The 60,338-nt window shown below is 32.5% G+C and overlaps 4 protein-coding genes across 10 annotated transcripts; 2 read left to right on the top strand and 2 right to left on the bottom strand.

Moving 5' to 3' along the window:
- Positions 1 to 7,686: 7,686 nt before the first annotated feature.
- Positions 7,687 to 14,656, top strand: LOC112695570 (kinesin-like protein KIN-14I). 7 transcript variants are annotated; one of them, XM_072196582.1, is made up of 22 exons: positions 7,687 to 8,205; positions 8,442 to 8,608; positions 8,764 to 8,907; positions 8,989 to 9,231; positions 9,313 to 9,387; positions 9,479 to 9,547; positions 9,639 to 9,713; positions 9,808 to 9,882; positions 9,967 to 10,041; positions 10,131 to 10,283; positions 10,400 to 11,227; positions 11,311 to 11,392; positions 11,494 to 11,589; positions 11,680 to 11,853; positions 11,944 to 12,050; positions 12,124 to 12,304; positions 12,408 to 12,567; positions 12,645 to 12,898; positions 12,986 to 13,206; positions 13,296 to 13,472; positions 13,788 to 14,182; positions 14,270 to 14,656. In XM_072196582.1, the coding sequence occupies exons 1-22, from the start codon at positions 8,091 to 8,093 to the stop codon at positions 14,385 to 14,387; spliced, it is 3,984 nt and encodes a 1,327-aa protein (XP_072052683.1). In that variant the 5' UTR covers positions 7,687 to 8,090; the 3' UTR covers positions 14,388 to 14,656. The 7 variants fall into 7 exon arrangements, with proteins under 7 accessions (XP_072052683.1, XP_072052681.1, XP_072052682.1 ...); XM_072196580.1 differs by having other exon boundaries at positions 9,964 to 10,041; XM_072196581.1 differs by having other exon boundaries at positions 9,805 to 9,882; positions 10,134 to 10,283.
- Positions 14,657 to 32,354: 17,698 nt separating this feature from the next.
- LOC112695568 (probable protein phosphatase 2C 5) lies at positions 32,355 to 35,832 on the top strand. Its single transcript, XM_025747949.3, has 8 exons — positions 32,355 to 32,771; positions 33,347 to 33,593; positions 33,907 to 34,078; positions 34,149 to 34,366; positions 34,451 to 34,558; positions 34,652 to 34,777; positions 34,867 to 35,099; positions 35,257 to 35,832. The coding sequence occupies exons 2-8, from the start codon at positions 33,375 to 33,377 to the stop codon at positions 35,465 to 35,467; spliced, it is 1,287 nt and encodes a 428-aa protein (XP_025603734.1). The 5' UTR covers positions 32,355 to 32,771; positions 33,347 to 33,374; the 3' UTR covers positions 35,468 to 35,832.
- Positions 35,833 to 37,707: 1,875 nt separating this feature from the next.
- Positions 37,708 to 38,346, bottom strand: LOC140173575 (wall-associated receptor kinase-like 20). The gene has a single exon (XM_072198055.1). The coding sequence runs from the start codon at positions 38,344 to 38,346 to the stop codon at positions 37,708 to 37,710; it is 639 nt and encodes a 212-aa protein (XP_072054156.1).
- Positions 38,347 to 45,154: 6,808 nt separating this feature from the next.
- On the bottom strand, positions 45,155 to 53,505 carry LOC112695567 (topless-related protein 3). The gene is made up of 25 exons (XM_025747948.3): positions 52,904 to 53,505; positions 51,985 to 52,164; positions 51,776 to 51,889; positions 51,482 to 51,640; positions 51,021 to 51,195; positions 50,785 to 50,914; positions 50,480 to 50,598; positions 50,217 to 50,349; positions 49,993 to 50,102; positions 49,760 to 49,829; positions 49,612 to 49,685; positions 49,422 to 49,517; positions 49,249 to 49,341; positions 48,848 to 48,975; positions 48,496 to 48,730; positions 48,251 to 48,418; positions 48,081 to 48,164; positions 47,571 to 47,723; positions 47,369 to 47,479; positions 47,084 to 47,263; positions 46,877 to 47,005; positions 46,695 to 46,790; positions 46,145 to 46,327; positions 45,877 to 46,052; positions 45,155 to 45,720 (listed from the first exon to the last, which is right to left on the bottom strand). Exons 1-25 carry the CDS (start codon positions 52,981 to 52,983, stop codon positions 45,504 to 45,506), a joined length of 3,393 nt encoding a protein of 1,130 aa, XP_025603733.1. The 5' UTR covers positions 52,984 to 53,505; the 3' UTR covers positions 45,155 to 45,503.
- Positions 53,506 to 60,338: the final 6,833 nt, after the last annotated feature.

Raw genomic sequence — 60,338 nt, 5'->3', positions numbered from 1 at the left:
TCCCTAACGTTTGGGTTAAGTTTTATTTGTATCCCTAACATTTAAATTGTCCTATTTGTATTTCTAGCATTTGTAAAAGTGACTTAATATTATCCTGCTATCAATTACACATCATGAACTTTAGTTTGAGTTTTGAAAATCTCTTGTTAAAGTTAGAATATAAATGCTTGGGACAGAATCAATGATCCACTCCAAAAAATAACTCATCAAAAGTTGAAACTAATTTCTGCAACATTTACATAATTTACTTTTCTAGGGATATAATTAAACCTAAATACAAATAGTGGGTATAATATTAAAATCAAACACATCCAAATGAGACCTAATTGAAAATGAATACATCCAAATAAAAATAATTGAAAAATACAATTTGAGTTTAATTTTTTAATTGACGACAGAATAATATTAAATCACTTTTCTAAACGTTAAGGACACAAATAAAATTTATCCTAAACGTTAAAGACAAAAAACAATACTTTACTCTTAAAAATACTCACTTAGATATTTTTAAAAATATCCATAAATTTAAAAAGCTGCAACTATAAGCTTATGAACTTTTTTATTTACTAAAGATAAAAAGACCTTTTTAAAAAGTTTTACCTAATTAAGTCGTAATATGTTAAATTTTTTAGAAAAAAAAAGGATTATAGAATTAATAATAACATCTTTTTATGTTTTACATTTGGTATATATAGATTCAGAACTTGAGTAATAAGCTTGTTAAAAGAAGTTAAATATAGAAATTTTCCAAATTTTAAGCAATTCCTTGCATGATAATTGTAAAAGAAAGTAGCAAAAATTATAAAAGGCTTGGATGAAAAGTGAAGCAAAGAGAAACTTTTCTTGTGTTATATGTTTTACAATTAATAATTTTATAAAATAGAACCATATAAAATTAAGATAGACGAATGAAGTAGGACGTTGCCGAATGGCAAAACAATTTCTAAGCGTTCACACTCCTTGTTTGTAGTTTTCTCCATGCCTACCTAATTAAGCTGGACGGCTTAGGGTTTTTCCACCATGTGCTTTCTTTCCTAATGCTCTTATTTTAATAAATATAGTTTCATTGAGATTAAATGAATACCTATGCAATTCTATAGCTTATAGCTTATAAATTACATAAAGTGTATCTGTATTTCAATTTTATATACCATACTCACTTAGTCACTTTTGATGTAGCTCCTAGCTAGGAGAGAACAAAATCCTCACATTTATTTATTAATTCATAACCATAATAAGTCTTTTCTTATGAAATTGTATTAGGTTACCATATCTCCTTAATAAAATGATGCATTGATGTAAAGACGTGAGCGGCAGGCAGCTCTGGTTACCATATATATATAGAGGGCCGAAAGCTTCTAGCATCCTCAGCTAAAATAACCCTTAAGAAACCGAGACATATCTAAGAATTGGAAACCATTGCTGCCTTCAAGTCCTTCTTTTGTCAAGACATCTGCTGCCTTATTTGCCCCTCCTTATAGGTGTGCATGCATTTTATGTTCCATGTTCTGTTGGTTAGGTTTAAAATTCTTCTCACCAAGACTTTGGGGGTGTATGTTTGCTTTATTTCTATCTTGATCACTTCAATTACTGCTTGGGAGTCAGATTTTATTATCATTCTTCTTAATCCCAGATTCCAAGCCATATTCATACCACATATTTATTATAGATAAAAGTATTGTATGTAGCGTGTTTATTGGTCAGAGGGATCATGTTTACTGGTCGACGAATAAAAAAATTTACTAAGTCACGAGACATCAAAATAGTACATTTGACTCCTTACTATGCACAGACTAATAGCCAAGTCGAAGCCATTAATAAAATTCTGATAAGTTTGATAAAAAAAACATATTAAGAGACAACCTTAAAATTGAAATACTACACTAAGTCAGGTATTATGGATTTATAGGTGTTTTTCAAGAGAATCAATTAAATCGATACATTGAGTTAGTGTATAGCCATAGAGTTGTATTGCCATTTGAAATAAATTTGCAAAACATAAGGGTGGCCAAACAGAATGATTTGCCAATCGAACAATATTGGTCAAGTATAATTGATGAATTAGATGAGTTAGACCAATAAGTTCGACTCATGACATTAGAAAGAATGATAACACAGAAATAGATGATATCTAAGTCATACAATCGAAAAGTGAAAGGCAAAATATTTGCAGTTGGTGACTTAGTATTGAAATTAATACTTCCAACTGAGTAAATCAAAGGTAAATGGTATCTTTTATGGGAAGGACCCTTTAAAATAAAAAAAGTTTTCGATGGTAATGCGTATGAATAAGAGATACAAATAGCAGCCGAAGAATACATGTAAATGATAAGTATCTCAAAAAATACCATTGTCACTAAAACAAAGTCAGTCGAAAATACTAAACAAAATAAGTGCAAAAGAGAGTTAGCGCAAGCTCCTAAACATGAGTTTCAAATCCTCTTGACGTTGGTCCAGGCTTGAGGACTCTTGCGCCACTTCTTGTGTTAGTGTTGCAAGTGTGAGGAATGTTAAAATTAGTCCCACATCAAAAAAAGTAAGGAAGAGTTAGGAGTTTATAAAATGAGAGACCCATTAACTTGACACCTTAAGGTTTTGAGTTGGATGTGGTGTCTTCTCATCTTATGTTCTCTCACTTGATTCCTCCCCGAAGTCTCCCCGGTTGTGGAGAGCTCTCCACGGTCGGCCCAACAAGTGGTATCAGAGCCGATGGTTAATCGGTCTGGTGGTTTTAAGGGGTATTCAAGGTGAAGCATCGAAGTCTTCCCGGCAAAGGTGGTCCGAGCGGCGTGTTCCGCGGTGTTTTGCAGCGGTGTGATGGACAAATACTCGTGGTAGTGGAGGAGCTAGAGGGGAGTTGATGCTTGATGTGGAGGCTCACACTTGAGGGGGAGATTGTTAGTGTTGCAAGTGTGAGGAGTGTCGAAGTTAGTCTCACATCAAAGAAAACAAGGAAGCGTGAGGAGTTTATAAGATGAGAGACCCATTAACTTGACACCTTAAGGTTTTGAGTTGGATGTGGTGTCTTCTCATCTTATGTTCTCTCACTTGATTCCTTCTTGAAGTCTCCCCGGTTGTCGAGAGCTCTCCACGGTCGGCCCAACATCTTGGACATTGGTGGCTCGAGTAACTGCTTCGACTAAAGCACCCCGATTCGACTGTTTGAAAGCATGAGCCTTTTCAATCATTTATAGTTTTCTTGATTTTAGACCAACCAATTCTTTTTCTAAGACTGCAATTCTTGTCACCATTTGTTGTTCCTTTGCTCGACCCTCCGACAAAACCTCAGTGACTTGAGACTTAGCCTTGTCATATTTTTTCAGCTGAGTATCACAGTCGGCTAAAATCTTAAGTGACTTGTTCAGTTCTTGGTTAGCATCATGAATTTTGGAAAGGTAGGAGGAGACGACCTCAATAAATGAGCTAAGAGATGAATGCATGTCGAAAGGAATATGTTGATTGAGAAAAGCAAGCGCATAGGTAAGTCAAACCTTTAGGACAATATTTTCATCGATATCCTCAATGAAAATATTCAAACAATCAAGAACAATATTGATTCTATCGACAATTTGAGGATCTGGACCCATGAGCACATGGGAAGTGACTTATTCTATAACTTCTTCTTTTTTGGTCGACGACTTCTCAACTTGAGAGATAATAGTGCTCAACTCTGGACTAGAAAATATCCCCATAGTTCCTTCAAAGGAATAAACCTGTTAAATTTCAAATAACATATTTTTCAAGTTAAAGTCGATGTCATCGAAATTTAAATCTCCAGGTTTTAGGGAAGAAACATTAAAAGATGGTTCAGTGTCTTGATCGACAAATTTCTATGTCGACAGTTTGACGAATTTCTGTGTCGAACGTCCAGAAACAATAATGGTGGTTGCAGCAATTGACCCTAGTCCATATGTAGTTCCAGATTCTTGGTGAGTTTTAACACCACTAGGAAGAGGCATATAATAAATATGAAGAGATCAAAGATAATGATCATGTGGCAATCGAAAGGAACTTAGCATTGAAAATCTAAAACAAAAGAAGTACCAAAGGAGAAGATTTTGAAATATGAGATATTGTTGTCAATAATGGATTCTGCTTCAGAGTCGGAACAGGGATAGTAAGACTAACAGTTTGGGTAGTCTGAATTGGCTGAAGAAATTCTGTTTCAGTATAAACTATATAATCCACTTCTCGATCAGAGGGATCATTGATATCAGCAACTTAAGAGAAAGTCCCTTTCTAAGATTTCTTCAACTACAATATATTAGAAAAAAAATAAAAATTGCAAGTACAAGGTGAAAGCAGTTGCGACAGATAATATTGAGTATATAACTTTGAGGAGGTTGCAGGTCAAACTTTTTGAATCTTTGGTGGTCGAGCTTCCGTCAGAATATCAATAGGACCATGTTTCTTTGAGGAAAGGATCGCACTACTCGACCTTTCTTTTTTTTGACCTCCCCTTTGCTCGGCCTTTTTCTTAGGTGTTGTATCCTCATCAGTATTCCAGTTTTTCTCAACTAGTTGTAAGTCAGCAGCAACTTGAGTAATGATTGTCTGTCGAATAACTGAATAAATTAATGTAAGTTGGATCAAGTATCAGAAATGATGCTTAAAGAAGTATGAGATACTTAAAAAGAAATTAAAGATTTCTTTTAAATTCTCACTTTTAGTTTTTTTTTTTATGTTATCTGCACAATAAAAAATACCATATTAGAGAGGATTTGATTGATAAATGTATAGTGAATAGAAAAATACTTTAACCACTACTCATAAAAATCAGGAGTCAACAAGAAATAACTATTGATATTTAGATACTGTTATTAAGTCGACATTCTTTGGTGATTTATCTCTAACATCTTGTCAAATTCTTTTGTCTTCGATACCTCATAGTGAATTATTTGGACCTTAGAGTCGAGAGACAACAGAAAAAAGGTAAGACTTCGGCTAAGTCAAATTGTCAAGCTACATACTGGGGAGAATAAATGACTAGTTTCTTTTTAAAAGTCCAAGTCAACTCATGAGGTAGTTTGACAAGGAGAATTTGAGGAGTATTCTATCCAAGGAGTATTCTATTTTAAATAATGCGTAACTATCCTTTCAAATTTTTGAGAATTTGAAAAGGTTGCACGTGTCCGGCATTAAAACTTGTATTTTTGAACAAATAACAAGTTTTAAATGGGCAATTTATTGGTACGAAAATTGAATTTTTTCAACAAATTAGAGTTTTGGCTGTCAATAATTTTGACTACAAAAGCGATATTTCAACCACAGAAGCAAAAATAGGTAAGATGAAGTCGAATAAAGATAGTACAAAGAGCGTCGAAGTTGAAAGGTAGTTATTGCCTTTACTTGAACATCAAGGCTTGCTACTCGACCTTCAAGAAGAAGTGGAGAAGATGGGTACAAAATTTTAAGAGCAAGTTAAAGAAAACATGGGACTTGAAGACCAAGAAAGACGTGGGTGTCAAAACTTGAGGAACAAGATTCTTTATGGCAAGGTCATGGCTGAAAAAAAAAAAGGAATTAAGATAGTTGATAACATACTCCATAACAAGTCCATCTCCATAGTCTATAAATAGTAAAAACTTAGAAAAGTTATGAGATTTCTTCAAAACAATAAATCATCAATGGAGTACATGTAGATATGAGTATTGGAAGTCCACTTTTATTTGCTTTCCTTTTATTTCCTTTTTCTGTTTTTTTTCATTTATTTTTTTCACGTATTTTATTTTTTACTTATGTTCTTCAAGTAATTAATTTTTTTTTCCAATTACAATTTTAAAGCTCCATCTATTTTATTGCAATTCTTTTTATTTGTCACAATTCAAGCATCTCAAATATTTTGATATGGATATTAAATAATTTTCGGGTCGAACCCACTCTTATTTAGATGAGTCGTATCTGTTTTTTTATACTTGAGATCTTGATACAAGTTTGATTCAACATTTTGTTAAAATTACAAAAATTAAGTGAAATAACTAAAAATAAATTTTTGTTGAGTTTAAATTTTAAATATTTTTTATTTGAATTTTAAAGATTTTTATTTTAAGAATTTTAGATTTTTTTAAATGTTAAATGTTGATTCACAATATTAACTATGCAATCTTAACTTTTTAAGATTTTTTATTTTATTACTTATTATTTTGTGTCACCAGGATTAATGATAAACGACAAACAACAAATGAATAACGAATAGCAAACAATGTTACCTTCTGGTCTCGTCTCTTTTCTTCTCATCTCAAATAATGATTAGAGTTTTGAAAGAAAAGAAAATAAAAAATTATAATATTATCTAATGAAATATGAATTATAATATTAAATTAGATATGTAATCATTACAACATAATATTATCAAACAAATACTTAAAATAAGAATCGCAAAATAAGTGTAACTATATATCATATTTGAGGTATTGTTAGTTGATTATCAAATTTAAAGCTGTCTTTTATGTAATAATAGAAAAGTATAAGTAGATACTGAGAATATTAAATAATATTAATAGGTATGCAGATAATTATATTTATTATTTTTAATTGGATGATTATTTTTTTATTCGATTTACTCACGCACAATTTATAATGGCTGAATGTTCAATTTATTAGGTGTGCAAATAATTATCTTAATGTTAAAATTTATGAGGTAATTTAAAGGTGGAGTATTTTTTTACTTTATTAGGTCAATTTTAAAGCCTATTATTTACATTGTTTACAAAAGTCATTATTTATTTAACAAAATTCAATAATATTAAAAACTAATAAATTTTGTAATTTATAATCATTAATTAACTATTATTAATATTTTTAATGATATAAAATTTTATCCTATAATATAAAATTACTTATCCTTCTTTTACCGATTAAATCCTGATCAAATTTTAATAAAAATGATGCGCTTACATTTTTTCTTATCTATTTCCTCCATGTTTATATTATACTTTATACTCTAATTCTTTGCATCATGAATAAGCACGGCCTTCCATATAAAGTAGGCTAGAAAAAAATTTCAGGAGAACAGTTTTTAATAATTTTGATAATTATTTAATTAATATAAATATTACATTATATTATTAAATAATTTTTATAATTTATATATAAATTTTAATAAATATAAATATATATTTTTTATATAATAATTAAATACTAATTTAAAATAATAATATTTATTGGTCATATAGTATTATTAATATGATATAAAATAAACAAATATTCAAATTGTATGATAAAGGCGTATTAACAGTGAATTGAAAATTTTAACCTCTAAAGTATAAATATAAAGGAAAACTGACTAAAGCAAATATCAAAACACAAATTCCGTCAGAAGTTTTAAAAAAAGGTACGGTATTATCTATTGTTCTATACATAATCTAGTTTCAATGTAACTTAATAATAAGAAAAAAAAATTAAAAACATCATTTAATTTAAATTAATTAATTTTGCTTCAATTTAGAAGCATCGTCCTTAAAAGAGAGAAAATAAATACCAAATAATTTATTATTACAAAGAGAAAAGAAACAGGGTGGGACTAAGAAAAATAAGAAAAAAGTAAAATAAAAAAGGAGAGTATAGAGTGTTGCTTTTACTTTTACCCACCCGTTAAATATAAAACATGCATTAAGGGACAAAGCGATAGGCTCGGAACCAGGTTCGGTTTTGGCTTTTCAACGTGAACAATATTATTAGGCAGCAAACTAAAAGGGACAGAGAAGAGAATAGAATAAAATAGAACAAACAAGAAAGCGAGAGAAAGGACCAACAATCAATAATCCAAACCCCATTTTCCTTTCTTCTCGCTTTCTTAAATTCTTTCTCATTCCCCTCTCTGTAATACATATTCATTATTCTTTCATTCTTTCATTTGTTTATTCATTCATTCATTCATTATTAGTTGTTTCTTTTTGTTTTGTTTTTTCATTCCTAACTCTCTGAATTTTGCTATTTTTCTCCGAAAAGCTAAAGCTTGTTTCCTCTTGCATTGTCTTTGTTTTGATCCACGTATATTATTTTTGAATTCATTGCTGGCTCTCCCAGCGGTTTTTGGATTCTTTTTTTCATTTTTCCTGTTTGAGTTTATAATCCGAGGCATAGTTATTATGACGACGGAGGAAGCTGTGCCATTCAATACTGTATCCGTTGTGGAAGACATTCTTCAGCAGCGCGGCGGCCACTTCGACGGCAAGTTGGCGTCACGGCGAGACGAAGAAGCATGTATATATCATAATATCCCCTGCCTCTCATTTCCCTCTTCTTTTTAAGATGAAAACACGTGCATGCATGTGAGATTTGTTTATTTTCTAATGTGAAGGTATCTTTCTGGATGAAAATTCACGTGCAGTTATCTTTATGCGAGGTTGATAATTGAGAATCATTAATGATTCTCAATTATCAATTTCACGTAAAGACAACCGCTGGTGAATCTCCATCATGATTCTAATTCTGAACAGCGGTGAGAAGAAATGAAGCTACTGAATGGATGCGTAAAACACTTGGAGTAGTCGCAGGGAGAGACTTGCCAGCAGAGCCTTCTGAAGAAGATTTCAGGGTCGCCTTGCGAACCGGTATTATCCTCTGCAATGTTCTCAACAAAGTTGTACCCGGTTCAATTCCCAAGGTACCCGGTTCAACTTCCAATGAAAATTTACATACAGTTTTCTTCCTGTGAAATTAATCGTCGAGAATCATTAGATAACAACAGCACCTTCACCCTTTTCCATTCACGTCTTATGAGATTAATTCAACTACTCACATCTTGAATTCTAATAACAGATAATTCAAGCCCCCAAGGATTCTGTCCTAGTTACTGATGGAGGAGCACCGATTGTGTTTCAGTATGGTGAAAATGTGAAGAGTTTTATTGAAGCTGTGGGAGAAATGGGGATTCCCACCTTTGAAGCTTCCGATATGGAAAAGGTGCTTGCTTACTATATTCAACTAAACCAAATAGCATAACCACAATGTTGTTATTTAACTTTACTAGTAATTTGTTTGTAGGGTGGAAATTTATCAAGGGTGGTGAGTTGTTTGTTAGAGCTCAAATCCTATGCGGAATGGGTACAGGGAGGGAAAATTGGGTCATGGAAATTGGCTGGCCTTCCGAATTCAAAGCCACCCTTGATGAAAACCCTTCTAAGGAGAAACTCTGAACCATCCATGATGAAATCCATGGGGAACACATTAGGGGACAAAGATTCTTCTGCTACTGACAATGATCCCAAGTCTAACCTCATCCAGATGGTTAGAGGAGATTCTATTCTATTCTATTCTATTCATATCATATTTACAACTTTAATTAACTCGTTGGATTGATATTTGTAGAATTCAACCTATCCTTCTTTAATTTCATTAGTTCGTGAGCATTTGTCAAATAAGAGGACAGAAGAAATTCCTTTTGTAAGTGTTATTGTTCCTATCAACTTAGGTTTCAACCACTTTGATTTTACGCCTCCTTATCCAAACTCATAGTACCTATTTGCTATAATAGGTAGTTGAATCCCTGCTCAGTCAAGTCATGAATGAGTTTGAACAGCGATTGCTTGAACAACATGAAAGGGTATGCATATTTCTATTTTTAACTCTATGTTCACCAATGTATAGTTGATTGACTTTGTGGATCAAGCTGAATATGACATTTTAAATGACAGATTAGAACAATTCAACAAGAAAAATTATCATCATGTAAACCAGATGAAGATCGATTGCCTGAAGGACAAGAAACGGTGCGCATTCTCTATTTTCAACTGCATGTTCACCATTGTATGTATATAATAGACTCTGAATCAAACTGAATATGTGATTTTAAATGAATAGAAGGTTAAAACAATTCAACAAGAAAAAGTATCATCATCTAAACCAGATGAAGAAAGATTGCCTGAACGACAAGAAACGGTGTGCATTCTCTATTTTCAACTGCATGTTCACCATTGTATGTCTGTGAATCAAACTGAATATGTGATTTTAAATGAATAGCAGGTTAGAGAAATTCAACAAGAAACAGCATCACCATTCAAACCAGATAAACAGCGACTCATTGAACAACAAGAAACGGTACATGTCTCTATTTTCAACTGCATGCTCACCATTGCATATATAGCATACTTTATGAGTCAAACTAAATATAAGATTTCAATAAATAGAAGCTTAAAGAAATTCAAGAGCAGCTAAGAGCAGCTCAACAAGAGCTGCTTAGAGCAGCTCAACAAGAGCAGCTTAGAGCAGTTCAACAAGATAAAGTATCATCATCTAAACCAGAACCTTTGGTTTCAAAAGCTGCTCCTATTGACGAAGAGGTAAAATTTCTTATTCTTGAGGTATTTGTCTTACAACAGCAAAAGAAAAATGTTTACATTTGTCATTGTCGTGATCTGGAATGTTTGATTTCTTATTTGGTTCGAGGATTGTAAAGATGGAAGAAAAGGAAGAGAAGATAGATACAAAAGAAGAAACAATGGAAGAAAATGTGGAAGAAATGATGGAAGAAACACAGGCCGAAGAGGTTGAGATGGAAGAAGAGGAGGAAGAAATAGATGAGATGGAAGAAAAGGGAGAAGAAACAAAAGATCTAGATCTTCCTCGGGACAATGGACCAAGCCTCGAGTTCTTAAGACAACAAGAGAATATCCGAAAAGAAGAGTTACTCCGACAAGAAGAGATAATCCGACAAGAGAGAGCTCGACATGAAGAGATAATCCGAGAAGGGGAGAGAGTCCGACAAGAAGAGTTAATCCGACAAGAAGAGATAATCCGACAAGCGGAGAGAGCTCGACAAGAAGAGATAATCCGACAAGGGGAGAAACTCCGACAAGAAGAGTTAATCCGACACGAAGAGATAATCCGAGAAGGGGAGAGAGTCCGACAAGAACTAATCCGAGAAGGGGAGAGAGTCCGACAAGAAGAGTTAATCCGACAAGAAGAGATAATCCGACAAGCGGAGAGAGCTCGACAAGAAGAGATAATCCGAGAAGGGGAGAGAATCCGACAAGAAGAGTTAATCCGACAAGAAGAGATAATCCGACAAGCGGAGAGAGCTCGACAAGAAGAGATAATCCGACAAGGGGAGAAACTCCGACAAGAAGAGAGAGCTCGACACGAAGAGATAATCCGGCAACACGAGATAACCCTGCAACAAGAGAGAGCTCGGCAAGAAGAGATGATCCGGCAACAAGAGATAGTCCGACAACAAGAAAGATCCCGACAACAAGCGATAGTCCAACGACAAAACAAGAGTCTCCAGGTAATTTTGTAACATACACTGATGTACACACCATTCAAATATTGTTGGTGGTAAATAGAGATTTTATTCTTGCCATTCTTTAGGATTTGAAAACTATAGTCCATCAAACAAAATCAGGAGTACAGGCTATGCACAAGAAGTACCAGGAAGATTTCCTAGTACTATGTAAGTATAATGATGATAATACTAATAGCAATTTAAGGAGAAAAAAGATTATGAATAACAGTTATCTATGTAATTACTAACTAGCTTCCTATAATAAATAGGCAAGCATGTGCGTAGCTTAGTTTCTGCTGCTGCAGGATATCAGAAAGTTCTTGAGGAGAACCGTAAGTTATATAATCAAGTGCAGGATCTGAAAGGTAAACTCTAATGGTTAAAGAATTAAGATTGATAACATTGGCCACTGGTTTTTCTATGTTCTAATTGACTTATTTATTGTATGTTGGTAGGGAATATTAGGGTGTACTGCAGAGTTAGACCCTTCTTGGGCGCTCCATCGCCCAATCAGAGTGTGGGTAGTATTGATGATGGAAGTATCTCAATCTTAACACCTTCAAATTATGGGAAAGAGGGGAAGAAGACATTCAATTTTAACAAATGTTTTGGTCCTAGTGCAACACAATGTTAGTCTTTCTTTGTGTTCTTTAACTATATTTTTATTTATTTATTTATATTTGTATGCTTACTCACTGTCATTGTTTGCTTGCTTTCAGCACAAGTTTTCGCCGACACACAACCACTGATTCGGTCAGTGTTGGATGGATACAATGTCTGCATATTTGCCTATGGCCAAACAGGATCAGGAAAAACATTCACTATGGTAAAAAAAAATGCTTAGATTACAAATGTTGATTCTCTTAGAGCAATGATAACTCTATGAATGTTGAATGCAGTCTGGGCCAGACGATCTTACCGAGGAAACCATGGGTGTCAACTACCGTGCCCTGAATGATCTTTTCCTACTTCAGGATCAGAGGAAGGACACCATTATCTATGAGATTGGTGTTCAGATGCTTGAGATTTACAATGAGCAAGTCAGAGATCTACTATCCACAGATGGAGCTACCAAAAAATATCCTTCATTTGTGATATACAATACTATACTCTATTTATTTGTAGATGAAATGATTTTATTGAACATGTGATATGAAATATGATCCTTAACCCCTTCTCACATTAGAAATTCGCAACCGTTCCCAGAACGGACTCAATGTGCCTGATGCCAACCTTGTTCCTGTTGCAACAACTGCTGATGTCATAAACTTGATGAACTTGGGAAACAAGAATCGAGCTGTTGGTTCTACTGCCATGAACTCTCGTAGTAGCCGTTCTCACAGGTAAGCAGAACTTGTGCTGTGCTGTGTGAAAAACATTACTTTTCTCTATTTGGTACTAAACCTGATTGTTATTGCAGTTGCCTAACAGTTCATGTTCAAGGAAAATACCTGACATCGCCAAAAACCATTCATGCTAGCTTGCATCTGGTTGATCTAGCAGGAAGCGAAAGGGCTGATAAAACTGAAGCCACTGGAGATAGGCTCAAGGAAGCTCAGTATATCAACAAGTCACTTTCTGCCTTGGGAGATGTTATCTCTTCCCTTGCTGCAAAGAGTTCCCATGTTCCCTACAGGAACAGCAAACTCACCCAATTGCTTCAAGATTCTCTTGGTATGCTTTTCATCTTCAATTCTTATCCACTCCTTGCTACATTTGTCACCTTTCAATATAAGAAGCTAAGTAAGTTGTATGTATCAGGTGGGCAAGCAAAGACACTAATGTTTGTTCATATTAGTCCTGAGCCTGATGCAGTTGGAGAAACACTTAGTACACTTAAGTTTGCAGAACGTGTTGCCACTGTTGAACTTGGTGCTGCTAAAGCTAACAATGCTGGTGGTGATAATAAAGCTGGTAATAACGCTAATACTAGTGGTGGTAGCAGCAAAGATGGTGCTGATGTCAAAGATCTCAAAGACCAGGTTCTTATTAATTATTATGAAAAACTTTTTGCTATATCATAGTGTGTACTACTTTGTATCGAGAGTTTTGTAACGTGTTGTTTGTGTAGATTGCTAGCTTGAAGGCAGCCTTAGCAAGGAAGGATGCAGAACTAGAACAATATCAAGGCATGAACCTTGATGGAGCAAAGTTGAATAAATCTCATGGATCCACTCCTTCACTACGTAATTTGGGTTCTACTGGAGGTGCTAGGAAGCTGCCAAGAGATGATTCTGCTAACTCAGAGGTAAGGTAACAATGTTATTAAGTCTAACCATAAATTGAAAAAAATAAAAAAAGGTTAACTTATTGGGCTTACAATATTTTGCTTAGTTTGAGTTTTCATTTACAGTGTTTTTTGTTTTTAGAATTTTATAAAAAAACATGAAGCAAAAACAGAAAACATAATAATGTTATAGTTTCTACTGTTTTCTCTTTTTCCTTCACAGAATCTTGAAAACATAATAAAACAAATAGTATTCTCTACTCACTAGTCATGTTGATAGTAAACCTGTGAGTCCAAAACTGATATTTAATTTGGTGTGTTTGTATGGTTTGAAAGGGCCAAAACCAGGACGAATCGAAGCTGAAAAGAAGAAGCTTAGATTACGAGGACATGGAAACTAGGTATGAAAATTCTGGGGACTGGATGAACAACCATAATAATAAGATGGCAATGGCAATGGCAATGAAGAGGAATGATAGCTTAACTAGTAATGATAGCCTAGTGGCACAATGGGAAGCAGATAACAAACCATCATCTCCATCTTCTAGTCCAACTTCATATGATTATGATGATGATATGGCAACCAATGATAATTCATCTGAGGCATCAGACATGAACTGGCAACCAACACCTAAATCAACCTCCTCCACTCCTTCAAACGCCTCATCAAGCCTTAAACCAAAGAAAACAACAACAACTGCTCCTCTTAAACCAACAAAGACCGCGGACAGGTATTTTATTTCTTACAACTAATAAACTACTTCTTTGTTGAATATTTTTGTTTTACTTTTATATAACACTGGATGGAAAATATATAGGAGTCCTGCATCATCAGCTCCCACACCAGCAGCAAAGAAACCAGCAGCAGCAGTAGGTAGTCAAGTAAAAAAGGTTGCAGCCACTGATGTAAAGAAAAGAGTTGGGGGTGCCAAGTGAAAAAGTTGTTACATTACAACTATTAATGCCAATTCATGTTTTCTTGCTCCACTACTGCATGTATTTAAAATTTTTGTGAAGGGAAGAGAGAGTGGTTTTTATATGTCTATGTATGTATATTATTCTTTGCAGCGTCACAATGCGTAAGTTGGTGCCAAACTATATGAAAAGATATGGTGTAAAAAAGAACAAAAGGAGATTCAAAACAAAAGTGGTTATAGTAGTGTGAAAAACTGAAAATGTTAATTAAATGACAAGTACACAACAAATGATGTATATGTGCAGCTATTTAAATAAATAAACAAATAAAAAAATAAGTAATTATTTCTTTTAATATTTAAATTAATATTAGTTCATTCTTAATTTTTTTTACACTGATTCCTATCTTTTTCAAATAAATAACTAGTTTTTGAAGCGTCCACAATAATAAGAAAATCTTTTTATTAAATTTCAAGAATAATTTACTAAATTAAACTAGTTGAAGATGGATACTACCACATTGTTCTAAAACTGAAATAACACGATTTAATTTAAACCGGTTTGAAATTTAATTTATTAGTTTTTCAGCTAAACTGATTTGTCCAAAATTTTAATAAAAATAACATAGTTTAATCGATTAAACAGTGGGTTACCCACAAATTTGTACAAAAAAAATATAAAACCTAGTGAAAAACTACGATTTATGCCTGGAAAAATAAAATAAATCGGTAGCCTTTTTTTGGTTTTATGCTCTTCATGAATCAGAGGAAAACCCAGCATGCAATCACAATTTAGGGCTAGAATCACATGCAAGTATAATACTAGATATTTCTCACGATTTACCTTCATCAGTTCCAATCCTTTTAATAGCGTTGTGTAGAACCTATGTACATAATAAATAAATTAAATAGATCAGAGCTCAACTGTGATGGGAGTATTTTTCCGAATTGTGATAAAGTTATAATAGTATTTGAATTTTAAAAGTCATATAAAATATCTTTTATAAACTTTTAATTACGAGTTTGTTAACATTTTTAATTATTAAAAATAACTAATCAAATTTGACTTTGAAAAATATTTTAAAAATTGTAACACCTATATAATTCGTAAGTTAAACTAAAAATAAATTATTTTCAATAAGTACAAAAAAAAACAAAAATTTTGTTTGATAAAACATTTTTTTAAAATTTAAGAGATCTACTTGTACGTATTTGAGAAATAAATGTAGATCTTTTCAATTTTTATAGTTATTTTTTATAATTAAAATAAGTGCACTACACTCTTAATTAAGCTTCTTTTATTATGTGCAAGTTATGTTTCTAAATTTTCTTAAGTTATTTTTATTACGTTTTTTATTTAACAATTGATGAAAAATAATGATGAATCAAGATGGTTAATAATATGAACAAAAAGTCTAGGGCCAGCAACTTTTGTATTTTGTAGTTAATACTTAATTATCAAAAAAAAAGTGAGTGATCTTTTATTATTGGATAAAATCTCACACCATTAAAAACACTATTAATTTAATGGTCAATTAATGATTACAAAATACAAAAGTTGCTGATTTCTAATACTCCTCTAATATTCATATTATCCAGTATGAAAGTTTAGAAAATCAGTTTACATAAGTATAAAGTTTAAGAACTAAAATACACATGACCCAAGAATTAGGGTAACTTTGATCTATTTAAAGGGAAAGGGATGACAAGAAAGAAAAAACAAAAGATGCCTAAGCTATGTCCTGCTGCAGGAGAGGCAGCCAATCATCCAAAGGTTGGAGCCATGTGAACTGCTCACTATTACAAAAGATGTCAAATCTAGCCATGCAGTCTGCCACCTTGTTAGCATCTCAGTGAAGTAGTGCAAAGCTGAATGAGGCTCGACTACACATCTTTAGATCAATTTTTTTTTTTTTGAAAAAGATCATATTTTATTGATTTACTAGAAAATAAACCTAAGCAGAATCAGTTTCGCATTGAATGGAGAAGCACCATGCTCTAAATTTATCTATAACCCAATCCAAATAGTCCGTTGTTCACAACGAAGAACACTAGTACCCAGAATCGTACTGCCAACTAGCCAATTCCCCTCATGATCACGTAAAACACAGTCATACTCAACTTTATCACGATTAGAAAAAGTATAGGAGTCAGTAACTTTATTAAATTCTTTATTAAATTCTGATCAGCATGTAACTAGCAAAAGAAAAGTGAATAATTTCATAATCATACTATTAGATGAAATTTTACATTATTAAAAATATTATTAATGGCTACGAATCGCAAAAGTTGCTGCTCCCTGACACTCCTCGTTCAAAAAAACACTCTCATCACAGTTGAGCTTTTGATCGATCTAAATTTTTTATTATATACATAGGTTCTGCGCAACGCTATAAAAAGAATTGGAGCTCATGAACATAAATCGTGAAAAAATATTTAGTATTATACTTGCATGTGATTCTGACCATAAATCAATCAGTGGTTGCATGCTGGATTTTTCCTATCGTACATGAAGAGCATAAAATCAAGAAAAGGCCCACGATTTACTCTTTTTTCTAGGCATGAATTGTGATCTTTCATTAGGTTTTATATTTTTTGTTAAAACTTGTGGGTGACTCGCGATTTATATAAATGTAGGGAGGACAAAATAGTCATTTCAGTTTTATAATTCGTAAATTATCCAAATTCTAATTATATAGAGAGGAATGTTAGAGAACTATAGAATTTACTAATTTTTAACCATTAGTTAGTCATTAATATTTAATAGTATAAGATAAAATATATTATTAAATTATTAGATTAAAAGAATTATATTAAAAAAATAAATTAATAATTAAATGATGACTAAAAATAATAAATTTTGATATTTTTAATTTTTCAATTATATAAAATTAAAAAAATATATTTATATATAACATTATCCTTTTTTTTTCAAAGCTTATTCAATACACGCCCTAAATATGTGCTATTTCAGTTTTGCAACCTCTTTATGTACCACAAAACATATTATTGTTGGATTGAATGCTAAAGAAAATCGACTAATTTTTTTTAATATTGAGTGTTCACGTGAGATTTATCAAAATATTGAATTTGTTGATGAATTTTGTTAATATGAGGTATTGGTAACAACAATAAAATTATTGATCTACAATTTAAGTATGAAGGAATTGACAACTTTTTTTATTATTATAGGTGTGTAGGTCATGAAATAAGAAGATGCAATGAATATCTAAAAGATGCTATATAAGGTAAGGAGGGAGAGGAGTTATGAGGTGAATAGATTCGGGCTGATGAATTTGATAGAAAATTAGAGACAAAAAAAAAAATCAAAAAACAAATTGGACTAAAAACCATGAGGAAGGAAGGCAAAAGTCAATGAAGTCAGTTCCAATTAGCCTGATTCGAGGTTTTGCGAGTCTTTTAGTCGAAGACAAAGACTTTAAAGCGGGGGAAGAGAATGAGGAAGTTTAGAGTGGGCAGAGTAAACTAATTTTAAAGGAACAAAATATATTTCATCAATATACACAAGTTGTTGTTGTGGTAATAGCCAATAAAAAAGGGATGTTGAACTACCAATTCAAATTCCTAGTAATAACGGAATTTTTTCTTTCACAATTAAGGTGACAATAAAGGGAAAGAAGTTGTCAAGAAGACAAAGATAAAACAACTAGCTAAAAAAGTCTCGATATATAAATATCTCACACGAGTTAAAAGAGCTACGGAAGCTGCTGTAAATTCTGCTTCCAAAAAACAGTGTCAGGAGGAGTTGGATGAGGTTGAAAAGGGAGAGGGTGTCACCCAACAATTGACACCTAAAGGGTCATGAAGATGCTCTCGTAAAACTATCGGTTTACAACATTAAAAGGATTCATAAATCATTCCCCTGAATTATTATTCTTAAATGAAACCAAGAATAATGCCTCGAGGTAAGATTCTAAAATCTTTCAATCATACGCATATATGTCTTATCCCTAAAATTTCATATGCTATATCTATGAAAGAAATCAGACTCAATATATTTTATAAGATCATTTCAAAAATTCTGGTGCATTGACTACACTATGTTATGAACAGAGTCATCAGTAACAATCAGAGTGCTTTTATCAAAGAGTAACTGATTAGTGATAATATCTTGATAGCACATCAATTTACGCATTTTTTAAGGAATAAGACTTATGGAGAGTTTGACTTAGTATTGAAACTCGATATGAGTAAAGCGTATAATAGGGTGGAATGGAGTTTTATTTGGGATATCATAAAACGACTCGATTTCTGTGATAAATGGATGAACTATATTAAGGAGTTAGTAGTAACAGTTTCTTACTCTATTACTGTGGATGGACAACCTCATGAATTACGCACTTTTTAAGGAATAAGACTTATGGAGAATGACTTAGTATTGAAACTCGATATGAGTAAAGCATATGATAGGGTGGAATGGAGTTTTATTTGGGATATTATGAAACGACTCGAATTCTGTGATAAATGGATGAACTAGATTAAGGAGTTAGTGACAACAGTTTCTTACTCTATTACTGTAGATGGACAACCTCATGGTTTCTTTAAACCATGTAGAGGGTTGCGACAAAGAGACCATTTATCCCCTAATTTTTCTTATTTTGTGCAGAAAGACTCTCCCACCTGCACCACAAAGAGAACAGAGATAAGATATTTTTGGACTAAGGCTTAATCATTGATATTCGAAAGTCAGTCATTTTTTTTTTGCAGACGACTCAATATTTTTTACTAGAGCTACAGAAGAAGAGTGAGACCACCTAATTGAGATCCTACAAGTCTATGAGGAGATTAGTTGACAAATGGTCAACCTAGATAAATTCTCAGTTTTTTCAGCAAAAATACCCCTATCCATGTGCGTGATGAGCTAGCTAGTACGTTGCGGGTTCCCCACATAGGCAATTATTTTAAATACTTGGGATTGCCGGTAGTTATGCATGTTGGGAATAATACATCATTCCCCCTTGAGAAAATACCTTTCACAGAGAAATAAAATAGACACAATTACAACACAAGAATTTAACGTGGAAACTCCAATTACTGGAGAAAAAATCACGGCCGTTGACAAATGACAACCAGAGAATATCACTATGTGAAAATTGTTACAACACATAGACTTCTTTCTCTCTAATACCGGCACTCCAATACACCCACATCTCAAAGCAAATATTTAACTACACCTCACAACACTCTCTAATCAAAAGGTATAGAGGAAAAGAAAAGTCAGATACAAACTTTAGGTGTTTCTGACTGGTGCAAAAAATATGGAGAACTTAGCCTCATATTTATAGCTTAGGCCACCCACTCCATTTGCTATCCTAAGCAATGTGGGACTAATTCAACCAAATTCTAACAATCTCCACCTTGATTGAAATAGTCACACATCTTCAGCTTCCATAGTCAACACCGACAATTCTTTGCTGCCATTGTCTATACCAACAATTATAGTTCAGAGAACTATCATACTCCACCATGAAAGTATACTCACTTGGAATTAGACCACTCCAAGCATTTCGCCTTGGTACAGATCGAAACCTTGCTAAAAATTCATGTTGCAACTTCCAAATTGGCTTTTCCTGGAAGTTCTTCAGCCATCGACATAACTCCGCCACACACCTTGCATCTCAACGCCAACCAATGCCCGTGTGCAATTGTGGACCCGATTGCCACAACTTATCCTTATCCATGGCAGTGCGGTAATACCATGAGGATACTTCTTGTCTTCTATGCCTTGTGCATTCCTGATTGTATCAACACATCCTTGACTTGTATTTGCTACAAACCAAAATTGATTATTCCATCAAAATTTTCGATTTCAAGCTTCATAGCACTTGAATATCCTGACATTGTTGCAACCGTATACTGAAATAGTATAACTCAACTGTAGACCATGCACTAGGAAGGGTCCCCAGGAAAGAGAGGTGGGTCACAATGGACACACTTAAGTACCAGGTCTTTCCTTAGCCAGAACCTTTCCAAACTGCACTCTCACAGTGTCACATTACCTTCCAGCAACAACAACAGCAACCAAAGATCAACCTCAAGTTACAGGACAAAGTTCTTTTCTCATGTGGAAGGTCAGACTAGGCTGCAACCACAGAGCATACTAAGAATAAATCCCACCGAACCGAAGCTCTGATACCACTTGTTGGGAATAATACATCATTTCTCCTTGAGAAAATACCTTTTACAGAGAAATAAAATAAACACAATCACAACACAAGAATTTAACGTGGAAACTCCAATTACTAGAGAAAAAACCACGGCCGTTGCCAAATGACAACCAGAGAATATCACTATGTGAAAATTGTTACAACACATAGACTTCTTTCTCTCTAACATCGGCACCCCAGTACACCCACACTCTCAAATTAAATATTTAACTACACCTCACAACACTCTCTAATCAAAAAGTATATAGGAAAAGAAAAGTCAGATACAAGCTTTAAGTGTTTCCGACTGGTGCAAAAAATATGGAGAACTTAGCCTCATATTTATAGCCTAGGCCACCCACTCCATTTGCTATCCTAAGCAATGTGTTCAACCAAATTCTAACAATGCAAAGATCTAAAAAGGATACTTTTAACTATATTAAGGATAAAATCTCTCAAAATTACAACACTGGAAAAGGAAACTTCTTTTTTCAAGTGATAGGGAGGTGTTAATCAAGGCAGTGGCAGCAGTAGTTTCTATTTATACCCTCAATTTTTTCAAACTTCTAGAGACATTGATTAGAGATATTCAGCAAGCAATGATGCAATTTTGGTGGGGGCAGAAAAATACAGAGAGAATGATGCAGTGGATTAGCTGAAAAGTTTCATGAAGACCAAGACCTCAAGGGGTTTAAACTTAAAAAATTTGAAGGCATTCAATCTCGCTATGCTAGCTAAATAGGGATGGAGAATTCTGACTAAGTCTCATTCCCTAATACATAAAATCTATAAAAGCAAATATTATAAATTTTCTAACTTTTTTGAGAGGTGAAGTTGGAAATAATTCATATTGGAGATGGAGGAGTGTGTTGGAGGGAAGAAAGGTGTAGGAAAAAGGTTTGCTTTAAAAATTTGGTAGAAGCATTTCAGTGAGTATTAAAAAGGATTCATGAGTTCATAAGTTTACTACTATAAACCCTATTCCTAATGCCAATACAGGACACCACTAGAATGGATTTTAGAGTTAATTCAGCTAAATAAAAAATAGAATCAGACATTGATAACAAGCATTTTCAGTACAGAAGTAGCAACAACCATTCTCAAAATAGTTATCCAAGAAGGAGAAGACACACTGACTTGGATGAAGACGAAAAAGGGAGTTACTCGGTGGCTTCAGAGTGTAAGGTTGCTTTCCAATTCTTCCACCCTTCCATCGAATTTTTACCTGAAGAACATCAATAAAGCTCACTATGGTCCTCAATTTGAAAGCTAAAGTATCCACTGAAAATTAAAAACTCTTTGTGGAAGGTGATGCACGAGGCCTTACCAGTTAAGAAGAAAGTAAACTCAAGAATTGCTGCAATGAACTCAGACTATCCAAGATGCGAACTGGAGGAAGAGTCTGTTTTTCATTGCCTCTGGTCATGCCTCGACGCCATTGAAGCTTGAAGTGACAACCAACTGCCTATTCCTCTCTGAGTTGAAAATCCTTGGCGATGGTGGATGTAATTGACCGAATCCCTTCAAAAGAGTGGAGATTATCAACGATTGAAAGCTTTGGTAGCTTACACAACATGGGAGAATTGGAGAGAAAATAATGAAGTGATATTCATTGGCTCCTGAAAAAAAATCCTCTTTGGTGGCAGAAGCTGCGAGAAGAGCTCTTGGAAACCTATAAACTCATTTCTCTTTTACGTTAATGGTTATTGTATATTGTTTTAGTTGAAACTTTTCATTTTTCCCTTTTGATTGTAGTCCAATGTGGACCATTTATTCCATCTAATAAAAGTATCTACCTTTTGATTAAAAAAAATACTTAACCAAATCCAACCAAGTTATTATAGCCGCTCTTCTTCTTCTTCTTCTTTTTCTTCTTCTTCTTATTCGTTATGGTCGTCACCACCACCACCTCCATCTTCTCCTCCTCTTTCTTTTTCTCATTTGAATTTTTTCGATCTCCTCCTTATTCCTTTTCCTCCTCCTCCTCCTCCTCCATCATCATTATTATCATCATCGTTATCGTTATTGTCATCATCGTTGTCTTTTTATATGTATAACAGTTCAAATTTAGAATGCACTGAATTTTTCAATGATGACGACATACAAATAAACCCAGTTTAAAACAAGTTTAGACTAAAAGTGCACCTTATTTAAATTTATAATGCACCGAAATTAAATTTAGAATACACCAAAATTACTCAATGATGACGAACACAAATAAACTCAATTCAAAATAAGTTCAGACAAAAAGTACATTTGATTTAAATCTAGAATGCACTAAAATTACTTAATGATGACGATACAAGAACAAACTCGGTTCAAAATAAGCACAGACCAAGTGCAAGTTATTTAAATCCGGAATGTACTAAAATTATTTAATGATAACTCAAAATTCTTCCTCCTCCTTCTTCTTCATTATCATTGTCATCTTCTTCTTATTCTTTTCTTATTCATCTTCTCTTTTTTATTTTATCTTCTCATTATTTTTCTTATTTTACTCTCTTAACAAGAATAAAAAATAAGAAAAAATCAAATAAAGAAGAAGAAAAAATACATAATGATACAAATTTAATAGAAAGAGGAGGAATCTACATTCATTCAACTAAATAAGATTGCAATACATACATATAAAAAGAAGAAATAAGTGTAACAGAAAGAAGAAAAAAAAAGAAAGAAGAATAAAAAAATATAACATTATTAAAGAAGATACTTTTGTGCTTTATAGCAAAATTTCGATGGCAAAACTAAGAAATTTATGTGTTACTATTATTAAGAAATTTTAGTATTTTTTTCTTATGAATTTTTCATAATTCAAAACTCTTCCTCCTCCTCTTCGTCCTCTTCTTCTTCTTTCATTTTCTCATTATTTTTCTTATTTCATTCCTTTAAGGGGAACAAAATCAAAAAAAGAGAAGAAAAATCAATTAAAAAAGAATAAATAACTGTAATATCACATGAGAAAAAAAAGAAAAAGGAAAAAAAATAAACACAACAATAGTAACATCGATAGAAGAAGAAGAAAAAAGCGAATATGCACGAAGAAGAAAAACAGTGTAAATTCAACACATGTTGTGTGAGTAGATTTTGTTTAATTTAGACCAATTTAATTGAACTTAATTACTAAAAAAATTTAGATACGTAGAGAAACTCTTTCAATTGCTAATGACAACTTCTTGTAAAGTGAAAAAATAAACATTACTTACAATATTAGCAATTATGTTGCACGTATAATATAGATATTATCGAGAACATTATAGATTTGTTAAGTAAAAACTGAGAGGTGTCATTTACTTGGATTACAAGAAATATTAATGTTGTTCTGATTGTCTAGCTAAAATAAGGACTAAGAGTACTTATTTTTAATCGATGTAGATTTAATTAAGTGATGATCTCAAGTAAATTTTGTTAAAGGATTTTGCTAGATAATTTTTCGATGTTATTCTTCTGTGGTTTTAATTTTTATTACAGCCACAAAAAAAAATAATGACATATAGAAGAATAAATTTTCTCAATTTTTACGTAGAGTGGATCTCTCATTATTTAGCATTTTCTCTTACATATTTTATCTTAATCTCACCTAAAAAATACATAATAAAAATCATATTAAAAAAATGAGAAGATCATTTTTTGAGTAAAAAACCCAAATAAACCAGGCTGAGAATTTTTTTACCCAAATCAGCCAAAATGAAAATTTTTTCAGCATTTAACCAATGACCATTTTAATGTAATTCGAATCAACATAATTCGAACTACAAATGCAAGTAATTCGAAACAACTAGCTTTGAATTAAGTTCATACCAAATTGCATGTAATTTGAATCAAGTAGAATCGAATTAGAGAATCATAATTCGAATTGTATCAATTCGAATTACTAGGGGTACGTGACACTAAGGAGTTCGAATCATATTGATTCGAATTATTTATTGTTGGTGACATTAGGTAATTTGAATTAGGTTGATTCGAATTACTAGTGAGTTGCCTATATAAAGAGTTCGAACCAAGCTCATTCGAATCAGTTTCCCTTCCTCTTACCCCACCAAATCCCAGAGAAAACGACCCAGAATCTGTACGAGAAAGACTCGAGAGGCATATTGAGGCGATGGGGGACGATCCGGCAAGATTGTATCGTTTGGATGGAGTCGCTCATATCGCCGAGGTGATCAACGACGAGGTTAGTGATTTTTGATAGCAGTATATGTTTAGTGGTTTTTGTTATTACTTTTTGAAAGTGGTTTATGAAAGTGGTATTGCTAGTGGTTTATATAAGAGGTTTTGCATGCGGTTTTGTATAGTGATTTTATATGCGGTTTTGTTGATGGTTTACGTTAGCAGTTTACGTAGGTGGTATTGGTAGTTGTTAATTTGAGTGGGTTTGGCCGGTGGTTTTTGTAGGTGGAGTAGCCACTGGTTCATGCTAGTTTCATATTTGTATGCGGTTCTAGGCTGCTTTATTTCTAGTGGTTTTTTGGATGCGGTTTGACTATCTGGTTTTGCTAGTGGTCTAATATATCTCCTTTTGCATGTGGTATTTATTAGTTGTTTATGTCCTGATTTGTATTTATAACCGGTACTTGAGTTTGTTCTAATCATGCAGTCCTTGTAATGCACAGCCCCGACGTTGCATATCGAGTATGCGGCGGCAGCAGGGAATGCGACTTGATGAGAGGTACGTTCTGTACTTGCAGATGGCCGGATTATACCATCTTGTGAGACTGAACGACAGGTGAGTGCATTCGTCGAGAGGTGGCGTCCGGAGACGCACACTTTCCACATACCGTTCAGAAAGTGCACAATCACACTTCAGGACATGGCGTACCAGTTGGGGTTGCCAGTGGATGGACATTACATCAGCGGTTGCCTGACAGATTTCTACATATACATACAGGGTGCCCGGCCAGCTTGGCCGTGGTTCCAGGAGTTGCTCGGTGTGTTACCTCCCCCGAGCCAAATTCAAAAGTTCGCTGTGAATTGCTCCTGGTTTCAGGAGACTTTTGGAGAGTGCCTCGAGGGGGCCGGTGGGGAGCATTTCCTAGATGAGATCACTGCCATCATTCAGGAGGATGAGGCTGGTCGTCGAGGGGGTCAGACGACGGGGTCACAGGCACATTTAGATGTAGATTTGAATGAGTCTCCATCCGTACCTCCAGCTGACTATTTTGCCTTGGGTGGTACACCCCCTTCCGCAACTACTACTGGGTCACATTCAGTTGCAGGGCCTTCATCATCCCGGCCATTATATGTCCACCCTACGAGGCTTGCACAACCACCCCCCGGATGATGAGGAGGATGAGATAGAGGATGAGAAGCCGCTGATCCGAAGAGGTCATAGGACACGGGTTCCACGACGTTACTTCACGGGATCGCACCTTTTTAGATTGGGGGTGTATCGTGGTGTTTGCTATTTCATTGTAGGTGTCGTATGCTACAGACTTATCTTTATGTATTTCGGTTATGTGTGTTGTATCGTAGGGTCATTTAGTTTATCAGTTGATATGTGTGTCCGTTTCTTAGTGGTTAAATTGTATCAGTCACTCCGAGAACTATTTTACGTTGCTTATTTATATGCATTCCGTTACTTTTCTTGCAAATTTCGTTATATTAGAAACTTCATTTTACTGTGTTTACTACGTACGTGGTCATCGAATATTGTATTATGAAATAGTTCACATTCGATAAAAAAGAAGGCATACAATGCACTTGTAACTAGAAAATTCTTTTAATTTAAAAATAAAAGTCCAAACAATGGACACCAGAGACATGTAACAACACAGCACCAATCCTACCCATCTCTGACTATATGCATGGGTTCTCCGACCTGTGGACAGCTCCGATGAGTGTGCCCAGGTTGCCGACATAAGCTACATCTCTTAGGCCGGTTCGGATCAGTCTCGTCCATATTTGTCCGTATCCGAGTAGACCTGGAACGATCCTCCCTTGCACGCCTCTTGTTTGGGTTCGGTATCATTGTCGGCCCAGCATATGGTGACCAGAAACCCTCTGGGATTGGAGGTGTGAATCTCATCCGATAAACATTAAAAACGGAGCTGAGACGATAAACAGGGTGGACGTAAGAGTGCCAAGTGACACGTGAGACGTGAGTACGCACAGCATGCCAGTGCGTGCGTATACGGGAAATAAAGTGCCTAGAAGTATCCGCAATCACATGTCTGAGATCCAAGTGAGACCCTGTAGCTTCCAAGGGAGAAAGAACCAGTTGGAGTCGTCTCTGCGACGGTGTACTCCGAGTTGTCCCTGTCGTACAAAGCAACTGTGAAGCACCTGGCCCTCTTCAAATTGGTCTCGATACATTTTATTAGGTGTTGACTGAATTGTTGTCCGGTACCCAGCTGGGCCTCGGCCTTTCTCCCCTTGCGTACAAAAAGTTCGGCCAACCTACCATACGTTGACTTCACCAAGGAGCAGACAGGAAGGTTCCTCACACCCTTGAAGATTGAATTCACACACTCAGAGATGTTCGTCGTCATGTGACCGAATCTCCTGCCCTCATCGCAATACTGTGTCCACAATGAATACTCAATCCAGTTCGCCCATTCACACATCACCGGGTCTTCCGAGCGTAGAATATCAAACCAGTAATCGAACTCGACCTCGGTCTTAGCATAGGCAGCGTTCACAAGAAGCCTCCTTGTGTCTTTACCCTTGAACGTGAGGGCAAAGTTTGCTGCTACGTGTCGAATGCAGAAAACCCGGTATGCAGACGGAGGTAGCCATCCCCAGTCGGGAGCCTCAAGCACGGCCTTGATGCCGTTATGCCTGTAAGAAATAACGAGCAGACCCGGTTGGGGTGTTACATGCTGACGGAGGTGGGAGAGAAAGAATGAACACGACTCAGCATTCTCACCCTCAACTAGTGCGAATGCAACATGGAGTATGTTGGAGTTCCCGTCTTGTGCAATCGCAACAAGCAACGTACCCCCATACTTGCCATATAGGTGGGTGCCATCAATACTCACCAACGGCTTGCAATGACAAAATGCCTCGATACATGGTGGGAAAGTCCAGAACAGTCTGTGAAAATATGCCTGAGACTCATCCAGCTGTCCCCCAACTCGAACAGGGCTAGTCCGAAGAACTACAACAGAACCAGGCATGGTAACTTGCACTCCTAACACCCACCTTTGGAGCTCATTGTATGACTCATCCCAGTCACCATAAATGAGGACAACAGCCTTCTGCTTGGCCAACCAGACCCTCCTGTACGTAGGCCTGAATTCAAAGTGTGAGGCCGTCGCATTTATAAGCACCTTGATGCTGACGGATGCATCAGCTCTAACCATTGGCATAATGAATGCCGATATCACATGATAATCCAAACTCCTGTGATCGCTGGAGATAGAGCTGGCCAGACAAGTATGCGGTCCATTGTACCGTTTCACCTCCCAAATGCCCTTACGCTGCCGGAAACTAAGCCGAATCAACCATGTACACCCATTCCCGAACTCAGAACACTTGCCAACATAACGGCGATAATCAGACTCCACTACCTTGTACTGTACCCATTGGCGGATGCTGTAAGTCTTCACACTTAACATGGCATTCTCTTTATCCTGAAATTGCTGACCAACCTGGAACTATGTCATACCAGCTGACCCTTCTGCCTCTCTAGCGCCAAATCCAGCAGGCTCCCTAGGTACCCCCTCCTGCTTTATGGCATCCAGGTCCAAAGATGAAAAATTTGGAGGGTACTGCTATGTGCCAGAGCTAGAACTACCACCTGCACTGGCAGACTTACTCACTCCAATATCATCGCCACTGTCATCAGCAATCATATCCGGCTCAACATTATCGTCCTCTGGATCATCAAACAATCCATCTCCAGTCCCAATCGGTGCAGCACATTGTACAAAGGTACGTAAAAGTTTTTCTGTTCCAATCTCATCGCCAACACTGCCGTTGAGATCAACAGCGAACGACGGGGAGACGACAGGCTGGGCGGGTGGCTCGTACGCAGGTACTGAGGATGCAACGGCAGGTCTGGAGCTAGAACCGGCAACCGTCGCTAAAGCGTTGGTATTCCGGTTCGAACCCTCCGAGCTGGACACCATATCAACCAACTTTGCCAACAGCTCTGGTGTCCTCACTTCGGGAAACTGTCGGCGACAATGAAACATGACCTGCAAGTCCTCATCGCTCCCGATCGTGAAACAATCATACTTCACGGTATCTTTGAGCACCGTGATTGGAATGCGATAGAAAAACTTCTTCACCCTTTTCACACCATCCAGACCAAGTTTCAGCAGTACAGAGCTAACAGGGTCATCAAAGCTTGTCGTAGCACTCACGATAATATATAGAGGATCCTTATCGGTGAATTTGACACCGGAACGAGTTTTCCTCTTAATCGATCCTCTGTGGTGAACCAACACTATAAAACTGTCCTCACCAGCCATATGACCCCTCTCTAATGAGAGCAACTCAATTTCATCACATATATATAGAGGTCTGGTACACACTAATTCGAAACAACCTAATTCGCACTATATATATAATTCGAATCAAGTCAATTCGAATTAAGGCTTGATTTATTTTTCTTACTAATTCGAATCGAGCTATATCGAATTATGTTTATCTCGTTTCCCATACTAATTCGAATGACTCAATTCGAATTATGCTATTCTAAATCGAGAGAACTTGATTCGATTTACATGGAAATTTCTATGCTTTTAATTCGAAGCTAGTTGTTTCGAATTACTTGCATTTATAGTTCAAATTATGTTGATTTGAATTACATTAAAATGATCATTGGTTGAATGCTGAAAAAATTTTCAGTTTGGCTGATTTGGGTAAAAAATTCCTCAACCTGACTTATTTCGTTTTTTTCCCTCATTTTTTTATTGCGATATATTACACTATTCCAACCAAATATTAATATATTAGACTACTAACTTTTGGTTTAGCTAATTTTCCTCTCAATAAACATAGAAGTGATTTTGGTCACAAAATCATGTTTATAAAAAGTAACAATTTTTAACTTCTGCATTGCACTAACTAACTTTTAGCCATTAACATTTAATATTTTTTTTTACCAATTTTATTCTTTATAGGTATTATTGTATTATTTATAAAATTTTTATTATTTCTCTTTATATGAATTTTTTTATTATTTATTATTTTTATTATTTTAATTTTTTATATTAACACAAACTTATTTTTACTTAAAATTAATTTTATAAAATCATTTTTATTTAAACTCTAATTTAATAAATTACAATCCAAACACACACTACATCTCTCGTATTAAAAATAATTTTCAAAGAAAATATGTAAACAATTTAGGAATCTCTCGTTTTAGGGACTAGAATAGGAAAGAGACCAAAAAATGGAGTTATGTGTGGGCTACAGTTAGTTATCACTTATCAATTTGTAGGAAGATGGGTAGTATTTTACAGCTGGCATAAGCCACCAAATACACAGCGGAAGTTAATGGGTCCCACAAGCACATGGCCAAATCAGCACAACATGTTTTCATACATTTTTTTATGTGAAAATTTTTCGCTGATTTGAAAATGAAAGAACACTATACTTATTTACAGCTTCTTCCACAATTTAAAAAAATTGCAGTTACTTTTGCAGATTTGTCCAATTGTCCACGCTTCATTTCATTTTAGTGTGCTAATAAAGGTAATAAATTAAACATTTTAAAATACAGAACATAACCATGATTTCGGTTTATTAAAAGGATAACAGTAGAGCAAATAAGCATTTCACATGTTGAACCAACAAATAAAAGCATAAAATTGTTAATAGTTTCACTTTCATAGATAATACATTAGCACTTTATTTATAAAAATTTAAAATTTTAATAAATTTAAAAAAATACTCTAAATAAGTTCCAAACAAATTTATCATCACATAAATTTATTTCAAAAAAAATTAATTAAAATTATATTTTTGATTTCATGTAATAATCAGGTCAAACTGATCTATAAGCATATCTGTCACATATTACATGAAATCAAAAACAAAATTTTAATTAATTTTTTTGGAATAAATCTGCCTGATTGTGAATATTTTGGAGATCTATTTAAAATATTACTCTAAATTTAATTATAAATAATAGAAGATAAGTTATCTTTTTATCTACAAATTTTATCATATGAAAACTATTTTTTTTGACATAAAACTAATTTTTTATTAATTTATAAATAAATTTATCAATATTTTACTTTTATAACCGGCATACCTCAAATGTTGCGTGACATCTTTAGTTTTATTATAATATTGAGACAATAATTTCTATCTAAAAAATTTCAGAATTTAAATTCTCTAAATTTTAAATTTTATTTTAAAGGATAAAATGTGATATCTTATTATTAATGTATAATTTTCTATTATAGTAAAAATATATATAAAAGTACTTTTGAAGTATCATATTTATACTTATATATTTCTATGTATATCTAAATTATTCATTAATACTTATTATTTATTTTATAAGTGGGATAAAAATATAAAAAAATATTTAAAAATAAAAAATTATACTTTATTTTTTTTAAGTAAAAATATAAAATTTAAAAGATTCAAATTCCAAATCACAAGTAACCCATTAACCGTTGCTAATGTTATTAACAATAGTTATTAGAGGACATAAAGAATTACATAAAATAATAAATTATTAACCTTTTAGACATGATAAATTAATATATATGATTATCATAAAATAAAAATCAATATTTATTTTTAAAATATTTTTCAATTCGATAAATTAAAAAGTTAAAAATTAATTTATCGTGAATTTGAGTTTAATTTAAAGGTATATTATTAATCAATAAATTATTGTATATACAAAATTAAATTCAAACTCCAATATTTATTCAAGTGAACGAATAAATTGACTAATCGATTTTCATACTTTTATTATCAAAATGAATTGTCTCTTAATACAAAGAAAATATGGCCAAACAATATAAAAATTCAACGTGTAATAAAAAAATATTATTTATACATCAAATTTATTATCAAAATCAGTTATTTTACTTGTATTATTTAACTCATTTTTAGTATATATTTTATATTTTAATATATATTTTATGAGTTTAATGTTGATATATTTATAGTATAAAATATTTTATATAATCATACAAATCAATATATAAAATAATTATTTGTATTATCATAAATTTATATAATTAAATACACATATAAAATAAATAATTTTATATTAATAATATATAAAAAATAAATTCATATTTTATATTAATAATTAATTTTAATATACATCTATTATATTCCATTACAAAAAAAATCCATTCCCGAGAGTAAAGATGGAAGTAATTTTTTTTTGTTATGGAAGTAAAAATGGTGATATACCTTAACATTATAATTTTTGGTATTTTTAGAAACCGTAAAAAGTATACAAATTGAAAGGTTCGATTGCTGTACTTTAAATTTTTTAATTTTTTAACACAAATTAGACGGTCCAATTTCTTTATCTCTAATAAATTGGACGATCTAATTTTTGCTTCTCTAATTAAACGATTTCACATTTAAGTATAACACTCCAAGTATAGGTAAACAATAATATTTTTGAACAATGTGAATTAATAGAGTTAAAAGAATAAATTTAAATTAGTAGCATTAAATTAAAATAAAATGTATCTTTATTTAATTAGTAATTATTCATATTGTTTAAAATAATCATTATTCTCTTAGCATTCTCTTTTAAAAAAATACCACTACCACTCCAATATTAAAAATAAAAAGTTTTAAGCGATGGAGACAAAACAAAACAATACAAACTGTAAAAAGATCCTGCGAAGTGGAAATAAAAATGCAAAATGGTTAACGTGAGCTGCTGTGCACAAAGATAGGGGGAGGAGGGAGGGTATTTACGTAATATGGCATGGGGCTTCCATTGCGACTGAAAATATAGGTGGAAAGATTAGGACAAAAATGTCAATATGAAGAATCCTTTTTACCTCAAAACCAAAAAGGACCCTCCTCCTTTGTTTTCCGCGTTTTCTCTCTCTCTGGATTTCTCTACCCAACCAATCAAATCACACTCTCTCAGATCATAGCAAGCATCAACGCTCTCTTTCTCGCTCTTTCTGTGTGCTCCCTGCTTTTCTACTTCGCCGGTACTAGGGTTTATCGCCATCTAATTATTCGGAAAATGCCGACTCCGCCGCTTCCACAATCGGAGCGCTAGCGCGCGTGCTTTTGCTGATGCTGCATTGCTGAATCCTCCGCCTCCGATCTACAGCATTTTTTTCTCATCTGTCAGTTTTGCTTTTCTCCAGAATCTTCTTTCCTTTTCCCCTCCGAGAATTTTGTTTGTCCTTTTTTTCCCTTCTCAACCTTCAAAGGAATCTCGAATTTTACTCGGTTTTTTTACCGAATAATTCAGAAACATGTACTACTTACCCTGTTTTCACTGGAAAGCAAAATAAAAATTGAAATGCACTATCCTAATCGATATTTAATTCTTCTTGTTTTGTTTCGTGATGTAATTTCATATATTTTGCTTCGCCAAATATACAAATTAACTTTGATTTTCTCGGATTCTGTGAAGCTCTGGATTAGATTTGCTCAGTTAAGCTGTAATGCACATTATCGTGCTTCCACGATTTTAGATTTGTTGCTTCTGGGATGGATCTTAACTTGCAACGTAAATTAATCGTGTGGAAGTTTATGGAGTTTGTTTTTTCTTCTGTGAATGGACTGTGCTGATAAAATTGAGACGTTAAAATTGTAGATCTAGTAGCTGAGACTTGAAAAGCCTTCTACAAAATTTTCTTTATTTTATTTAATTTTATTCGACTTAATTTTGATGGTTGAGATTTATTCTCTGCAGTTCCAGAGATGTGGAATTCTGAACTAAGATGAGCAAGGGTGAATTATCATCAAGGACAAGGATGAAAGCTCCGCCGGTTGCGCTGGCGACTCTGATTGGCCGTGAGCTTCGAAATGATAAAGTTGAGAAGCCTTTTGTGAAGTACGGGCAAGCTGGCTTGGCCAAGAAAGGAGAAGATTACTACCTAATTAAGACAGATTGCCAGAGGATTCCTGGGGATCAATCGACAGCGTTTTCTGTCTTCGCGGTATTATTTGTTTTCTAGATTGACGTGGATTTTGCAGCGTATTTACGAAAGTTAATTCAAATGGTTATACTAGTCTTTATTATTCAATAATAATGGAATATTTGAATCTTTTGGAAATGGGAATATAGCCTAAGTTAATACTGATGCTGAATTGGTATGGTAATTGGTTCTGCCCAGCGGATAGAACTTTGTTTTTCAGGGTTAATAGAAGAATTGGGGGCGTTGTTATTTATCTATTTACATTTTCTCAGCGATCAAGTGGAGCATGAATTTATTCGCCCACTCCTTATGATAAGGAATTCTTGATTGGCAGATATTCGATGGGCATAATGGTATATCAGCTGCTATTTTTGCAAAGGAAAACTTGCTAAACAATGTTCTGAGTGCAATACCGCAAGACATCAGCAGGGATTCGTGGCTTCAGGCTCTTCCTCGCGCCCTTGTTGTTGGTTTTGTGAAAACTGACATAGAATTTCAGCAAAAGGGTACACACAACTTCTTTCCTTCCTTTCATGGATCTGGTTTGCATATACTGACATTTAATTTTATCTGCAGGAGAAACTTCTGGAACAACTGCTACGTTTGTTCTGATTGATGGATGGACTGTCACTGTTGCATCTGTTGGGGATTCCCGCTGCATTCTAGATACTCAGGGAGGTGTAGTTTCTCTCTTGACAGTTGACCACAGACTAGAAGAGAATGAAGAAGAGAGGCAGCGCGTTACTGCCAGTGGTGGTGAAGTAGGAAGACTCAATGTTTTTGGAGGCAATGAGGTATGATGAAATATGTAATCATCTTTCTCCTTTCTAAATAGCGTTGCTTGAGCTCACTGCTTTTGTTTCCCAAATGTATTATAGGTAGGGCCTCTTCGCTGCTGGCCTGGTGGATTGTGCCTATCTAGATCAATAGGTGATACAGATGTTGGAGAATTTATTGTGCCAATACCGCATGTTAAGCAAGTGAAGGTGAGCTGGTTTCATTAGTATGGTCTTCATCTGATAGCCCTTTTACATGAAAGATTTGGTTCCAATGCTAACATGTATTTCTTGGTTCCCCAGCTGTCAAATGCTGGCGGAAGGCTTATCATAGCTTCTGATGGCATTTGGGATGCTTTATCTTCTGATATGGCTGCCAACTCATGTCGGGGTCTACCTGCAGAGCTTGCAGCAAAGCTAGTGGTTAAGGTGGTGATTGATTCTGCTGGCGTTGTATATTCTCTAGGAATGGATATCATTTATTTATCGTATTAAATGCATTTTCCTTTGTTTCCCAGGAAGCTCTAAGGTCCAGAGGCCTGAAGGATGATACAACTTGCCTTGTTGTAGATATTATTCCTTCTGACCTTCCTGTATTACCACCAATTCCAAGAAAGAAACATAATATGCTAACTTCGATTCTCTTTGGAAAGAAATCTGAGAATTCCACGAATAAATCTACTAATAAGCTTTCTGCAGTTGGTGTTGTGGAGGAGTTATTTGAAGAGGGCTCTGCAATGCTTGCCGAAAGGTAACTTTTGCGAGTCTCTCAGACTTAACATAAGTTTATATTTTCTGGCAGTGTCTAGAAGTGTAATAGCTTCTTATAATTCTTTTTTGAGGTGTTATGTTTGGGTGGAGTACATGCATGCACAACTTTTGAAGTATTATGTTTTTTTGAAATGCAGGCTGGGTAAGGATTTCCCGTTGAATAAGAATTCTGGGATTTTTCGCTGTGCTGTTTGCCAGGTGGATCAAACACCCGGTGACAGCTTATCTGGAAACTCCGGCCATTTTTTCACTCCAGCATCTAAACCATGGGAAGGTCCATTCCTCTGCACAAATTGTCGGAAGAAGAAAGATGCTATGGAAGGAAAAAGACCCACAGTGACAGCATAATATTATCTACCAAGTATTCTAGTAACATAGTAAATATTAGTATAATTTTTCCCTGGCAGTGTGAGCATGGTTGATTTTACTCTCTCGTTTCGGTGGATTGTCATTGATGTGTAAGAAATGAGGTTGAGGTAGGTTTAGGTGTTTTGGAGGTTGTTGTACGTTTGTGAATGGCTTGTGCTCAGCTGTTGGAATGACTGACGCAGCAAACATATGTCTAGTAGATAAGTTCTAATGTTATGTGCTAACGGCTTGTATCTGTAAGTAAACTGAAGCTTTCATTGCTCGCTAGCTTCCATATTATACCCCACTTGCATCTCTTTGCTTCCAACATCTTATACACTAAGGATGAAAACCATTTGAATGTTCATGGTCTTTTATTTATTTTAGTTTATAATGTTTACGTTTAAATGTTGTATTCAAAATCTAAAATAAATACTTTTCTATGTAATCCTATTTGTTCCTCGATACTCATTTAGGGCATACATTAAGGTTTAAGGTCATCAATTGAAAAAGATTTTATAAACAAAAAATATGAAGTGGTTTTTGGTAATCCAACGGGGCCAAAGCCCAAAAGAAGAAAACAAGAGACTAATTGGAGAGGGGTTAGCACCCCCTATAAGTGGATTATCTAAAAAAAGAAAACCAAATTGTCTCCTGATGCTGGCTTTAGCAAGGTGGTCTGCAGCGGCAGGGGTGTGTGTGAGTGTGACCTTTAATCTCCCATGGTTTAGCTATTAGGTTCTGAATTTCTCGAACCAAGCAGTTGTGTCTTTGGCTTCCCCCTTCATTGTTTATTTCCTCACTGAGCTCTCTAAAGTTCCGGTCACCATTGCTATCAACATACTCTGAAACAGTATCCTTCTCTTTTTCCCTAGAGATTGGATTCATGGCAGCTCTAATTAAGGAATTCTCTTCCTTAACCCATTTATCATACCATGACATCAATTTTAACATGTGTTACTAAAGCACATCTTAGCTATCTTTTTTTTTTCTTTATGTTCTTGAATGTGTTGTCGATTAGTACCCCAATATAAACAAAAACAAAATTAGGTAATCCCCCAAAAGGCCGAAAGTAGGGAATAACATTACTATATGTCAATGAGCCTTAACTCACGGCATTCTGTCCCCTCCCTATTCCAAAGGTCTCGGACTCAACTCCTACCAACTGCCGGAGGAAGAAAAAAAAAATGGTAAGTATATGAGGAGCATGTGGGTGTGTGTTGTACCTAGAATTGGGGGTTGTCCAATACATTTGATATACTTAGGATTGGTGGTTGTCCAATCCACCTGACGGAAAAAAAACATTACTCTATGTTTTTGTCCTTTGGGACTGAAGGATAATGAATAGTTTATTATTTTCGTACTAGGAATAATAAGGGGTTTTTTCTTTTGGACTGTGGAATAATAAGGGGCTAAACCTATCTTTTCCCCTGGTGGGCATGGTCATTCTCAGTGCAATGAATTCCCTGGAAATTACTTACCTAAAACAAAAAGAGACGTTATATGTATTACCCAACTTTTGCACAATTTGGTATGATGTTTGATAATAGATGCATGCTATGATGCCTATATATATTTGCCTAACTTACTAAAATGAGATAAAATTTAATATTTAAATTAAAAATATAAAAGTAAACAATTTTTTAATATTTAAAATTTACCATAAAAGTTAACTTCGGCAATTTCGACACCAAAATTATAGGCACCATAGAATTAGCCTTGATAATATATGCGAAATTATTGTTATTGATTAAATTTATCAATGAGATACTGAAATATTTAACTAAATAACACATTTTCACATACAGATACGCATATAATGAAAGTCTCTAATAATTGATGCATAATTTCACAAATATATACTAAAGGATCCTCTTTAATGTTTCAGCTTTCAGGTCAAAATGCTTAGTTTATTGTTTACTGAGTTCTCTGATTATTATAGTTTGCGGAAACAAGAAACATGATCATCAAATGAACAGTTATTGATACTATATATACTTTATGACCAAGTTTATAAATCCTTATTCAAACAAGAAATGGAACAAAGCAAAACAAACAATAATTTGGCTTATTATTATTATTCTAAGCCGAAAACCAAAACTAAGCAACAGCATCACATCACAAACTTCAAAAACCTAGAACCTCTACTACTATCAATTTCATCATCATCAAAAAGCAAACATAAAAAGAAAAGGGTTTTGCAGGATTTATGCATGCATGCATGGCATGCATGGATCCAATCAAATAAGTGCAGGCAACCATTGAAGCTCAATCCCATAATTCCAAGAGTCAGGAGGAGAATCAGGATTCCAATCAACCAAGGAAGTGTAAGCTGTGCACCCTCCAACCCTCACTCTTATCTTATGAGAATTCATCGCTGAATCTTTCAAGTAATGGCAGCAAAGTTTACCAAAACACCCTTTTCCCTCTTCAACCTTATCCTCAAACACCCTACATATACTGTTTGAGGAACAGTTGAGAGGGGAAAGAAGGATGCTCTCAGAGCAATTCAACAACATGACAGTGTTGTGTGTAGAAATATTGAAGGGCAAGTCTTCTTCCAAGAGAAACCCTCCATCAACAACATCAGAAGAATAACAAGTTTCTTTGAGTATGAGTGGTGGTTGAAGAACAAGCTTGTTATTACAAGGGTCAACTTTAAGGATCTTATAGTAATTTCCTGTGGCTGACAAGAATTCTAACTTGTTATTGTTGCAGTAAACTTTGTATCTGGAGTCACCACAATTATCGTTGGTGCTGAGTGGATATGGTACCGCGAGGTCACCGCAATTTGGACATGGTGGATTACTGAATGGCCATGCTTTGATCATAATAACTGGACAAAGAGCAATTAGTAGAAACAACACAAGGCTTACCATATTATCTTTATGGAATCTACTTAATTAGCTATAAGCTAATGATTAATTAAAGGGAGATTAATGTGTTAGGACTAGACACGTTTGTTGCCTATTTATAACACTTGATCATCACTTCACATATCCATCACATGGTGTAAGCAACTTGCATTTTCAATTCAAGGACAGAGAAACACCATTCCTATTTAAAGAAATAATAAAGATTAGGTTTTACATTGAACACATTCATACACATTCATCTTTTAGATATAACATTATGTAGAACCAACTTAGTTGATTGAATATTTAGTTTATTTGTCCACTTAAGTAAGTGTAGGAAATTTGCATTTCACTTTGTGTATAAATCAATTCATTGATCAGCAATAGACCTTTAAGTGGAGTTAAATTCACGACGAATTAGTTTGAATTAGTTTTTAACTTGTTAGGTTAAAGATACCATAAAAAAAATATAACATTATCTACTAAATTTGATTACGGTAAATGCAGCTGAAATTATGGATTGCAGTGTTTTTTACATTCTAAATTCAAAATTTTTAATCTTAAATTTGAATTTTAAATTTTAAATAGTACATTTTAAACTCTAAATTCAAACCATTGATATAAAAGATAATAAAGAGTTAAAATTTATTTAATTAGCAAAGAATATAACATTTAAAGACGAGTCCTTTATCAATTTTTATAGTTTTACGAAAATTTTTATTAGATTTACGAGTTCAAAGTTTGTGATTAATTAAATTTTTATATAAGATAAAATATTGTAATCGATAAATAATATTTACTAATTTTTAAAATAAGTACAATAATTGTAGAATATTTTGTTTAATATTTCATAATTTATTTTACATTAAATACAGATATGAATAATCTAAAAGAATTAAATATTTTTTTAAATTAGAAATGACTTAATTAAAAAAATCATTTAATAAAAAAACAATTATAAATTTGTAAGTACAGTTTAATTTATACAACTGACTAGGCTAAGAAACATTTAAAAAATTATCTGTAATAAAGTTGTGTAAGGATATACAAGTGTCTATATAGTGAGTGCTACTTTAATTTTGCACCGTACCATTAATTAAACAAGAGGCTTTTTGCCGAAGTCCTTGACTCCTTGTATATCATCATCATAATATAAATACATCTAGCTTTCTATGATTAGCTACTTGAAAACTTGTATCAAACATTCTATATTGGTTATATGAACTTTACAACTATTACTCAAAATATACATGAGATTTAATGTAAGTAGTGCGCACACTTACATGGCACAACCCCCAAAAGCTAGAGGCTTTATAATTCAGTGTGTCTCCATTTTAAAATAATTATCAGCTTCAATAATAAAGTAATATTTTTTTAAATATCAATATATCTAAATAGTAAATACATTAACTTATTCATGTACAATAATTTTGTCTAAATTAATGATTATTTTGGAATAAAAAGATATTATCAAATAATAGTTTGACACAAACATAATATTATACTTCTAAACATTTACATTGTATCAAGTGGAACAATATATGAAATATTATTAGGGATATTGAGTTTAAATACAGTTGGCTTTGGACGATGGTTTTTGGTTATATAGCATGGCCATCAATCCGGTTATGATTGCTAGTATTGAAAATTATAATCCGTATATTATAATTCTTTTAATTTTACCTTTCAAGGACAGTTGTCAAACAAGTCGTGGGTATAAGTATAACATTCACAACTTAAATAAATGCTCACTTTCTCAGTTGAAACAAGTGACATAAAATATTAAGTAAATTATAACACTTCATGACTTAATTAAATAAAGGGTTTAATTTTGATGTACTAATAGTATAAAATATTTTATATATTTATATAATTATATATTTTTTTAGATAATTATTTATACGGTCAATAAAAATAGTAATAATTTTTTACGTAACCATATATATATATATATATATATATATATATATAATTATTTTATATTACCAGTATCAACATTAAATTTTCAAATGAATGCTTAAAGTGTAATCACTTGCTCTATTGAAATGTTTAACTTTGCATAATAAAATATTAGGTGAATTATGAGTATTTTGAGTAAGAAAGGCATAAAATACTAGACCCACTATGGGATTCCACTCTCCCGTTTGAGGTGCTCCCATTTCCAGAAGTGGGTGTGATTATGATAGAAAGTACGGACAAACTACATTAGGTTTCTAAAATGATCATTTGGCTTTTAAGGGTTTCCTCCCCTAGTTAGGAATTAATTATTGGTTCTAATTTTTTTATTTTCTCACAATATTTTCTAGTTCTGTAGGAATGTGATTAATTTGTTGTAAATTTGAATGTTATTTAAAAATTTATTATTAAATTTAAATTCTTAATACTTATTTAATAAAATGAATAAATTGACCATCCGACTAACGAATTTGGTTTATCTGTTAGTTCTAATTGAAATTGATACCTGAAGATTTACGCCTAATAACAACAAATTATAAAGATATATTATTTACACTAGTTCTATTTTATTTATATATCAATTATTTATATATAAAAATCACATGCATTCCTTCACATATCAAATCTATCTCATATAAAATATATATTTTTTTAGTCTAATTTTAATGTTTGTGAATAGGAAAATAAATAAACAAATACTAGGTTACTAACTTACTACCATTAATAATACTATTTAAACAATACACTATCTATTTGATAAATAAAATCTTGGCTCAAATAGCATTTGTCCACTACTCATGAAAAACTATTATTATGGGATAATTAAGTAATTAACAAATATCAAGCATCAACCTTTGTCTCCTAGATATACTTTATTCTATTCAAAGTTTATGGTCCCACCACCTAACAGCTGTCACTCTGTAATCCACTCAAGGATTTATTTATCTTATGGTATTTATTATAATGTCTGAAAATTTGATGTATAAATGTATAATTATTAAAAGATACTAGTCTGATTATTACAGCCTTATTAAGAAAACAAATAAAGGATCACTGAAAATCTTAACAGTGTAATTGTAAAAGAAAAAGTCTAGAGCCAGCAATTTTATTGAATTTTGGCCAGTATATAACCAGTGGAGGAAAGTGAGTCATTGGATGAAATCTCATATCAATCTCACACCATTAAATCATCATTAATGACTAGTTGATGGCTAACAATCACAAAAATTACTGGCCCTAACATTGCTCATTGTAAAATATGAAATGCATTTATTAAGTCAAGGTTCAGATCCCGCATGGTCTTCATCAACTTTGTCTTAATAATACTTTTGTCTCCTATCGGTTGAAGATTAATTAGTATCTCTTATTCTACGTTACTTGTGACGCACTTACATCTTACTAAATCATTATTTATTAGTTAGGCACGATTGCTTGAACACAAAAACAAAAATATGGTAAGTAGTGGAAAAATTTTCAAATATTTTTAAAATATTAGTATTTTAATAATTTTAACGGTTGATTTTAATTAATATATTATATATAATTTTTATAATTGAGGCCAATGACTAAAATTATTAGAAAATTAATATTCCAAAAATTTTAAAATTCTTCCGTAAATAGTGTTATAAGTAAACTATAAGAAAGTTGTAGAAAAGTATATTATACTCAGAAAAAATAATTTTAAAAAATATAAATAATAAATAAATTTTTAAAAAAATTTAAAAATATGATAAAAATAATAAAATATCTTTTTTTCTTTTATAAGCAATAAATAAATTTTATATTTGACAAATAATTTTGTATTTTTATTTGAATTTTGTTAGAGACATTTTGATAAGTATTTAAAAAGTTCTTGCAAAAATAATAAAAAAATTCAATCATTAGATCTTTGTTAAAAAGACTTTTCAGTTATTCACAAAAATAATTCATTAGATACAAAATCAACAAATTTTAAGTATAAAAATATCTCTTTTTTTTTTAATTATGTTTAAAAACATCTCATCAAAATATTTACTATTTTTTGTTATATTTTTAAATATTTTAAAGATTTATTTGTTGTTTATATTTTTTGAAATTATGTTTATCAGCATATAATTTTTTTAGTACAATTTTCATAGTTTATTCATAATGTCATATATATCATATACATGGATCTATTTCTCAAACCAAACATATAATAGTCACCAAAAAAAAAAAAACCAAACATATAATGTGACATTGGAAAGGCAAAAGATTATTTGTTTTTTTTTTTAATTTAATTTCTCCACTCAGATCTAACAAATAGTTAAAAATAAGAAAGACCTATAAAACACATCCAAGTTGTTCCTTCGTGAAATTCTTTAAGTAGAGTGGATTAAAAGTATCCTAAAATGGTTAGATATGTCGTCTAAAGTACACTTTTAGTTGACAAATGATAATGTAGTTTGAATGAATGATCTTATACATATTACTTAAACATTTCACTAGTCCTATTACAGAGAATAAAATATAGAGTAAATATATTATCAACAGAAAGAGAGAAACAAAAATGTCTTACTATTATTATGAAAAAGAATAATTATTAGCATATAGATTGAATCAAAACTTAAAACTCAGGTTCATTATCCATGATCATCCCTTTCTCTTGAATTGATAATACCTTTAGAGTAAGTAGTCTCTAACTCCACATAAATGAGGTAACCCTTTTGTATGTTTATAGTCCTAGCTAACATAAACTCGATTGTTCGGATCAAATTTGATCAATCCTTTGACTTGTAGTTAGGAGATAAAGTTGGGTATAAATAGCAAAATATACTAGGGCAATAGTTTTCAAGACTTCCTCTTTATTTTTTGAAGGGGGTGGTTGGGGAAAAGTTCCTACACATAAAAATTTGAATCAAATATGAAGCCTACACATGGTCCCTAAGGTTACATGGAAGAAACGATGAAAATGTTTGGATTACTAAATGGTCTTATAATAAAATATATTTTTTTAGTTTTTTTAATAACTGCTAAATAGTTTTTATTTAATTTTAATTATAAATTAATTTTTTATATATTATTTAATTATAAAATTTATATTTTATTTTATAAATTATTATTTTATTATTCATCTATCATGTTTATTGATAATTAAAAACTAAAACAATAATAAATTAGATCTTTTATTAACCAAAATAAATATTTTGCAATCTTAATCGATTATAATTTTATCATTGATTCAGTTACATAAGTATTGGGTTGGAAAAATTGTGTTTGTTAGAAATTCAATCCATTGAATGCATAAATCAATCGATTGAAATTCAAAATTTCCAAACTTCAATCAATTGAAATTGATACACAATCTATTAAATTTTGTAAGACATGTGGGATTTTGCTTATTCAATAGATTGGTCATGTTCCCCAATCGAGATCATATTACCCAATTGATTTTTTCTAAAATAAAATAAAAAATTATTATTTTTCAAAACTCCAGTTTCAACTTTAATTTCCCAAATATAAATTTTTTTTATACAGACTAAGTTCGCCGCACCCAACGAACTTCATTTCAAATTCTAAAAAAAATGGCTAACTTAAATTCTTAAACTTCACAGTAGATTGACAACCATTATCATAGTCTTCTAGGAGTACACAAGAGAAATACCTCTAGAATATTGATCATGTGTTGGTTATTTTTATGTATAACAGAATCAATCGATTAAATTAACTAAACCCAAATTGCTTTGATGATTTCAATTGATTGGGTAATATGACCAATCGATTGAATAAGAAAAACTTCACAAGCCTTGCAAAATTCAATCGATTGTGTATCAATTCTAATAGATTAAATTTCTAACAAATCCGATTTTCTTAACCCAATACATATGTAACTGGATCAATAATAAGATTATGATCAATTAAGATTATAAAATATTTATTATGATTAATTGAAAGATCTAATTTGTTATTGTTTTAGTCTTTTATTATCAATAAACATGATAGATGAATGATAAACTAAAATAAATTATAAAATTTAATTTACACTTTTTTTTACACAAAAAAAATTAGACAAAAAATGATAAAAAAATATAATTATAAAAAATTAATAAAAATAATAAAAAAATATTTTTTTGTTAGTATCTCTATATTTTCTCTGCCAAAAATGTCGTAACACAACTTCTCAAACCAAAACCTACTAAAGTACTGAATAAAAAAGCAAAATTATTATGTCAACGGCAATATTCATCTCTACTTTACGTCAAAGTTCAAACTAATAAATTATGAAAAAGTATAGGGAGCCAATGGAATATTTGTACATTGTGTACAATTGAGGTTTATGGAGTATTAGAGATATAACCATTAGTGTTACTTTTTTTCCATCAGCGTTACTTTTTTTCCATCAGCGTGAGCTTTTGGGATAAGCGGTATCATGACATAGCATTAGAGCTCTAGATCCAAAAGGTCAAAAATTCAATCCTTGGTAAACCTCAAAATTGTACAAATATTCCATTGACTCCCTGGCAGAACTCATAAACTATACAACTACCGAATACCAACTATAGTTGTGTCGATTAGTATTGCCTTGGCTTCTAAAGAACAATCCACACTTGGGAAGATGAAGTCCATTAATTATCTCAATTGTTGATTTAAATTAAAAAAAAAAACAGTCAATGACAAAGGATCACATATATATTTTATGAAATTATAAATCATTGCTATGTAAGTTATTGTTAAATAAAACAAGTTACATGAACGATTTACTTCTTGTATATTCAATATTCAATAAGTATACCTGTTCCGACTGAATTTGCAACGCTCTTAACAAAATTCATAACAAAATCATTAAAAGAGTGTTGTAATTCATAACAAAATTATACGAAGTGTAAGCCTTAAAAAACTTCTCATCACTATACATGTCTTAAGCAACAAAAATAAATAATCATACATATATACTTTTGCTAGAATTACATAACCAACTCATAATTGCAGCAGAACTGTGTGCTCTGATGTAATGTAAGAATGAACAGATTCGCAATGTTGATAACAGGAACACTACAATGAAATACCAATAATGTAATCATAGTTGGCTAGTAACAAATTTAGGTATACAGGAGCTAACATCTAAACATGTACCGTTTTATGTTCAAGCTGACCCAGACCATACCTTGAAGGACATGGGAGGTGGAAAATAAAAATCTAAAAATCCATGCTGATAAAATTACAGATTAAAAGAATAAAAATGCTAATTATGATACAATGAATCTTGTTTATCGTTGTGCCTGCTCGGGTGTGTGGTTGCTTGTTGTAGAAGAAGATGCTGCTCTACCGTTCAATATTCCATTATCAATGGGTGGACTAGTTCCCCATTTACCCTCTGATTCACTGGGCTCTATTACTTTCACAGACCCATCTGTCAATCCAACCGCGAATTGGTTCGCCTCTATTGGATGCGCAGCGACGACAACAGGATACAGAGATTGGCTTCTGCAATATACAAACAACACAGATCGAGTCCAGAACACTATGATGCAGAAACATTTTTATTGCATCGAAATGAAAGAAACATATCACAATAAATAAATCAAAACCAAATTTGATATTTAAAAAATATGAATAGTCCAACCAGTACTCTTAACTTACCCACTTAAAGTTGCTGATTGCACATATGTTGATAGTGCAATACGACATCGTAGTCTCAAGCTATCCGCATCAAAAACTCCAGTATTGCCATCACAGAATGTAGCGTAAATTAACTGACTGTTGCAGGAATAAGCTGCATATGATATAGGAGCAGGAAGAACATCTTGTGGAACCCACTGCAGACAATCAATTTATAAGCATATCTCAGTTTATTTTTCCTCTGTTAAAAACCAGCAGTTCTATCAATACGACAGGAGACATTCCATACCTGCCGAATGCGTTCCATCTTAGAGGCGTCATATATTGCCAATTGAGTCTCATGGGCTACCAATAAGCGTAGTTGGTCAGAATGAAACTGCACTCTAGTGTCACCAGTGGGGGCCTTTCCAGCAGGTAGCTGTATTGGAACCGATTTTCTTTTCTCCCATGTATCAATGCTCCACACGCTAAGCTGTACAAAATAATTCAATAGATTAAACTGTAATGAAAAGGCAAATTATAAGCTTATGGAAACTATACATAAAATAGTATTAAACAGCAACGACATATTGCATATGGTACAATTCCTATCGGACTCGCTAATTACAATGAAGTAAAAATATTTATTAATTTCAGAAAGATCACCGATATCAAACAAGGCTATTCTATTATCTTTTACACCAAAGCAACCAAATATCATGGGATAATCTCTAGTGAAAAGATGGAAAACTAACAACGGATCACCACCAAAGAATCATAAATTATTAGGCATTTGATTTGCACAATTGATTTCCGATGACTTTAATCTTGAATGAAAGGAGAACAGTTAAAGAACATACATGAGCATCAGCAGCTGATGAAACAAGGATGTTGAGATTTGTTGAGAAGGCTAAACCAGTAATACGTTTCTGGTGTCCCTTCAATTTTGATTTCACCTATAATACGAACCAAAAGAAAATGAGATTGTTTGAAAATATTATTATAAAATTAAAAAAAAAAAGAAATCGGAGATTGTGCCCACCTCATCAACTCTGACATTATAAATATGAATGGTAGAATCCTCCATTCCGATGGCAATTATGTTGTTATCCTGAGGATGGAAAGCCAGAAAAGTAGAGGCAGGAGGTGGTGGCATGAATGTTGTCATTACCTGGAACACAGTGAACCATAAGTAACTAGAAAAATTAGCAACTAAGAATTACCAGGGTTAGTTTATTTGAATGCATACCTTGAACGTCATCATGTTAAATAATGAAACCTTCCCACCACAGGCAGACATAACATATGAATCATTCTTTGAGAGTGCAATGCAAGGAACTGCTTCTTCAAGATTGACACCTGAGATATCGTTGGTCATAAGAAGACCACTGTTGGGTTGCCAATGTTGTGGAACAACACTGGCAGTTGCCTGCAATCATGCGTGTAAGAAGTCTGTTCGCTATGAAAAGGGTGAAAGAAACACAAAACATACACAAGAAAGGATTTGAGCGGTTATATATTCTGCTAAGATTACCTTCCCAGTGGGATTCTGTTCACCGCGTGTCCATTTCCACAGCTTCTGAACACCGTTTGAACCAAGTGCCAAGAGACCAGCACCAGAGTTTGTATATAGAAGTCGAACAACCTATGCACAAAAGAGTTAAATAAGTTCACAGAAAAAACTTCAAGAGATGAAAATCGCAATCCCACTTTCATACAATCAACAGTAAACAAACCTTGCTAGAAGAATCTGTGCTGTCAGGCATGGTTACTAACCGACACTGGACTGGATCCAGAATTTCAGACAGCTGCCATGGTTTAGTTCTATCAATTGCATCTTCCACAATTCTTGGTTTCTCAACATTTCGACCTGCGGGATCAACTCCATTCTTTGTTGAAAATGGAGAATTTGATCAACTTTGGTATACAAGTAATAAGATGCATATGATTCATGCAAAATAAGTGACTTAATAAAGAGTAAGATACAAAAAAACTTAGCCAGCTCATTCCACTTCAGGCATCAAACAATAATATCCAAAAGATTGCCATCGATTGCATGCAAGGTTATAGCATAATATAATTACTATTACCAGAAGCTTGTACTACATGATCGTGCATGTTTGTACAGATCAAACGAAATGCATCATCATATTACATAAAAAATACTCCCTAAATGTTATGACTAGTCAGTATGTAAACATTGTAATCATGCATATTGTATTGAGTTCACAGGGATAGTTTCATACAAGAATTGGAGAAGGCCTGACAGGGGAGCTCCTTTCCACTTTACAGTTGACAGGACTAACGTTAACAGCAGCAGAGCCAGATGCCTAATTAACATAACTCAAGTGCACATTGTAAGTACTTGATCCAAATATAACAAGAACTAAGCAGAAATGAGGAACTGTTTCCAAACCTTGATTGCAGCAGATTCAATGGGTGATCTCAATGCTTCAAAAGCTGGAGTTTCAATCGTTCTTAAAGATCTAAGACCACTAGCATTGGCAAGAATTTTGAATCCGTTGTCCGCAGTAGTAACAGCAAGAAGATTTCCTTCCTTGTTGAATCTCAGGCGTGGAAGGCCCTAAACAGGGTACAAACACATGAGGGGATATCTTCATAAAGTGTCGCACTCAGATGAACTAAGATGATAAAACGTACCTGAAGTCCACCGTCAGCATCAATGCTAGCAAGAACATTAATATTGTCCATGTCCCAAAACTTGATTTGACCTTCTTCTCCAGCAGCTAAGAAGCGATTTTGAGTTGTGTCAAACTGCACAACACCAGCAGATTTCTTTCTGAAACCATTGTATGTTCTCTTGATGGCTCCTTCGCTTTCATTCCACTCAACAAGGTATGACTCTCCATCTTTACTTGTCCCACAAGAAAACAGTCTTTTGTGTTTGAGGGGGGGGGGGGGGAGGGAGGGGGAAGGAATCAGTTTCATTCAACATGTCAAATATTCAATATCCAAACTTAACATGAAATATCCACACACAAATCCACCTTACCTACTCCCATCAGCACTATAAAGCATTGTAGTACACCAGTGACCAGGGGCATCATAGTCAACCCTGGAACCCATGTTATCATATAGCCAGGCTTTTATTTTGCCATCGATGGCAGTTGAAAATATGAACTGCAGAGTTACAATAACAAAATTTAATACCAATGAACACAGTATTAAACAGAATAGTGCAACCATATACAATATCCACACATAACTCTTGAAAACAAAACTAACATTCAGGGCTTGTGAGACATGACTCCGATGGACTTCTTAAATCAATTAGTAACAGAGATATCGTCAATCAAAATTTACAAACACCAATCCTTATAAATAAAGTAATGCAGAAAATGCAACGCAAGCAAGACATAAACTAATTAAAGAATATATCATATATTATTGTACCTGTATGTTCTCCTTGTGGTGAGGACAAATGGAATATACAGGTGCATCATGCCCCTCAAAGTTAAATAGTCTTCGCCCAGTTAAATCCCACACCTATTAAGATTTTCTCCTTTAGACAAAACAAATAGTTAATTTTTCTTATCTGAAGATTACAATGAGTAGATTTTATGCACCTTTATCAACTTATCATCCCCACAAGTCACAATGCAAAGTTGCTTATTTGGATGAGCAAATGCCAAGTCGTTCACACCACCAATGTGGGCATCAACCTGAACCAACAAGAAAATGTACCTCAAACTGTAAATCATAAGTTTTCAGTTGATTTTTCTAAGAACAATTTCACTTTGTTGAGAATAATCTCACCTCTATGCGCTGAGTTAGCTCATTTGAACCAGTGTAGGCATACAAGTGAATCAAATGTTTAGTAAATGCGACACCTATATGGAAAAAACCAACCAATTAGATGATGCAAACATCAGACAACATAAAATGATTTTTGAACATCACATACCCACAAAACTTCCATCGGGGCTCCATGTAACACGGCTGACAGAAATAGGGGCATCTTTGACCGCAGCAGCCTGCAAAAAATATCAATTATGAGATTCCAAAAGGTTTTGAAATCTCAAGCACTACTCCCAGATTAAATAGTGGTGGTCTGAATGCAATTAATGGTAATGTAGGAAAAGAAACACTCCTTGGTATGCGTAGTAGATTAAAAAAATTTAAAAAAATAATTAAAACCTGAAATGGTAATGAACATGCTGAGATATCCCATATCTTGAATGGCTTTGTAACCAATCTATCTCGCAAAGTAAGTTCCCAGAGGGCAATTTCACCATTGTTAGATCCAACTGCCATCAGAAATATATGAAGTTAATTTTATTATTATTATTATTATTATTATTATTATTGGTTGGGGCATTATCATAGTGAACAAATGTTATATCCACAACAATTGAATATACCAAGAAGTAAGGTTTGGTGAGAAGGATGAAAGTCCATGCTTGTCACAGAGGAGCCTTGATGTAAAGTCATAGCCACTGTTCTTGGTAGATCTTCCGGTGACCAAGAAGCTTGTCGGGCTGTCGGATAGGAAACCTAAATTTCAAGAAATGAAACCAGAATGATGTGGTTAATTAACCATTACAAAGGTGAAGCCCTATGCAGCTAAGGAGATACCCAAAGCACATCTATGCTAAACAGGAAGTCTGAAAATTATCAGAACTACCTCCTCTAGAGAAGGAGCAGGCCGAAGTCTTTTCATTAGCTGGTCATGATCGGCAGCATTCTGATAATCAACCATGCCAGGAGCTGTTGGAGGTGTCCTCGGCCTCTTCAAGATAGACACTAATTTTGGAAAATGGCAATAGTAATTAATTCATGAGAAACACTTGCACTGTGAAACTACAGAATATGTAACATTTTAAGCAAAATCTCAACAACTTGTCCTCATCCGGACACAATCAAAGTTGTCAAAGTCCCCCCCCCCCCCCTTTTCTTGATCCAAAAAGAAAGTAACCATATCTTTATAACCTTGATTCTGTGGGAGTGGCATGCTTGATGCCGTAACAACAGCTGCTTGGACAGATGATGAAGCTGACGCATTAGCCATCCAACCAGCCAAAGCATTTGCATTAGCAGTTGCGGCAGCAGGCGGAAATGGCTATACAAAATAAATGAAAGCAAATATTCATTAATCAACATGATTAACTAGCTTCATAATCAATAAAACATGTCACAAAACAATTTTCTAAGATACGGTTTCATACACCATGAGCTCCAAGTGAAGTATAGGCAGCAGGCTTTGCAACAGCAGCAACTGGAAGATTGACAGGTGCAGGTGCTAGAGGACCATTAGGAGGAGTACATGTGTGATCAGTGAATAGTGTCTTTATATCTGGGTTTGGCCTGGGGTTTTTGCAAAGCTGGTGCTGCCAATTCAGACTGCATTGATAAGGAACAAAGAAAAGATTAGGAAAAATAAGGAACACGACACATAAGTTGTTAAAAGTAGTGTGTAAAACTAAAAGATATAATGTTTGGGTGTGGCATGAAGGAAAAATCCATACATCTCACTTATCAATCAGTTCACAAAAGTAATCCAACAAACAATGAACTGGGGTTAAAAAATAAATAAATAAATAAAAACCACAGCAAGATCTTCTGATCAGAGAGAAAATCAGTCAGACTCATAGCTCTGCTAATTTATCTAAAGCTACAGCTTCCATACCTTTGATTAATTAAGGTCCGCAATCTTGATGATTTAAGTGTAGGGAAGATAAGCTTATCACGGAAAAGTGGATTTGCTTCTATCAGCTTTTTAAGCTCAATCAACATGATCCCGCGAGCAGTTTTGGTGTCACCATACTTGGACAGCTGCTCATTCTCCCTGGCATATGCCATGACAAGAAAAATATCATAGCTTAGTAAGTCTATAGGTCCAAAAAAATAAAAAATATGAAACAATTTGATAAATATGACACCGGAATAAAAACGCCATTGCATTACGTAGACTACAAGTTACCTGAAATTATTAAGCGTTAACAGCTGCGTAATTTCTTTGTATAGTTCCTCATTGAAGGTGGAGAACACTTTTAAATCACCCACTAATATCTCAACAGCCTTTGCCTTGTCTTGCCTAAAATTTAAAATGCAAGAGAGAAACAAAAGATCAATATACCAAAATAAGGACAAATACAATTAGATTTCAAGAAGGTACAAAGTAATATATACCTATCAAGGGCTTCAAGATATTTCTGCTTCCTGATTTCAAAGAATATTTTCATGGAGTATCTATTATCATCAACTTTTGTAAACCCTGCCAAATACTTCTCAACTTCTTCCCATTCGCCAGCCTGTACTTTTTCCTCAAAGTATTTCATGTTGAAGAAAAACCCCGACTCTTTCTCAAGCCTGCATCCATGAACAAGTAGCTAGTGTCATCTTCATGTATGAAATGAGAAATGCTCAACAAATGAAGAGGAAGAATGATCATTTTATCTTGTCTCAACTCTAATTAGGCAGGCAATTCTTAACCTTCTACTAGGTGAAATAACAGCCAACAAAGTAAAACATCTTTGTCTAAAGTACAATATATATTTATAAACCACCTGTATCTTCAACCCGGTCAATCAGCGGTCAATAGTGAAGGAATGTAACTCCATTTATTAATTCTATAGATTAGGACTTAGGATTTTCATTATAAACTATACACAGATCAACATTTAGATAGTTTATAATCACACAGCTAGTGATTAAGTTATCCACATCCAAATTACAAGGCTTTCAAACTCACAAGAAAATCAGCATTAGTACAAAATTTCAAAAGCGTTTTCCCACCTCATTTCTTTATTATTCAGCTAATTTTCAATAATATTGACCATCACAAAAGAGCTAAAGATGAAAGCCTTCAAAGTTCAGACAAATAGATTTCCTAACGGCCCTTTCGACAAGCAATCATACATAAATAACATAATTTTAACATAAACACTTTCCTCTGTTCTGTTGCGTGGATTATGAATTGCTTCCTGCCTATTGATAATTATCTTAAACAACAAAATATATTGCAGGAAAAGTAGCAGACAAATTAAACTAAAACCAAAAAAGGGTAACAAATATTTTCTTTTAAAAAAATAGAGAAAGGGGTGTTTACTTGTGCACCGACTCTTTGAATTTTTCCTCCTCCAGAAATTGGAGTATGAGAAACACCAATTCTCTGCTCAGAGAAGTCATAGCAGCTCCTAAATCTGAAACCCTACCAATAATTTCGATATTCGAGAACCGATCTTCAAACGGGAAAAACCCGAAACCAAAACCTTGAGACCCGAAAAGAAAAACAGCCGGGAACTTCAATTTCGCGAAACGGAGAGAAATCAGAACCAAACCGCACAAACTCGACTCCAAATCTGAAGCCACATACACTCCGCAACCCCAAAATCCTCAAGAATTAAGAGGTTGTTGAGCGATATATGAGCTCCAAGTTCGAGAATTTCTAGGGTTTGAAAGGCTGCGGATAAGGGAGGAGAGAGAGAGGTAGAGAGAGAGAGGGAGAACTTTGAGAGACTTGGTCTCGCTATCTTCGATGCGTTTGTACAGGGTCTTTCTTTTTCTACTGACCTATCAGAGATAAGTAGAACTGCATATATGATAAGTGAGTTTAATTTAAGATAGCTTATCATTTCGTGACTGATAAGGCAACTACAAGAGTGTCGCGGATTCGAAACTAGTTATTCAAATCTAGTGAATATTCGCAACACACGTCCACTCGAACCCCATCTTTTTTATTCGTACTGTCGCTTTCGCTTTGAACCGATAATCTCAATTTATTAACTCTTCAATGTCAAGTCTCATCCTGTTTTTCGCCATTTTATCGTGAGAACTTTTCCGAGGATGTGAAAACCACGCGCGGGCAGCATTCATCCCCGGGGCCACTTCCCCTTTGTCGTTTTCTATTTTTTCTAATTTGTTTTTAGATTTTTGTTTTTTCCTCTTTTGTTCTCCATTCTTGTCTGGAACACTGTCAAGAACCATCCTTCTTTGTCTGGTCGATTTATTACGGATGAATTTAATTAATACGTGTCTTTAAAATATAAATTGAAATTATTAATTATAATCATTTTTCAAAAGACAAATAAAATTTAAATTTTTAACATATTCATTATATATTAAATAAAATAAAAAATTTTAATTTATATTAATAATAATTTTAACTTGTATTCTTAATAAGTGTCAAATTTTAGCTCATATGCATTGGCTTTTTCTTTTATCCGATTTTAAATTAAAAAATAAAATTATTATCTCTTTTTTAATAAATGAAAAAATATAGGGAGCCAATGGCTTAAACATATAATACGGATAATAGAGGTTTAGAAAGTATTAGAGATATAATCATTAGTGTTACATTGTCCTATCAAATTATACTTTTGCGATGAGTGGTTTCATGATATGATATTAGACTTCTAGATCCGAAAGGTTAGGGGTTCGATCCTTGGTGAATCCCAAAATCAACTTAAGTTTTTGGGATGAATGATTTTATGACATGAGATGTTTATTTATTCTAGTATCCAAATGGTTATTCTGGATAATATGGATGATGTTCATTCTATTCATGGATTAAAGATTTAGCTTATTATACACATTGTACACTTAAGTTATTGACTCCCTAGTACTACTCTTAATAAATTAAACAATTATACTATATATATATATATATATATATATATATATTAAAAATAAACTGTCAACTTAGTTATTTATATAAAAATATATTAAAATATAAAATATACATTAAAATTAATTAAATAATATATATTTATATAATAAATAAATACTTTTTGTGTACATAGTATTTTTATAAATTAAAATAGAATCCTCATAGATTCGGAAAAAAAAATCATAACAAAACTATTCGAATTATCTTTCTCATTTTTGTAACAATAGTGAATCAAAGTAATTTATAATATCAATTTACCTATTTTTAAAGTATTTATGGGTACGAATAATCTAATTTATGTATCTATTTATTTACTTAATATGTTAAAATTAGATTTTTTTTCCAACTAAAAAAAGTAAGGTATTGATTTCTCATGAATTTATTTTTTATTTTTCTGCCAAAATGAATACATTATTTTTTCTTCTAAATTTATTTTAGAAAAATATATTTATTATAATTATACTATAATTAGCATTTAAGTAATAAAAGATTGATTAGTGCTACAAAATTAACAATTTATAATTTTTAAGCACATTTTTTCTTTTTTTATTCTTCATTTTGTTATTAACTTCATTTATTTTATTTTATACTTGTATATACATATTCAAATTATATGAATTGTTTCTTAAAATAAAGATGATTCTATTGACGAATATTATTTTAAACAATTTTATCAAAGTTAAAATTTTAAAAAGAAGACAGTATAAGTATTATATAGTAATTTGACTATTTTTTAATTATATTTAATTTTTTAATTACCAAATTTTTTTTTTAAGTTAAGCGAGCTAGCTTGCCGGCTTGTCAACTCGCTACAAAGTGAAGAGAGCTAACATTTTGAGTTTGTTGTACTTGGTAGGACGGGTTGGCTGGTCCTTTTTTAGGGCGGGCGAGGCAAACTATCCGCTTTGTCATCCCTACCCCCAATTATCTTTTCAGCTTACGACATCCCACCCTATTTCACAGCACTTTACCATTCGAGTCTCCCACTATCTTGCTTTACCATCAAGTTCCCTACCATTTTCTTTGGCCAACACCATTGCTCTTCACAGTACCTCAATGCTACACATTGTCTTCTCTGTTGATTCATTACTCTGGTATGCTTCAATGCTTCAATGTGTGATTCTGTTATGATTTTAGTGGTCAGATTTTGCCTCACTACTTTACTAGTGATATTTAATATAGTGGTATATTTTTACTTTATTCTCTTTCAATTTGCACTGTTTTATGCCTTTTAGCACTTTTAATTCTTGTATTCTATGCCTTTTTTATGTTTTGAGTGTTCTCTTTCATATTTTATTATTTTTTATTGTTTGTTATTTCTATTTCCATTACATATTTATATATTTTCTCCTATTTTTTAATATTTTTAAATTTAATTTTTAATCGGCGCCCAATTACTTAAACCAAATCTACTCAAATCTGATCAGTTTGGATTGGTTCGAGTCCACTTTTTAAAAAATTACCCGATTCAATCCGAATCAATTAAATTTTTATTGATTCGATTCTCATTCTCCGATAAACCTAAACTAACCCGACCCAACTCGTGAACATGACTACTTTATTCTATCTGCACAGATGCCTGTGTTGCCCATAATTTTTATGTTTTTTGTATAATGTTTAAAATGTTTGATATGATTTTTCAACACTTACATATTTTTAGTTTGGTATTTTGTGATTTTAGGTCATTTTGGATGAAAAGTTTCTCATTTTTATATGTGATCTGACTTTCAAATGTATTTAATTAGTGTTTGAGTGTCAGTTAGCGGGATGACAATTTTTTGCAGTAGAGTAGGTATTTGCAAAGATTTATCCATTGAGAAAAATTTTAAGGGTCATTGTCTCTGTGCGAAGACAAAAAATAGGTATCCATTCAATAATAGGGCGGGTAGACTAGGACAAGAGGTACTTGTATAAATAATATTCATTAATGTGAAATTACTAAAATATCTTTTATATATTATTTGAGAAATCCTAATTTCTCCTCTTAACTCTTCCTCACTCACCCTCACCTAATAATCGCCACACTCGCAGCCTTACTCATCCTCATAGTCACCACCCTCACTTGCGAGCTCATTGCCTCTACTAGCAGATTCGTTGCCGCTTTCAGCAACCTTGTTCTCGCTACTTCTAATAGCTTCATTGCCTCTACCAACAGCCTCGTTGCTGCTAACTTTTTTCGCCATTGATTTGCTACTCTGATCTACCTCCGTTTTAAAGAAGATATTTGTATTTTTGTAGTAAAATTTCGGTGTAAAAATTAAGATATTTATGTGTTATTGTTAAGAAATTTTGGTATTATTTTTTGATAAATTCTGCACAATTCAAAACTCTTCTTCTTTCTCTTTTTCATCTTTCGTTTCGTTTTCTTTTTTTTTCATATTATTTTATTTTATCATAATTCTTATTATTTTATTCTTTTGAGAAAAATAAAAAAAGTAACTGCAATAACATAAAAAATATGAGAAAAAATAAAAATAAAATACAACAACACCAATATAAAAAAAAAGAGTAGATACAAAAAAATATTTATATTAATAAAACACGCGTATATAAACATTACGTAAAATAAAAATAATTTTTATTGAATTTGAGTTAACTTAATTAAACATAACCGCTAAAAAGACTTGAAAAATAATGGAACTGAAATCCTAAACATAATTCTTAAGCTTAATACTCTGAAAAAAATTTATTTGAAATTTCTAATTTATTGTGTTCATTATTCCCTCCATTTTTTTATTTTATTCAACGAATTAGAAGAGATTGCAACAAGCAAATGTATCTAGAAACAACGATTAGTGGATATTGAATTTTTATATTTTAAATATTCTCATAAAATAATATATTTAAAGGTTTTTTCATTTAAATATTAAAAATACAATTAAAAATATTAATCATTACTTTTTTAAATTTTGTTTCTAAAAGCATGTATTAATAATAATGAACTTTCCGGAGCTAGAAACAAATAAATGGGGACATGACGGGCCCCACAATGGGGTGGTAGCTCTTGTCTTTTGCCACATGTGCTACATTCTCCTTTCAGTCTTTCACAAATCTTCGTCACGCGTTCACGCTCCTTGGAACGGCGCGTATATATAATTATACACAGAATGGTTAGCGTGTGGTGCGCACGATGTACGTCAGAAAGCCCAACTGCCAAACGATAAAGCCATAGAGATTAGAGAGTACTCACACTCACAGCTTTTATTATCGCGAAATCTCGGTTCTCTTCTGTTTTTCTCAAGAGAGGCTAAATCGCGAAATATCGCGCTTTGCTACCAATGAGTTTTGTTGCCTGCCTGGCCTCTCACTTGCTTTTCTGTCACCACTCACCACTCATCAGTACTTACCACCGAATTCATTTTCTATTTTTTTAATTTTTTTAATAATTAAATAGGTCTAATTTTGCATTAAATGACACTTTCTATTTCTAACAATTTTTTGAGAAATGAAGTCAAACTACATGAGTTTTGAGTTGCATATTTGTTTATTTAGATGATGACTTGTATACAATTATTTTTATATCAATTCGATAATTAAAAATTATTAAATTTAATATATTTAATGAAATTTTTTTAATAGTTTTTAATTATTAATTTTATATAAAAAATAGTTGTATATAAATCTTTATCTATTTAGAAACTTATATAGTTATGCTCACAGCTCATATATATCATTTTTGTTAATAAATATTTTCATAATTTTATTAAAAATAAATTTATATTTTTTATTTTTATATTTTTAATATATATATATATATATATATATATATATATATATATTTAACATGTTTTATCTATTAAAGGAGATTTAAATTTAATTTTATATTCATCAAATACCTTTTGAGGAACTCAATTAGACCTTACCCGTAGTGGCAAGCTTAAAGAGAATTCTTAGTTATAAAAAATTTTAATGGAAAGTTCATGATGGACTTTTAATTTGTGTGGTTTATATAAAAATTTCCGTTAAACCTTTTGAAAGAAAATCATATCAACATGGATGTTTATAGGGAAACAAAGTCTTATAAAGAAATACAATTATGTTAAATATACTCAAATCAGTCATATAAATAAGTTATCAGTATAAAAATATATACAATTTCGTATAATATCAAAAGATTAAACGAAAAAAGATAAATAAATTTTTATCTTTTATCTGTGAATATTTAAATTTTTAAAAATTTGAAAATGTATTTAAATTTTTTATTTTTTAAAATTTAGATATATCAATTTTTTATATTCACTTAGGTCTGTCAGATCTAATAGAAAAATTAAACGTGACTCACGTTGTATTGATCTGATTAATACGAATTGTATATGTAATTTTTTTTTAAAATAAGACAAATTAGATCCAAAAATTAATGTGTCCAAATTTTAAAAAAATTAAAGATTTAAATATATTTTTAAATTTTTAGAAATTTAAATATCCGCAAACCAAAAAGACAATTATCAATTTATCATCTTCTCAAAATTAAAAAATTCATCCAGTAAAATATAAACTTTTACACAACATTTCAACCAATCTCCAAACTAACAACCAAGACACAACATTCTTCTCTCATCTTGCTCGATCACGAGCCACTTTCTCTCCTCTTCCTTGATCATCATTATTGCTTCATCTTTTCCATCTTTTTCTGTTTTTGCATATTGATGAAGTCTCTTCTCCTTATTTGATTTTGTATACTCCTTCTTTGCTGTATTCTTGATTTTCACGACTTATCTTTCGTTTTATTTAATTTTCGTTGCTTTTTTTCTTATATTTTTTATTTCTGCTTTTACTTCTCATTCTCATAGAATTTTTAAATCTAATTAGAGTTTTGGAATTTGATTATCACTACAAATATGTTTGATTATAATATAAGTTTAAATTTTGATTTAGATCTTTGTATTTGACTATAATTAAAATTTTCTTATTCTTTTGGTTTTTCGTAATTTTTACTTCTCAGGTTCATTGTGTGAGTGAGCTTCTCCTTCTCCTTTTTTTGTTGAACCTAAATTTAATTTGAATCTTGGAATTTTATTATTACCTTGAGTGTATCTAACTGTAATTTATTTTAAAGTTTGTTTTAAATAATCAAATTTAATTTAAATATCAAGTATGTTAACTAACAGGTTAATTATGTGGTCAATTTATTTATCTACTTAAATAATTATTAAAGTTAAATATGTATCAATTTATTTATCAATAACAAATTTTTAAATAAAATTTTAATATACGACAAATTAATTATTCACCTATTGTATTAGAAATATTGTGGGGCAACAAAAAAATACCAAATATATTTAATTATAATCTGATTTAAAAGTTTGATTTGAAACACAAAAATTATTTGTTGAATAATGAATTTGTATTATATTTATATACATATAAAGATATATAAATACATATTGATTGATTTAAAAACTATTTTTTTATGTAAATATTTTAAAAATTATATTATCCAACTAAACTAATTATATAGAATTAAAAATTACAAATATATTTTTAAAAAGTTTAGAAAGTCATGACCCTCCGTCATGATCCAACGATTGCTTGCCACATGATCATATTTATGTTTACAAATTATTGTTAGAGAAATGATAATTCCGCTTTTATTTTTAATAATGTCACTTGATATATAATTTCTTTTTTATTATATGTTGCATAAATTTTGTGAAAAGAAGAGTAATATTATCAAAATTAGAGTGACAACAATTTCGTTTGGTAATTAACTAACATACTAACTAACTTAACTAACTTTTTAAATTTAAAAAAAAAACAAATTTTAAAAAATGCAAGCCCTCCTCCTCCCAAAAAGAAACATCTCAAAATATAGGAAAAAAATATCCATTAATCCACATAAAAAAAACCACATTTATTTACTCAAAAAAATATTTGA

This window comes from Arachis hypogaea, chromosome 6 (assembly GCF_003086295.3).
Source record: "Arachis hypogaea cultivar Tifrunner chromosome 6, arahy.Tifrunner.gnm2.J5K5, whole genome shotgun sequence".
Classification (NCBI taxonomy): domain Eukaryota; kingdom Viridiplantae; phylum Streptophyta; class Magnoliopsida; order Fabales; family Fabaceae; genus Arachis; species Arachis hypogaea.
This window is presented reverse-complemented; position numbering and strand designations above follow the sequence as displayed.

Coding starts and splice junctions, on each gene's coding strand:
- LOC112695570 (XM_072196577.1), top strand. CDS start 8,091: ATGACGACGGAGGAAGCTGTGCCATTCAATACTGTATCCGTTGTGGAA. Junction 11,590..11,679: donor TCAAGTGCAGGATCTGAAAG/GTAAACTCTAAT, acceptor GTATGTTGGTAG/GGAATATTAGGGTGTACTGC. Junction 12,051..12,123: donor CAGGAAAAACATTCACTATG/GTAAAAAAAAAT, acceptor TGTTGAATGCAG/TCTGGGCCAGACGATCTTAC.
- LOC112695568 (XM_025747949.3), top strand. CDS start 33,375: ATGAGCAAGGGTGAATTATCATCAAGGACAAGGATGAAAGCTCCGCCG. Junction 34,367..34,450: donor ATGTTTTTGGAGGCAATGAG/GTATGATGAAAT, acceptor AATGTATTATAG/GTAGGGCCTCTTCGCTGCTG. Junction 34,559..34,651: donor CGCATGTTAAGCAAGTGAAG/GTGAGCTGGTTT, acceptor TTGGTTCCCCAG/CTGTCAAATGCTGGCGGAAG.
- LOC140173575 (XM_072198055.1), bottom strand. CDS start 38,346: ATGGTAAGCCTTGTGTTGTTTCTACTAATTGCTCTTTGTCCAGTTATT.
- LOC112695567 (XM_025747948.3), bottom strand. CDS start 52,983: ATGACTTCTCTGAGCAGAGAATTGGTGTTTCTCATACTCCAATTTCTG. Junction 50,915..51,020: donor CTTCACTTGGAGCTCATGGT/GTATGAAACCGT, acceptor TATTTTGTATAG/CCATTTCCGCCTGCTGCCGC. Junction 45,721..45,876: donor CAATCAGCAACTTTAAGTGG/GTAAGTTAAGAG, acceptor TGTATATTGCAG/AAGCCAATCTCTGTATCCTG.